This window comes from Vanessa tameamea, chromosome 21, assembly GCF_037043105.1.
Source record: "Vanessa tameamea isolate UH-Manoa-2023 chromosome 21, ilVanTame1 primary haplotype, whole genome shotgun sequence".
In the NCBI taxonomy this organism is placed as follows: domain Eukaryota; kingdom Metazoa; phylum Arthropoda; class Insecta; order Lepidoptera; family Nymphalidae; genus Vanessa; species Vanessa tameamea.
The window spans coordinates 1,741,566-1,800,993 of NC_087329.1; the positions used below are offsets into that span (position 1 = coordinate 1,741,566).

General features: G+C 32.5%; 4 protein-coding genes across 4 annotated transcripts in view; all 4 read right to left on the reverse strand.

Annotated features, from left to right (window-relative positions):
* Positions 1 to 2,694: 2,694 nt before the first annotated feature.
* Positions 2,695 to 3,648, reverse strand: LOC113396888 (aquaporin-like). Its single transcript, XM_026634969.2, has one exon. It carries the CDS (start codon positions 3,528 to 3,530, stop codon positions 2,712 to 2,714), a length of 819 nt encoding a protein of 272 aa, XP_026490754.2. The 5' UTR covers positions 3,531 to 3,648; the 3' UTR covers positions 2,695 to 2,711.
* Positions 3,649 to 12,444: 8,796 nt separating this feature from the next.
* On the reverse strand, positions 12,445 to 22,228 carry LOC113396890 (odorant receptor coreceptor). Its single transcript, XM_026634972.2, has 11 exons — positions 22,114 to 22,228; positions 21,929 to 22,028; positions 21,484 to 21,694; positions 19,121 to 19,257; positions 18,618 to 18,778; positions 18,010 to 18,196; positions 17,574 to 17,790; positions 17,124 to 17,223; positions 16,015 to 16,119; positions 15,561 to 15,716; positions 12,445 to 12,504 (listed from the first exon to the last, which is right to left on the reverse strand). The coding sequence occupies exons 2-11, from the start codon at positions 22,026 to 22,028 to the stop codon at positions 12,454 to 12,456; spliced, it is 1,425 nt and encodes a 474-aa protein (XP_026490757.1). The 5' UTR covers positions 22,114 to 22,228; the 3' UTR covers positions 12,445 to 12,453.
* A 5,191-nt stretch (positions 22,229 to 27,419) lies between these two features.
* Positions 27,420 to 28,592, reverse strand: LOC113396903 (3-oxoacyl-[acyl-carrier-protein] reductase FabG-like). Its single transcript, XM_026634982.2, has one exon. It carries the CDS (start codon positions 28,558 to 28,560, stop codon positions 27,766 to 27,768), a length of 795 nt encoding a protein of 264 aa, XP_026490767.2. The 5' UTR covers positions 28,561 to 28,592; the 3' UTR covers positions 27,420 to 27,765.
* A 27,106-nt stretch (positions 28,593 to 55,698) lies between these two features.
* The window catches only part of LOC113396892 (uncharacterized), a 3,869-nt gene continuing 139 nt past the window's right edge, over positions 55,699 to 59,428 (reverse strand). Inside the window, exons 1-2 of the mRNA XM_064218358.1 lie at positions 59,181 to 59,428; positions 55,699 to 56,193 (exon numbers count right to left, since the gene is read on the reverse strand). The exon at positions 59,181 to 59,428 is cut by the window's right edge and continues 139 nt beyond it. Of these exons, the coding sequence (XP_064074428.1) occupies positions 55,799 to 56,193; positions 59,181 to 59,428 (643 nt within the window). The 3' untranslated portion in view covers positions 55,699 to 55,798. The remainder of the gene's footprint in view (positions 56,194 to 59,180) is intronic.

Here is a 59,428-nt window from a genome sequence, read left to right on the forward strand (position 1 = left end):
CTCGTGCCACTAGTGGAGGCAATAAGGCGTGGTGTTATAATTTTAATAAAGATTCATAAATTCATACTATTTGTAAAAAATACATTAATAAAAAAGGCATATTATTCAATACAAGATTATACAGATGATAAAAAACGTCGAGCGTGGAGGATATGTTATATGCATATATAATTATATTTAACTAAAGTAACTTTGTATTTTAAATGTCGAAAAAGAGTAACTATTGAGTTTCTTGATAGTTCTTCTCGGTAGAATCTACATTCCAAACCGGTGGTAGCTTCACTTAATAAAGTTTGTAAAATGACTCAAATAATTCAAAAGTGCTTGTAAAAGTCTACTTAAATAAAGTATATTTTGATATTGAAAGGTTTTTGCACTACGTGTCCAAAGGCATAATTCGAAATGGTTTTGCAGACAGGACTTGGAACGTGTAAGAGAAATAAAAAATACTCAAGTCGGATTGAGGTTATAATGATTAAGGAACAACTACATATTTTAACACCAATTTTCAGACTCCGCATAATAAATGATTGCATGTCATTCGTTCCTGTATTAAGATTGCGCAAACTATTTTAACTTTGCCTATCAATAAATTTAAATCTTATGTCAAAGATAATATTGATAAATAGGCCTTATTATTCGATAAGACTATAAATATATATGATAAGAAATGAGGAGTTCGAATTTGTTTATTATTTAATAATTAATAGTATTTCATTAATTTAATTTTACGGTATCAGGCCGATGGGCAAGTACCTTATGGTAAGTGGTCATCATTGTATTTATAGGTGAGAAATGAGCTGTTATGTCCCTTGTGCTCGTTACACTGGATCACTCAATCTACGTCGGCGGTAAAATATATGAATAGTTGGTACTTACCCAGACGGGCTTGAACTTAGCCCTACCCCCAAGTGTACTTTTATCAATCGTAGACTACCAAATTCCAAATAATGTAAGAAGTGCTAACAACTCCACAGCGTTAATAAAGTCAGTTGTAAAAGGGGCCAGATCACGGTATAATGGGCGTGGCCTCAGAACAATTCAGCGAAAAAGAAATTCATTCGATTGAGAACAGTCTTCATTACGATTAAGGAAAATTGCTATAAATCCATAACCGTCTAAAACATGAAGGTACCTGGAGCTTTATTTATGTTAGTTACCAGTCCTGACTATGAACGAATGGTTTTTTACTTTCCATTCAATTCAATCTTCAACTCTTACTTTTTCTAGTGATTAAATATATTAATAAAGGCTTATACTCGAAGTTATGAATCAAACATATTATATATAAAGTGACATATTTCGTACAATACGATAGCAAAATTTACTTGAAAACTCACCAAAGGTTTTCGTTTTCAATAATTTTCCGAACAATATATTTTTAAAACATTTTTTTTTGACCAATCACATAATTTCAAAAAACTTAAATGTATCCAATTAAAAACTTATTTCGAAAACAATAGCCCGTTAACATTGTAAAGAAATAGTATGAAATTTTATGCAATATAGTGGCAAATATTAAACAACGATTAAATACGCCTTAAAACGTCTTAAGAGACTAAATACAGGAGTTTTCGATAAGTCATTTTTATTTCGACGGTTTTAAATATACGTTTTTGGTACTGATTTTTAGTAAACGCTAATTACGTTCTCCATCTTTCGTCAGGCTTGGCTATCAGATAATATGACTTTTTAGGAATTTCATCAGCGATAAAAAAAATATTGATAATATTTCAAATTAAACTTTGATAATATCTTGCGTTTGCTGCGTAACATAACCCATGTTTACATTTCAAACACAATTATTGGAGACATTTTGTCGGTTATATTATAAACGTCTAAAACAGTTTTGGATTTGACACCACCCCGGACGAGGGTCTTTACTTTCATGGGTATTCCCCTTTGTAATCATTAGTGTGACCTGTATGAATTTCATATATTTTGTTGTACATACATTGATTCTTTTCGAATCGAAGAATAAATAAAGATAAACAAACCTTATATATACGTGTGCCACGGGATTTTCTAATGGCTCAACTATATTGTGCACTTCTAAGAGTTCTTAACTAATATATAATTGTTTATAATACCACACTATTCGATTTAAATACTTATATCCATTTTAATTTTACATCCAAAGTTCCGATAACATTACTAGGAATATACAATAAGAGCATACTTTCTTAGTTTGGGTCGACTGTATAAAAATAGATCGTAAAAATTGTATTTGAATGACACCAATTGTTTAATTATAGTTGTTCGTAATTAGTATCTACATACGTCTATTAATTAGTTTACAAGCGTTAATTTACATCAGAAGTTAAAATTATTAGATAATTATGTGTAGCTTCTATCACACGTACATACAATACAATACATTATTGATAAAAAGAAAAATATTTACAAATGTGGAAATAATTATTATTATCAATAATTCATATCAATGTAGATTATTTAAGTAGGTAATTAATCAGTAGCGTTTATATCTGTTGCTGTTTATTAGCTCTTGACTTTTTAATTATTAACAAATGTTAAATATATTATTTATAATTATCAAAAAGTTTTCTATTCTTAAATGACAACACGATTTAAAAATAATAATTTAAATAAAATGAAATACTTCTATTAAATAATTTATTGTTAATTAATTATGACTATTTATTAATATAATGACTATATATTATATAAAGACAACGCTATTCGATAGTGGACTAGACTAGTTCATGACAATTTCGACTGCCGGTCCAGGAGAATTCTGGTTCTATAACTCTTTCAGTTCGTAACCAGACGAATTTATAAAATATTACAGCCAATGTTCCTCCAAGAAAAGGTCCTGCCCAGTAGACCCAATGGGAATTCCAAGTGTTCGTCCAAATAGCCGGAGCGAAAGATCGTACTGGATTCATGCTAGCCCCGGTCATAGGACCGCCTGCTATCGACAGAGCTGCAATTGTCAAACCGAACTTAATAGATAGAGATTCACCTTTATCTTTATTGACAGGATCCCACACAGAACAATTAATGAGCACTAATGCCACAGTCAAAAGTATTTCAATGCCCAAAGCTTGATACACTGTATGTTTCACGTGGGGTTGGGTGGTACAAATACCAGATGACATATCTATTGGTGATAATATCATTAAAATACCATACCCCATAACTGCACCAGCGCATTGAGCGACGAAATACGCTATTCCAAGAGCAATTGACATATTACCCCAAATAATAGCAGCTAAGGTCACCGTTGGATTCATGTGAGCTCCAGATATATGTCCAAATGTCTGAATGTTCATAAGAACAATCAAACCGAAGCCGATCGTGCCATAAAGTGGTGGGTTGATTGGTACACCATCGATAGGTATACAGGTCATGCAGCCGAAAAATAGCAGCGAAAAAGTGGACATCAGTTCAGAAAAAATCGCTCTCCAATTTTCCGAGAACCACGAATTACCCTTATTCTTTCGATTTTTCTTGATTTCTTCCACGATTATATTTTCTGTGACGTTTACGAGATGAGAGTCCACGTCCATCTTGGTGAATAGGTTAGTTCTAATTGTTGGTGCAATTCTAAGTGGACATTATATCCACTTTAGTTGTAAATTCTTAGCATTTCAAGTAAACGTGCAAACACAAACTCTCCTCACTCTACTCTAGTATCATAATTTATCATTAATTACAATCAAAACGTTAAGTTATCGTTATCAAAGCGCTTGTAAATCAAACAAATTTGATTAATCGAAATCAAATACTTTATTTATACAATTTTATTAGGTTTAAATCAAATTACACATATATTTTATTTGTTAAAATTACATAAGTTGAAGTTTTTATAACAATTTGCTACAAAATTTGGAGTCACTTCGAGAAAACTCTTATATAAAAATATGACGTTATAATTATGTGATGTACGGCTTTATTTATTTTTTACAAATATATTTTAGACAATTACATTTTTTTTTACTTTAACAGCCTGTAAATTCCCCACTGCTGGGATAAGGCCTCCTCTCCCTTTGAGGAGAAGGTATGGAGCATATTCAACCACGCTGCTCCAATGCGGGTTAGTGGAACACACATGTGGCAGAATTTCGTTGAAATTAGACACATGCAGGTTTCCTCACGATGTTTTCCTTCACCGCCAAGCACGAGATGAATTATAAACACAAATTAAGCACATGAAAATTCAGTGGTGCTTGCCTGGGCTTGAACCCAAAATCATCGATTAAGATGCACGCGATCTAACCACTGGTCTATCTTATTCTCTTTTATTATATTTTAGACAATAGTATTTGATTTTCTTCAATTTGGACTAAGTTTTTGACTCTGGAAATAATGACAATGCTCGACACACTGCAGATAATTATGTCTGCACACTGAAAAAAAAAATACTGATATGCTAACATCAATGTATAATGCTATAATATAATGCTACAATGACCAACGAAATCCAGGACTGAAATACAAACAAACTCCAACTCCGGTGAGGGTTGAGAAAAACAGATGTTTTATTCCCAAAACACTTTAGCGAGGCTTTAAACAACGTTTTGGGAAGTGACTACCACAATGTTATTTCATTACTATCATGAAAGAACCTTCTCTGGGTCTAACATTAGACCCTGATCTCTCCGATCCAAATTATGAACCTGTTGGTCTACCAGGTAAGAAAATGGCCGAATAACAGGGCAAAGATCAACGCCATAACTAAAACGACAGTTCAGTGTGAGTTCCATTAATACTCTATTTTATATTTAGTAAAAACAGCGAAATTTTTATACAAAGACATACAAGACATACAAGTTTTATTGGGCAATAAAAACTCCTTGTGTTGTTTATTGTGCTTACCTAAAATAATAAACTATATTAAAAACTGAATAAAAATATGTAATGTATACCATAAATGTTGTATTAGCTGAGTTTATTTGAAGTATTCTTAGAGCATATGAGATTTCAAAGAATAAGAAGAGTCAGAAGTTCAGTGCAGAAGAAGAATATGTGATGAGTTTACCTATTCGAATGAGCTTGCACAAAGCTCTACCCCCCGCAAGTAAATACCCCACTACTGGGCTAAGACTTCTCCTCTTTTTGAGGAGAATGTTTAGAACGAATTCCACCACACTGCTCCAATGCGAGATTACACATATGCTTCAGATTTTCATTCGACTAATTTATTAATAGAAACTCTCAAGATATATTTACTGGTGACAAGGCCTCGTACAAGTCATACTACTTTGAAAACGGAGCACAGTGATATGCAAACGAGTCTTGTAAAAGCAGTTTTACATTTACTTGTACTAAAATTCAATAAACGTATATTAATTAACAACCGCGTATCAAAATTAAACGATCATTAACCTATCTCTTTGTTACGGGAAATAAATTAATTTCAACGTAGATATGCTCGGTTTAATTTAAACGAAAGACTGGCTCAAGACTCGGCGAATGAGATAAATTGATTGCGTCGAAACGCTATACTGTTGATTTAATTTAAATATTTAAACGCCTATACGTTGTTTAGTTTTTTCATTATGGCAAATTAATTACATTTAAAATTAAATTACATTTATTTTTAATTTTAACGTAATTATCGGTAACGGTGCTGTGAAATCTAATAAAATAATTTTGACAGTTATAGGGACTGTCGATAGAAGGGAAAACAGAACTTTTAGTACCAAAATTTGAAATTTCATAATATTTAAATAAAGAATTCAAATAATAATACACAAGATGTACACAGCACTGGTCTTGCACAATACATCAGATTTATAGCTACAGATATACTGCTATAAAGGATGTCCAAGAAGCACCTAAAGCGCACAACACACGGCCGTTACGCACGCGCCAGTCATGAGCATGTCGGTGAGGCGAATCCATATGATTTACCCCTACCAAAAATGCCCAACGCGGCTAAAGAAATTTTCACTTCAATAAGGTTTTATTTAATCCATCTACTACAACGACAAAATTTTATAATAAATTGTATAATTTATTATATAGACAATATTGTCACCAGCACCAAATGTTTGCTAAAATTCAGCTTAATCTATTCAGTTTGTATTCGACAAAGTGACTTAAATGTTAGTTGGTATAAACTGTTTAAAATTTCACTCAACCCGATAAAAATATACAAATATTGAAATGTTATTATTATTTTTTTGAATCTACATTCCAAACTACTTTTGCTTTGATATGAATTTAATCTTTCAAACATTCATACTTTATACTCTATACAAAGGTACTTATAAGTTTTTTACGCCACCCTTATTTTACGCGGAGGCAATCTTCATAAAATACCGGGTGCCTGGGCGAGAAGCGCGTTATGTGTGATATTTACTCACTAGTATCTCTCCAATGGCCGTCCTTGACACGGATCTGAGGATTATCGTATTTTAAAAGGCATATATGTCGTGTTTAATAGTAAAAAGAACCGTCTCATTTTATTTACATCATCAATTGTGAATGTATTTGTCTCCACAGCTCGACGAAAACAATAGCAGGACACCGTCAATAGTAGGAACACAAGGAAAGCAGATCCGGCCGACCGTTAAAATCTGCCAAATTTATTTTTCATACAGTTATCACTGTGCACTGAATCTAAAGTAAGATAAATTAAATGAACGACGATAAATACAAGAATCTATGACACCAAATAATCACATATTCTTAAATATTTATCAATATTGGAAATATTAATCGACTGAATTTCTAGCAGATAATTTCTAAAAGATATCCTCGAAAGATTAATCTTGCTTTAACGAGACGGGTTCTAATTAGCAGCCATAAATAATGATTACGTTTATATAATACGTAGCTTCGGTGTAAATTAAAATGATCTATCCACACTTTTGAACAATATTGTTTCGCTTCTGTTTATTCTAATATATTATTGTGTCCCAAAACGTTGATCTAGTGGCTATTTATAAAGCCCGTTGTTCTCGGTTCAAGCACCAGGTCGGTCCGATACAAGGTTATGGGTTTTTCTGTCGTAAAATTCTCAGTAACTGCCCGTTATGGAAGTGGGAATTGTGGTACTTCCGAACCTCGAAAAGTACGTAAAGCTGTTGGTTCTACGCCTGAACCCTATTCGATATGTCTTGGGAACCTTCAATAAAAGAGCCTACACATTTTTAAATGATCGTTAAAGCACCTTTAAGCTGTTCAGTACTGCTTATATCTATCGACGGTGGTACTTACGTTCCAGCAGGCTTATAAACTTGTACCACTATACCAAAATCCATAAAACAACGACTTAATATCGCAATAGCTGCCTAATACAGAATTAATTGGCTATAGTAAAATCTGCGAACTGAACAATGTTTTTTGGTTAAGTTCAATCGAGCACGAAGTCGCGAGAACAGTTGGTTAGACAATATATGTTCAAAATAATATAGATATTTTTGAAAAAAAAAAAATAGGAACAATCATTGTATACAACAAGGGTAAAAAGTAAAGTAAGTCGGAAACAGATGGTAGCTGTTTCCGACTCAAAGTCAATACATCCAACGTCCACAGTCATTTTTAACTTGGTCAGGCAGAATATAAATAAATATTGTACTTGTAATTCCAATTGTGGAATTGTACTTTATGAACATAAATGCTGTAATTAAAATGTTTAATAAATTTACTACTGAGTTTTTAAACTTCTCGGTATAAGAATGAGTCTATTTGAATAAAGAATACTTTGGTGATATTTGATTTCGATTTAATACGGGCTACATCGGTTTTAATAAACATTTAGTTAAATAACATTGGATGAAATTGGCACGGATGTTTTATCATCAGGATGGAAAGCTGAATGTGCTGGACTAATTTCTGCCATTATAGACACAGTGACAGTGGCGCATTAGCGATATAAATTATTGGGGCTTATTTTTATTAGCGGTGGTGACCATTTGACCATCCGTCTATGGCATATAAAAACCTTATTTTCTCAGGTATTATATTATTATTATTGTAAACGATAATTAAATTGAACTACTAAGAATTACTAATTTTCTTATTCATATCTTATTAAGCGCAAAGGAATATGTTTCTACGAATTGGGATAGCTGCAAATATATGTTACAATCGCTTAGATTTAGGTAGATTTAAATCTTCGATCTCATCAGTCCATTTCTCTGTTCAGTGAATCGCTAAATTGTGGGTCCCTTACGGATTAATATTTCCCGAAAATCCCTTAAGCCACTATTGATTCAAATACATACGGTCTTATAAACAAAAGTTGTTGCGGATGTTTAGTTAAAGACTGCGGGTAAATTCTACTAACAACTTGACACTTCCCAATGCCATTTAGTCGTTTGTTATTGTATTTTTTTTTTTATGTCATAGGTGGCAAACGAGCAGGTGGCTCACCTGATGGAAAGTGACTACCACCGCCCATGGACATCTGCAACACCGGCGGGCTTGCAGGTGCGTTGCCGGCCTTTCAGGAAAGAGTACGCTCTTTTCTTGAAGGTTCCCAAGTCGTATCGGTTCGGAAAAACCGTCGGCGAAAGCTGGTTCCACAGAGTGGTTGTGCGAGGCAGAAAATGTCTTAAAAATCGCGCTGTTGTGGATTTTCGGACATCTAGGTGGTGCGGGTGATATTTGTAATTTTGACGAGATTTCAAAATATATATAAATATATATATAATCTATATCACAACAACGATATAGATGTAGAATTGGGAACGTATCGCTTTATTTCTTTCTATCATCATTGATTTCGCTTTCAAAAGGGGAAGACAGAATTGTTCAACTAATGTCCCCCTCAGCAAAACATTATAAATCAGTACAGTACTTTTCAGTGTTTTAATTTGATGGAACTCAAACGTAAATGAATTTGTTCAATATAGAAGCGTTGACAATTCCCATAAGGAACGAGAAATTAGGAAGCCATTATGGTTACTTAACATGTAATTAGTTACCACAGTATATATAAAGAAACAGACTATACAATACAATTTTATAGCCTAAAAGGACATCTCAAATGAGATTTTATGTATTTATCAAATAATGCAAACGAAACAACCAGCAAGTATGACATATATATATATATATTTATACCCAATACGGCATATTTATTAATCAGTTAGTAGCAAGCTTACGTGTAAGGAAGGTTCAGGTTCAAGGTTCAGGTCTGGGATGCATCAAGTAACGACGCCATTCTACTATTCCACTTGACAATAATAAAAAATACCAGGCGATTAAATCTACATACAAAACAAATAAAAATCCAATTAATAGCATTATCGTTTTTACGTAGAATTATTATTAAATGAAAACCGCGACGGATTGTTTTCCAACCGACGCCTGTCCGAAGTCTGCTCCAATATTATAGAGAACGCTCACGAAACCGCTTGTAAATTTACTCCTTTGGTTATTTCAATTTAAAAACACAATTACGTTTATATTAATAATATGATACAGTTATTTTTATACGAACGAATTAGTATTATTACTACATATAAAATCGATTTCATATATTATAGCCTCAACAGTTTCGTATTGCACATTAAAAATTACTGGTGTTAAGATGCTAAATAGAAAAAAAAATTAAAAAGCTATTAACTAGGTGGAGACTGTATTTGTTTATTTTCATGCAGATTTTTAGGAGATTTTTTTTTTTTACATTGAATATATAAAGAAACAGACTATCTTTCATGTTTATAGCCTGAAAGAACATCTAAGACGGAATTTTATAAATGTCTATGTCCTCCAGCGGTCGCCATATTTAATTTATTGTAATCATCAGATAGTATATTATTATAAGCACCAAAAAATGGTCAAAACGCTGCCTCGTTTATAAATTTATGATAGACATACCCCTGCTGACGGTGTATAATACACTCCTTCTAGTTTCGTCGTAGTGGGCTAGTAAAAAATACTTTTATATTTGTTTTCTGAGATTATATTCTTGTAATCGACCATAGCGCAGCCCGGTAGCTAGTAAATATATAAAAATAGTCCTGTCATTATTTACATTTCGAGCAAAATGACAGTTACGTTTAAGATTTCCCGCGCACCACGTGTGCGTCGGATCGCTAATTTCCAACATCATCTTTATTCTTTTGTAATAGATTCAGTGATTTATGTGTGTTTGTTTATATGATTTATTAACGAATCGATATTGATGACAATTGTGAATATATGTGTAATTGATTTTGTTTAATTAAAAACTTACCGAATATTTGGATCGTTCATACTTATATAAAATCGTTTAAATATACTGTAGTGTACACAGATCTATAGAAACATATTCATTAGCATTAGATTTATATTTTATATAAATATATATTATCTGTGTATTTACGCATCTGTCATCTCGAGTGACAGACATCGCAAAAGCGCGGGAAAAGAGGATATATAAAAATGGGCGCGCGGTGAAGACGGTTTGTGTGCACAGCGCGCTGATATTTAAATATAATATTTATTTTATTTAATTGGTAGATCGACTTTACATGAGAACATTACATATACGCTCACTTATCTTGAATAATACTGAAATTGCTAATGAAATGTCTATAAATAACGAATAGTTTCGGTAATATGTCAATGTCAACCTGTCTTTGCATAAATGACAACAATGACACGCATTAAATATCGCAATCGATTATGTAAACATTCATTTAATCGTAAAATTATAAACGTATTTCATTTAAAAAGAAAAACGAATATATTTTACCTTGTACATACATAGCAATATCTTTGTTTGTCTATGGATAGATAAATTATTTTGAAATGATATTAAAAAGATGTCGATGACAGGTTCATTTCCAGTGAGACAGCAGTCTGGCTGACATTTGAAAAGACAATCTGTCACCTCGGAAAGTGTAGGATAAACGACTTCCCAGGCACAGCACTTTTTAAATGAGGATATATTTTTATGATGCTATACACAGTTCAATCTATTAACGTATTAATATCTTATAGGGTGACGTTTAAAATGAATTGTTTTGTTTTTTTTATTTCAATCCAAATTTATCTCACGATGACGTAGACATTCTGTTCAAGTTAGAATATATGTTATAATCTATACAGTAATTTGATAACAGATAAAAGTGTAATATTTCAATTTGAAAGAAATGAAAGAAATAGATTCTTTTATGATTTGAAAAACATTTTAAAAGAGAGAGCTCAATCGTATGTGACACTCGAAAACGAGGTCGAAAAACTTAAACGAGGTCACAGCAGTGTCTCAGAAGATGACAGTTCAAGATGCAGTGAAACTATGAAAATACTGGATATTATCCAAAAAGTCTGATTGAAAAGAAATATTATAAATAGTACGATGCTGTTCATATAAATTAAAAATTACTAATGTTAGTTCACTTGTTCCATTGGTTATAACGCGGGCGTCTTAACCGATGGATGCGGTTTCAAACACAGGCAAGCAGCGTTGAATTTCCATGCGCTTAACTTAACTTTTATTTATAACTCATCTCGTGCTCGGCAGTGAAGGAAAACATCCCGAGGAAACAACAATATCTTTCTATTATTTATCATGTATTAAGGCAATACTGTAAATAATTTTTAAGCATTATTATTTTTCAAATAAGATTTAAATTTATATTTTATTAAAGAAAATATTTATATCAAGTCACGGTTTATTGTTTTAAAAATAAGGTTTTATATGAAATAAAACGCATTAATTTTATAGATAACATTTATTATATAATTTAAATACGTTTGAATTAATATATTTACTATGTTAAATATAATAGCTTGCAATTTAAATTGGAACGAGGTTCTTTTACGCGGCATATAGTAAAGTGAACTATCAGAAATCATCACGTTACTTACCTCCAGGCGATATCTCCCTATCTCTCTGTCTCTTTCTAGTGTAGTGTTTTATACAATACTAGTGACCTACCCCGACTTCGCACGGATGCAATGCTGATACTAAATATACTACAGTATGTCTTACAGCATTCACGGTTTTTCAGTCATTAGACAATACAAACCGCTATAATAAGCGACTTTGTTTTATACTATCTAATGATGATTATTATTGAGAATTATATTTTGTCTTTATGTTAATTCACACAAGATTTTTAATAACAATCTTGTCATTGTCTTTTAATTAACCTCAAACGTGGTTAATTTGGAGATTATGGAGAGCCGAGATGACCCGGTGGTTAGAGCGCGTGCATCTTAACCGATGATTTCGGGTTCAAACCCAGGCAGTCACCACTGAATTTTAATGTGCTTAATTTATGTTTATAATTCATCTCGTGCTCGGCGGTGAAGGAAAACATCGTGAGGAAACCTGCATGTGTCTAATTTCAATGAAACTCTGCCACATGTTTATTCCACCAACCCGCATTGGAGCAGCGTGGTGGAATATGTTCCAAACCTTCTCCTCAAAGGGAGGCTGTTAATGTGGTAAATTTATATTTCCGGTTATTTAATAACTAATATACAGCGGAAGTAACTTCGTTCCAACAGGATATCCCAAGACATCTCTCGTGATTTTTATATTTATTTTAGTTGCACTAAAACCATGAAGTATGTCACTACTGCACCTAGTACCTGAAAATGTATGAACAAAATTAAACGTCAATCATATTATACATAGCTAATCTTGTTAAAGACCGACGATTAATATTATGACAGAGTTTTCTTACAACAAAAACACAATTCGAGTAAATTAAGTACTCGTCGAGTTACAGGTTAAAACAAAAAATATAAATTCAAAAATCTTATCCCAATGTAAGTAGCAAAAGCACTAGTGTTATGGAAAATCAGAAGTAACGACGGTACCACAAACACCCAGACCCGAGACAACATAGAAAATGAATGAACTTTTTCTACATCGAACCCGGGACCTCAGAGTAGTGTACCCATGAAAATCGGTGTACACATTACTCGACCACGGAGGTCGTCAATCGTATAAAGCGGTTACCGACGAATGTGGGCTCAAACACAGGTTTTCTTTTGTCTATAATCGTAAGGAAACTTTCATGTGTCTGTTCACAGAGCAGCGGTCGAAAGTCAAAACTTATTTTCGATGAGGTTTAACTAAGTTGGACATTTCCAGTTTTACTTAATTTTTTTTAAGTTCAAAATTATGCTTTATTGAAAAATATATGTCACGACTTAATTTTTTTTTGAAGTGCAATAAATATAGATTTAAATCTATAGTTATTTATATCTTCGTATTCACTGTAACGTGTTTATCTAAAGTAACTCTATCTGTTTATCTGTCTGCCTGCTACGCTTGTACAGCTAAACCATTACACCGAATTTGATGAAGCAAGCCTTAGTCAACTTTTATACATATACCCTACCTGACATAACAAGTGATAGATGCCACGGGGAAAAATATTTTTATTTTTATAACCTATATAATGACCTTTGAACTCATCTCATTTAATCAAAAACCAAGCGCTATAACAGAAATATTTCTATATAAAAACGTCGAACAAAAATAAAAAAAATAAAGAATCCAATTATTTTTGTCGCTTCGATACAATCAATCAAGAGAATTTCGTTTCGAACGAGGCGAAAAACAACGTTCTTATTTCTTAACAGAGTACTTAAAACAATAAATCTTGATGTTTTCCCTAACCACAATATAAAGGGCTGTTCACATCCGAGGGAGCGAAAGAGGGGTAAATATTTAATTTTATTGCCTTGTTTATAAATTTATTTAAGGGCATGGAATTAAGAGATTATATTTTAATCCATAAAAATTATTCATCAATCATAGTTTAGAATCTCGAAGACTCTTGCAGGTTATCTGACGATGTTTAATCATTCCAGTTTATTCGGTGAGAGCTTTGTGCAAGCCTGTCTTGATACCACCCCTCCTTTGTTATTATTAATGTATATTCCCGAATTCCCATTATCATGATCGTATCAAAAACACATCATTAACTATTTAATCGTCGGTTAACACAAAGTTACTTACTAATATTATAAATGCAAAAATGGAAGGATGTTTGTTATTCAACCACAGCAGAACGGTTGAACGAAACTGAATGAAACTTGGCACAAATACACTGACAGGGTACTTTTTATTCCAAAAAAAAGGACCCAATACCGCCCGTTAAACTATAAAATAGAATAATAACATTAGAAAACGCTATTATTTAAATAAAAATAATATACTCGCTTTCTCTCGTTGCCTACGATAGGCTTTATATTCAAAATGAGCGAACTTTGTAAAGTTTGTGGAATCTTGAATTATAGGTTCTTAGCCAAAAAGCTAAATAGCTGTTTATTTTTCATTAATTTATAATTAAATTACTCTGAAACTCTACGGATTTTAATAAAAGAATTAAAATTAAAAGAGTACTTAATTTATCTTAATCTATCTTTATCTAATATAATAAATGCGAAAGTAACTGTGTTACCTGTCTGTCTTCTCGTTTAAACTCTGGATTGATTTAGATGAAATTGGGTGTGAAGTTTGAGTCCTGGGCAAGGACACGGGCTACTTGTTTTAATTAACCCCTCGTGGGGGTAAATGGAAAATGGACAAATGGACTATTTGTGTGCTGTAGGTAAAGTTTTTTAAAAATTTCGCGTGTGTAACACCGTAGGTTCAGGTATTTATATAATAAATTACGATACTTTTTAATTTGAATAAAAAGGAGACTTTAAAATAATTTAAAACGGAATAATCGGTGCGGATACGAAGTGCTTTTATAAATAAATAAAATAAAAACAGACTATTACTCAAGTATTCAAAAAGCAAACAAGCAATCAGTCAAGCCCAATCAACAATCAGAAACGGATCAAGTCAGTCAGTCAGTCGGTCAGTCAAGAAACATCCTCTAGAGCGGCTCTCGTGGAACAACGCATTGTTTAAAAAAGACAAAAAATGTTTTTTTTTTAATTTATCATGTTATCGTCTCCAGATATTGTACGTGCATTTGATGTATTTCATTTTACGTATTAGAATGTGTTTTTATTGCCAGGCTTTTTGTCTGGTAAGAGTACAGGTCGAAAGTCAATGTCAAAAGCATCACTTACTTATCGGTTTTCGAACAATCTTTATTATATTATTTCGTTAAAAAAACACTTAACATTTTTTTTTACTTTTTCCATTATAAACTTATGAACGTTTTTGAAGATCCATTTGTAGAATTTTTCACCTTTTATAATCGGTGAACATTCGTAACTAGCTTAAATTTGAACCTATTATTAATTTAATTTATAAAAAATCTTTATATATTTTTACGAACATACATCACATTACCAAGCATATTATTGAGAAGCGAAAATCAATTGCTTTAAACTTGTTTCTTAAAGAAATTTTGGGGCCCAAGTCATAAACAAAGCGAGACATATCAGTCAAACCCCTAATTTTTCTAAACTCGAATGCAGACTCAGTTCACTGGCTAACCATTAATCTGAGGGCCCCATTGCAGCTTAGAATCTTTAGTGATAGCATAATTTGAAGGAATAAATTACTTTAGAAACGTTAGCATAACACAGACGCCATTAAATAATTTGTTTCAATTAAGATAAGTAAACCATTTGAATATTCATTTGGACAATAAATTAACATGTAATCAAATGGAATCTTAAATTAAATTGAATAAATTATTTCAAATTTTATACGAAGTTCAATTACTTACAGAAGCAAACAGATCCAGAGAAACCGTAAAGAACTTGGCGCCCGAGATGCTCATGGCCTTCTGACACTGTTGGCAGACTATCTGCACGAATGTCTTAGCCTCCTCCGAGCCATCGTACCACTGACACGAGTAAGCTGCTTCCATCACAGATGAACTCTACAGACGTAAGATTCATTAATAAAGTGTGACTACAGTCTTTGATTAATGATAAAACAATTCTTAAAATTTAATATTCATCAATCTTAAATATTACAAGCGGCCGAGTAGAAGTTTTCATCTGTCGATCTTCCCTCCCCCAAAGAATATTTTTAGAGACCTTTTAGGGTGCCTAGCCTATGTTCCAAGTCTTAACCATCATCGGTGAGGCGTTCTCCAAAGCATGGTATTCGGCCAGCAGCCTGGGTTCTAAATGATAAATGTTACGATATTGGTCTTAGTAAATTATAATTGATACCTCTTCAATGAGTCTGTTGCCGAAGATGCAGAAATGAAAGACTTGCCCGAGAGTGTAACTCAAATAACCAACAGTACTGAAGGCATATACATTCAAACCGTCGACCTTGAAAATGGTATAACATTTAATCAAACACAAATATATTAAGATGTAACAAGAGCCGAGATGGCCCAGTGTTTAGAACGCACCACTGAATTTTCATGTGCTTAATTTGTGTTTATAATTCATCTCGTGCTCGACGATGAAGGAAAACATCGTGAGGAAACCTGCATGTGTCTTATTTCAACGAAATTCTGCCACATGTGTATTCCACCAACCCGCATTGGAGCAGCGTGGTCCTCAAAGGGAGGCCTTAGCCCACCAGTGGGAAATTTACAGGCTGTTAATGTAATGTAATGTAAAAATGTAATAAAATAAGAATTCGTTATACATTACGGTATAATTAGTTACATTATGAAGCGGAAAGCAATATAATGAGTCATTATGCAACAAACGAGAGTTTCTAACGTTAGAAGATTAAAAGGCCCTATAGACGTGTTAAATTAAGTCTCATGACAATAGCCTATTAATAATGCCTTCCTCAGAATTAACATCCCATTTGACGCCCCTAACTTTATTAGCCGGGAAGCAAGGCAAGACAAAACATATTTACATATAATAACCTACTTCTGGTGTGTCTGGTTGGATGTCATAAATAGTGATATAACGTATAATAAATATCGTATCTTCATCTTGAACTAGTGGGTCGCACGCGAAACTTCTAGTTTTTTCGACAGATTTTGACAAATTTTGAAATCAATGACAATTTTTTTTTTAATTAATTTCATTGTAAATCGACGACGTCTGTTCGCAATATAACACGATTTACATTTGTTTTTTTTTTTTTTTGATACAGCTATAGCGCCGCTCTCTACGTGGCCAGTAACTTTTTTTTCGCACTCTAAAATTAATTATCTGTATTATCTTAACTATTATATTCTGCACATCTACGGCTGAAGCTCTTCAAAATTAGGCCATAACCGTTTTTTATGGGCATCACTGGAGCAAAAATCGGTTCGCGCTATTAATATATAAGACAATAAAATATATAAAATATTATAACTAATTACCTTAGTAGCTTGATAAGCCAGTAAAGTTAAAGTAATAGTCGATACCAACATATGGAAAAGAAGTGCGGTACCGTACGTGTCTCCAATTGAAGATACTAATCTGAAAGTTAGATAATTTGCTGCAAGTAGGTAGTGATAAAAATAACCGTAAATATATAAACATTACAAATAATTTAATCAGGTATTTACATAAACATGACATGTGTCATCTTAAATTGTAAATACCGTTAGATTATAATCTATCCCGCGAGATTGTGAACTGTCATTTGTAACTGATATAATCTCGGGAGATATGGTACGATATTCGATCAAAGATACAACTTCCTTCAAGATATCTTAAGTAAAATGACGAGAGATATTAAAAAAAATGCAATATTTATGTAACCTATTTAGACATTTTAGGGATTAAAAAATTAGTTATGGAAGTATTTGTACAAAAATTCTACCAACCTTACGATATGTTTGTGTCTTTCGACCCAATATTTAATCGCTGAACGCGCTAACATCTCCTGTTTCTGAGACAAACCGTTTGGATTATTAAGATTCTGCTGTCCAAAAGTCTGAAGCCTTCCTCCAGCGCCGCGTAGCGTCATACCGAAATCTTGTTGGGTCGAGTAAATTCCTCGAATATCCATATCAATAGGGTCTGGGATCTTTTCAGACTTTTCTGGTAAAGCAAAAAAATTATACTTATTATAAAAAGGGGAAAGCTACTAGCATTCTTGCCACCATTCCACGCGCTTATGATTTATATAGTAACTATTTTTAATTTTTATCTGTATATAATTAAGGTCATGACGTTAATAATTCTTATGTCAATATAAATTTACTCTAAATAAACGTATGTAACATTAAACTTATTTTCATTCAACATTAGTATATTTACCTGAAGAAGATACTTTAAAGAGATCAGCTGTATTTGGCCTGTAAGTGTCTAATGAAGCACTAAGTTCCATCAAAGGTTTCATAATAGCTTTGAGGTGTTGCAGTTGTTCACATGCGAAGATCAACCACGAACAGAACATTACATCCATTAGATTTGCAATCGCCATTGAGAAAAGAAGCCAGTAAATCTAAAAATGTATTAACTTTGTAGCTAAAGTTAAACTAATATAATAAATAAAAAATCATCAATGCTGCTAAAGGTTTTGGCTTAAATTTTACAGTCGGCCGCCTGCCTGACACCAACCCTCCTTGGGAATGCTGTCGTGGTGGTTTACCCGCCACCGTGCGGGTAGCCCAAAGTGCAGATGATATGTAAATAATACTAAAGTTTAAGTAAATGGTGATATCATATTTATTTTATCCCAATTTTTTTTTCTTCGGATACCATAAAGTAAACCTTTTCAACATATGGAATATTTTATACGAAGTTCTAATTTTAACAAAAAAAAAAGTATCTATATATTATATTTATTACTACGTACCGCAAACAGTACTGGCAGTTAATTAGGATTTAAATAAAATCAAATTATGAATATATTTTATTCTTACTTGAAAAACAAACGCGACGACATACATGGTACCACTCATTGCGTCAAATGGATACCAAGCCTTTAGAGGTAACCTGGGGACTGGTTCTGTAAGAGTTTCATTTGTCTCTTTGTCCATTAACAAACGAACTGAATCTCCGAAGAACGTTATGGTGACCCAGCCTGAAAAATCGACCTAAATATATTTCATCTAATACATACATACTGAATGATCTAAAACCCACTTATATCTTTATTAAAAGCATAACATTACGAGACGACGTGGACAAGCTACAAAAGGCACTGCCAAACCAAAAGTAAGTTCTGGTTATAATCCTAATAACATTATTATAAGTATCGGATTCAATCGTATAACTTATCGATAAATGCTCGACAGTAACTTACACGTAACAATGACTCATCCTACCGCCGGCACATGAGGAGAACCGCAGTCATCTCGCAACGTGTAGAACATACTTTGATAAATTTAGTTTTCTAAAATCTTAGATATTTAATAATACTCACAAATCACTGAAAATATTGTCATGCCGCAAATAAAGTACAAAAGTCTCCTCATCTTTGTGAGAGCCAGTTGGTGGTATCTAGCATCGGATTCGATGAAAAGCGGATGACTGTTTGATTGATTCCACACCGCCAAGGTTCTGGACGAATTACGTAAAACATATTAAGTCAAATGAGAAACGAAAATCAAGCTAGTTTTTGTTAGATCGTTGATATTATAAGTAGACTTTGAAATTTAATACTACATTAATTTGTATATAGACAGAATTTACTTTAGTTCCTAGTAGTTTAATTCTTTCAAAATTTGGTATAACGTTTGAGAAACTTTATAGTCGCCAAGCTAGCGTAAGCAAGTAGGCGAAACAGCAGCGCATCTGGCTCTGTCTTTACCATGAGTTGAGGACTTTAAATATTAGTTCTATAAAAAAAAACATAGCGATCAAAACGTTCGAAAATCAATAGAAAATGTTTTTTTTTCAATAATTACATTCCCCCTCTTTCCTTTAATGCGAAAAATAACGGTCGAACTAAAAAAAAGCAAGAAACTAAATGTCGATAATCGAATAATTATCAACTTTAATTATTATGAAATGACCAAGTTATTAACGAAAAATTATATTTACTCTCTAAAAACCAAAATGGCGGCTAATGTCGGGGTCGAGGTTGGTCTCCATTTTCAATTTAGACTCCCAGTGACCCCTAAAGACTGATACAATTATTGTCGGGATGGTAATTAATGTAAAGTGGAGGCCTTTTGACGTCTAACCCAATTGGGCTATTATTACAACTTTTCTAACCATCCAAAAGTACATTGGTATGTATGTTGTAGACTGCTAATTCTCTAAACCGTAATTAACGATTTGGTAGAAACTGAATTGTAATTATTAGTTCCATCTTCAGACAGCGTAGACATTTTAATAAAAATCCTATTGAAGTTGTATTTATATTGCATTTGTCATTTTTTTTATTTATAGTAGTCATAACAGCTTCTTTTAAAATTTGAATGAACTTGATGTATAAAGTACTAATATTTACTTAATAATCAAGTATCTTAATTCTTTTAGCGAAGTACAATTTATGTCACCATTATTTGTGTTTAGATTCGAATTTCGAATTCCAAATTTAAATATCATCTTTTAACGTTTATCAAGTTGTGGATATATAACAAAGAGGATTTTAATTAAGCGCATATCAGTATCACAGCCGATACCCGAGTGCTAAGATAAAAGAAAATTAAAAACGTTCCCGAGGAAAATTATTTTCCATTTACAACGCTTTACGTTCGTCGGAAAACGAAAATTGGGTGTAAATGAACTTCTCTGAACTCAGTTACTTAGATGACGTTGAGCATTTCACGAAATTTTAGTATCGTTTCATTTCACAATTAAATTGGAATTGGTTTGTTAAATATGTAGTGTTTTTTTTTTTCAATTTAAAGTCGCTAGACAGGTAAGTGCCTGCTTATTGACAATGGCACTGAAATAAGTATAAAGAATTCCTTACATCGTCAATGCGGCACTAATCTTGGAAAGTAAGATTTTATATACATATAACATAAAAAAAAAAAGTACCTATATAGCAACAATAATTATTGCTATCTGAAGTATGCTTTATGAGTTTTGCCTGCGACTACATCTGACTGTAAGGAAGGAGGGATCGGTCGTTCGTTATAGGCATAAGTAAGTAGCATATGTCCTTCCTTGGGGTTAAATGTTGTTTCATGCCAAATTTGGTTCATTGTTTTGACAATGAAAGAGTAACATACAAAGTTACTTTCACATTTATCATATTAGTATAGATTTTAGAATTTCAAAAAAAAGTTACGTAATTACGTCACGTCCACGTATAAACAGATTTGAAAATACTTACTTTTAATTACAATTCTGTAAAAGTATATACATTGTAAATTATTATCATTTGATAACTTTACAGTCAAATAAAGGTGTCCAATGTTTATATTTGGTATTCAAATAAAAAAGTTTGTAGTGTTAAAAAATTCAAAACCAAAACTAGATTTGTATTTATCGTTATCAATAAATCTTGTTAATTCCATATAATAAACAATATAATCAAATTTACAATTAATCTCCAACATGTACGGACAATAATTTTGATCACTTCACAATGTTACTAAAACTCTAATATAAATATTATGAAATTCGAATCTTATAATGAATTTAGTTAGTCAATTTCAATCTGAACATAGTTAGTAATAATATATTAGCAGTATGCTAAATATTTAATATTAGTTAGTGATAAATGAAATATTCATTCAATTTATTTTCATATCAAAACACACAAAGCTATGCAGCTTATATACTGTCTGTAATCAAAAACGAAAATAAAATGTTTAAATATATAAATACCTATAAAAGTTCTTAGACGTGATGGCAAAGAAAGCTAGCTTGATGATGGAATGGGCGAAGAAGAGAACGGTAATCGTGTTAGCAGTGAGCTCGTTCACTTCATCAGAATACTTAGCCATGTTAACAGCCATGCAGACGTAGTGGACGACGATAAAAATAGCATGGACGCTGGAGTAGATCTTACGAAGAAGACTTGACATGCCAGAGTTATCTGTAAAATCTTAGTATTATAATGATGCAAAGCAAAGCAATAATTCTTTTTATTTAATAAAAAAAATTACGTAACAAATTCAACAACTAACAAACTTGAGATGAAACGGCAAGACACTCGGTAGTTACTTAACAAATAAATAGCTTTAAATGTACACAACTTAAATCAATTTTAATAACTGTACAGGTACCATTTACATTATTCTTAATTTCTCAGTCACAATTTTTTCCTTACCTGAATGATAATTGAACAGAAAGTGTCCAGCCAGCTGCATCAATTTAATATTCGGCATCAAATCGGACACAAGGCCCTGCGTTTTAATTTTTGTCATCATCTACAAATGTATTAACATCCTTAATAATAACTATCATTTCATTTTAATATTTATTATTTGATTTTGTAATTCAGACATTTCTAACCTTGGCAGATGTTATTGCTGCAATATCTAATAAACTATTTTTAATAACACGCCGAGTGCTATTTCTTAAGCAAAATTGGCTTCAGTAAAATTGTGTTTAAATTTATTGTTATATAATATTATTTATTGAAAACGTGTGTTATGATCACCACCGATTGGTGAAGTGATCGATTTATACTGTCGTATAAATTTCAAAGTCATGTGGACCAATGGGAGTTTATGTTTCATGAGAGCTAACATGTGGCTTACCGTGCGACCAGCCAGCTTTAGCTTCTCCTTAAATATGAATGATTCCACGGCCATGTTAGAACACCTGCATTTATTTATAATTAGTATCTCCAATATAAATTCATTACACGATCGATTGTGTTCACAGCGCGGGTCAACGTTAGCTTTTAATGTTTACTTTGTTGTTTGTATTTGGTAATAATGTTATTTTTATTTGTTCTAGTTGGTTACTTTGACTTACAATTTGAAAATCACACAAATTTTCATATACTTCGAACGAATTTACTGGGCACTAGGAAAAACAAACGAATGTTAAGGCGAATATTGTCACAATTCACACTGAATTAATAAGTTGGGCACATCAATGTCCGAAAGCAATTTCCTGAAATGTTTCACTACGACAGATATGGAGAATTGAATCATGTGTCATATCCCTTTGTCTCGTACAAATATAAAGATAATAACCATATTTCATCCTCATATTGTCTCCTTGTCTCTCGGGGTCGATGAAAGGATCCTATTTTATTGTACGTGACAAAGTACTGCGTTAGCTCCAGATATATTCCACTTGAATTGTAACATTTATTACACGAACAAATATTCGCATTAATACATATTGTTATTTTATTTTTTTCATTTTATTTTTCCGACCTTTTGCGAACTTCGTAATAAAATGTGATATTCATACCAGTAGTAAGAGTTTCTGCCACAATGAGTGCTTCGTCGAATGGTATTGACTTTACTGGCTAACACATAAGGCCGCAGATCCTGAGTTACTGAATTCGGGTCGAGCCAATAAAAATCAGAATTTACGAAAAGCCTTTGCCTACGCTTAAATTTTTTTCAGTCGTGTTCGATATATATACTGTACCTTTGTGTATTCTCTCTTGACGCCGTGACCAAAATCAGTCTGGATAACATCATATTATGCATGCTGATTGGTACCGGCACCGCTGACTTTATCATACAAATTTAGCTGATGAAAATTCAGTATTGTCACAAATTTTCACAAGTTAAGAGTCAAGTATTCTAAATACGGGTCCATCTCCAGTCATCATCGTTGAAACTTCCTGCCGTAAATAGTAAGGAAAGATCAATAACTTCATTGCTAGAGAATAAGCTGCTTAAAAGTGAGGCAAACTTCCTAAGTAAAAAGGTAAGGTGTTAAACTTATATTAGTTTAGTAAATTTTAGAACCGTCGACATCGAGTTTGTTAGGAAGTCAATAAAACTTTTTGAAGAGTTCTACATCCAGTACTCGAGTCTGCAAGGAGTTCGAAACTTATAATCCTATTTCTATTTCACAGTAAACTTATTAATATACTAAGTTAAATTTAAATTAAATGCACGAACAACTCGGTGGTTTTCTTACAAACGTTTCCTAGAAATTCAATCAAACAAGCTTTCAACAATACAGGTTATGGTACCTGTTAAATACAATACCTTATTTCAACAATCCTACTTCAATGGATTTTGATGTTGGTCTTAAAATAAGAGCAAAAATTGAGTATAATATAAAACACGCATTTTTAGGCCGTAAAACAATTTTCTGAAAGTAATTATGATGTTAAATTCGATACAACGTTTCTATGCAACAGTTTTCGACAACTAGAGTGAGTTTAAAGATGATTTTAGGAATTAAGAGATCACCTTCTTATATATCTATTTTATATTGAATATCAGATACAAAAACCGCTTTTTTAATGATACAGGCCACCTGATGGTGAGAAATAGTTACCGAAAACCGGAACACAAAAATACACAGTATTGCTGATTGGCGTAGAATATCTGATAAGTGTTTGGTATCTACCAGACGGTCTTGTACAAAGTACTACCTACAAGTGATTATGTTTTTTTATGGCATAGGTTGACCGACGAGCGTATGGGCCACCTGATGTTAAGTGGTCACCACCGCCTATTAGACGATGGCGCTGTAAGAAATATTAACCATTCCTTAGATCTCCAAAGCGCCACCAACCTTGGAAACTAAGATGTTCTGTCCCTTGTTCCTGTAGTTAGACTGGCTCACTCACCCTTCAAACCGGAACACAACAATACTGAGTATTGTTGGTTGGCGGTAAAATATCAATTCTGTGATATACTAAATTAATTAATATGTGCACATAGTAATCGGAATACAAAAATATATGATATTGCTACTTGGTTGTGGAATATATTACATTACATCAACAGCCTGTAAATTTCCCACTGCTGAGCTAAGGCCTCCTCTCCCTTTGAGGAGAAGCTTTGGAGCATATTCCACCACGCTGCTCCAGTGCGGGTTGGAGGAATACATATGGCAGAATTTCATTGAAATTAGACACATGCAGGTTTCGTCACGATGTTTTCCTTCACCGCCGAGCACAAGATGAATTATAAACACAATGTTGAATATATGATGGGTGGAAATGTACTCTTATCGATGACAATATAAAATGGCACCTGGAAAGAATATATATATATTTAAATTACTTATATAATACTCGTGTCACGTACACCCTCGTTTACGCATCTTAGGAATTTAATTCCTGTCTTTTGTAAGAAAACGATGTCTATTCCTCACGCTCGCTTTCCGATTTCATTACGAATTTCTTTTGAAAAATAATTGAAAGAAAAACCTCGTGTACAATAATACCAAAAGGTAGTCATATTTTTATTTGATATTGTTTTAAGATTGGATTAAATTCAAGGAAGGATAAATATAAAATAAATAATATTAATAAAAAAAAAAAACAATCGAAGCACGTGTGAATCTTGGCTGTAGACCATTGAGTTAACTTGGCCGTAACTAATCTCGTGCATCGTGAGGTAGCCTGCATATGTTGAACGAATTCCACCATATTTGTACCTTGTAGGGTACCATTAAGAAAGCAATTAAAATAATATAAGTTATATTGTGTTTTAATACACGTTATACAATTATAATTTAAATAATAACCATCGATTCAACCTGAAAGATACTCTAGGTACTAGAACGAGAGCTGTTACAGGTGAGAACTGTTTTTTACATAGAAGCCAAGAGGTAATCTATATAAAATTCGGCGACGATCCCTGAGGCGATATAAATACTAATAGACAGTTACTATGACGTTATAATTTTAATAAATTTCTTTGTAGCACAGATGATTCTTGCAATTTAATTTATCGTCATTTGTGTAAACTTTTCGTCCAGTTATTAAATTTTCTTCTAAGGCGAGCTATCCTGAGCGACGAATATATGATTATGTGAAAATATTCACGCGGCTCCCGCGGTCGACCATTCAAATTATAGATGTTTTAATCGTACAAAGTTACAACGCTCTTCACCGCTCGCAGTTTCTAAGTTATCCCCTGCATAAAAAGACGACCCTAGTCTATGCAGTCGAAACCACACGATTTTGTCTTGTTAAATAAATACATAACAAATGTAATTTAATATATTTCAAACCCAATAAACGTATGTATATTCTACCGGCCGGTCCATGAGAATGAACACCTGTACTCGTGTAGCTGATAAAATATTTATGTTCGTAACTCTGCCTATTAATTTGTTCAACGTGATAGGTTTGTTAGTACTGTACAAGGAATATTGTTTAATTTAAGCTTATAATGTTCTTACATATTATTTATCAACGAAATATTGATGGAAGTTATGATGTCGGTACAGCAGAACAAGCAGCCGACTACTGACTTACTTTACTTTATACTTTATCGTACACCACAAAGAGAAAGACTAAATACAAAATATGGATATACCATAAATAAAAGTAGCATACGATTTTGGCGACCTTATCGCTATACAGCGATCTCCTATAGGTAACCAACGGTGTATTTAACGGCGTATTTGTCTAAGGGTAGGGTATTTGACTTGAAATAGGTGGTGCTGTAATCACCTATCAATAAAACTAATAAATAAATACTGACCGTGGCTTGTAAGACATTCTATATCTATATAATAGGTATATCACCTCATGGAAAATGGTCTCCACCCCCATTGATATTAGCACTGAAAGAAATATTAACCATTCCTTACATCTACAATCCGAGACCTTTTGCAAGACCGTCTGTCTTTTTTTTTATGGCATTAGTTGGCGGACGAGCATATGGGCCACCTGATGGTAAGTGGTCACCACCGCCCGTAGACAAAGGCGCTGTAAGAAATATTAACCATTCCTTACATCACCTATGCGCCACCAACCTTGGGAACTATGATGTTATGTCCCTTGTGCCTGTGATTACACTGGCTCACTCACCTTTCTAACCGGAACACAACAATACAGAGTACTGTTATTTAAGCACTACAAGAAAGTAAATTATCTGACTTACTTCCCTTATCATTTGTGTCTATTACTTTAATCCAAGATAAATACTCATTGTATTATATATAGTAAATATATATAACGACATGAAATTCAAGCTTATCATGGCAGTAGTCTTAAATGGTGTAAACGGGTTAAACTCTGAAGCGTTCTACTTAAGCGTTGTACTAAAACCTTCGAATCGCGCTGCATCTTCCGGTATAAGTTCTATAAATTATTGTTGAATCATTTTTTCTGTTCTTCAAAAGAAAAGACGTGTCCACGTTTATTATTGATTTTCCATGACGAAATGCTGGTTCGTGCGAAATCAAATTTAAATAAACTTTATTCGAGTAGAATCTTACAAGCACTTGAATTTTAACTTCGTTTATTTCTAAGATAATTTTTATTTTTTCTTTGATTAGGGATCTAAGTCTGATTGGTCAATATGGCTTTTATGTCTCAATGAAATATGTAATAAAAATTTTACTTACTATCAATAATAGTGTTTATTCATGTCCCAGTATTAATATTCTTATAAAATTCTATATTTTAGTAAAATAATTATAATGAACATAATGTATGTTTTACAACTAGACAGTGTACTTAAAGTACTGCAGTGCAAACCTTTAGACCCATTTGTAATCAATATAATTTTATTATACAAACACAATGAAAAAGAATAACATGAAAAGGTATACATACTCATAGAATGTCTTAAATCTTAAAAGTGATCTCTATCGAGACCGCTTCTAGATTTATTAAAATTATTCATCTTTTTCTTATGATATCGGTAGGCGGACGAGCAAATGGGCCACTTGATGGTAAGTGGTCACCACCGCCCATAGACAATGGCGTTGTAAGAAATATTAACCATTCCTTACATCACCAATGCGACACCAACCTTGGAAACTAAGATGTTACGTCCCTTGTGCCTGTAGTTACTCTGGCTCACTCACCCTTCAAACCGGAACACAATAATACTGAATACTGTTGTTTGGCTGTAGAATATCTGATCAGTGGGTGGTACCTACCCAGACGGGCTTGTACAAAGCCCTACCACCAAGTAAATTCATTTGTAATCTTTATAATATATACGATGTTATGTCTGTATTATTTTTGTTTTTACTAAGTTAATCCCTTTCCGATTAATCAAAAGCGGTCCGAATCTTATCAATAACAGTCGTACCACTCAAAGCTAACCCACCATCTATAATAATACTAGTACCGGTAATATTTTTAGCCTGTTCGCTTGCTAAGAAGACAATAGCCTCAGCGATATCTCGTCCATTTATAAGTTTCCCAAGCGGAACCATTCTCGTAGCGTCTTCCCAAGGTTTCTTGTCTTCACATTTATGCATCTTTGGTGTAACGTTGGTCTCCGTGAATCCAGGCTTAACGCAGTTAACTCTGATACCTTTGTTGGCTAATTCTAATGCAGATGTTTTTGTTAAATATTCAATGCCGGCTTTTGCTATGTTGTAGGTGACATGTCCAGAAAATATTGTATCAACAAAAACACTTCCTATGTTAACGATATTTCCTCTAGATCTCATTAAGTGGCGGGCGAATATTGTTGTCATTAAATACACGGAACGTAAATTTAAATTGATGTTCTCATCAAATGCTTTTAGATCTGGTTTCTGAATACAATCGGGTACCATTCCACCGGCGGCGTTAACAACGACATCAACTTTACCAAAATGATTAACTGTTTCTCTTTCAACTCTCTTCGCGCCTTCTTCTTTGGTGACATCAGCTGTTATTAATAAAGGAGTTTTAACATGCGGTTTTACCAGTTCGTCTGATAGTTCTTTAATTTCGGCTGGATTGCTACTAACTAAAATGAGTTGTGCTCCATAACTTGATAAAAGTGTTGCAGTTGCTGCCGCTAATGCAGAATTTGCACCGGTTATAATAACCACTTTATTAGAAAAATCCATGACGACCTTTGTGTATGGTGTAGAAATATTGATTAAAGTCTTAAGTAGCCTATAAGAATCTTATAGATTAATACCAATTTAAAATGTTTTTCTTATCACAAACGTATTCTTTAATAGCTTATTGTTGGACTGGACTATATTAAACACTATGAACATCATAAATTATTATAAAAAAAAAAACATTTTGTATTTTTCATATTTGGGTCTTGTAATATTTTTCAAAAAGGAATCGTTAAACGTAAAACTTTAACGAAATTCGGTTACATGTATATCCAATTATCCACTAGCCCACTCTTGAGCAGCGTGACTGAATAAGCGCCAAACCTTTTGCATTATAAGGGGAAGATTTGACAAGTGCGACATTCATCACAAATTCCACAACCGTCAAACAGCAATACTTGGTATGGTGGTGTTCCGATTTGAAGACACCAGGGATATCAATTTAAAATTTCTATCAGCATCAATTTCTATGAGTGGTAGTGACCACTTGTCACTGGGTGGCCTAGTTCCTCGCCCTACCAATATTCAAAATAAAAATATATTGAATTAGTAATAATCTTGAATTATTTTAAGATGAAATGATAATCGCCTCCGTGCGAAGTCAGGGACGAATAACTACATAAAATGCAAAACAAATTACAAATGTTCCAGAATAAGGCGAAATAGAAAACAATGGATTTTAATCAAGGAAAACTTATTAAGATTTTCACGTTCGTGATTACTTCTCGATATTATTAAATGAGAATGTATGTTTGGCGTAATATTTTCATTGAATTAAGTCGTAAAATTAAATGTGTTGTAATTTACTGTTTTTAGGTATGAAAAATGTTTATTCCAAAAGAATGTTACAAACATTCACTTAAAGGAACTTACCGGTTAGCTTATAAATAATAGTTTAACATATATATTAAGCGTATAAAGAAATCCCAATATACATAGTACAGTTTCATTTATAAGATGGTAGCAACAATAACATATATTTTTAAAGTGGGTAGTTTTATTTTACATTGAAGCACTAGCATAACAAACTAAGTACCAACGTAATGAGAGAAAACGAAAGGATGCGTTTTTATAACGTTTTAATTTTGTATGATTTACACTTTGACTTTGCATTAATGAAATAATGAAGAAACCTATGGAACTTATATAGTATCTGGTAGATTCATCTTTCTTGACAATCAATAATTGTAAAACTTAATTTCTTTTATTTGGCCAGGCCACAGATTATATCGCCAATGTCACGTTATGCTTCCATTCAATTCAATTCAATTCTTAGTTTAATGGCTTTTAGTTGTGCCGACAGGGCATAGATTATTTCGCCAATGTCATGATATGCTTCCATATTGAATATTTAAAGATTTTTGACTTTGACATTAACATGACATTTGCATGTTTCTATTGATGTTGTTCATTGGTAAAAAAACCTTCTCCTCAAAGGGAGAGGAGGCCTTAGCCCAGCAGTGGGAAATTCACAGGCTGTTGATGTGTGTTAACAAAGCTTAGCATTTGTTATGTACACAGACGCATACGCATCCAGACGTATACATCCAAATCATTATATCATCACGATTGTCAATAGTTATTTTTTTAATTGAAAATGTCAAAAAATATCCTCGAAATAAGTAGTTAGTTAAGTAATCTGTTAAAAGGGAAATACTAACTAAATCAAGTTGTGCCCAATCGCCGACCTATTTCCTGTTTTTGCCAACATACTTGTGTTCGTGAATGGCCGATGTTGCCGAAACGAGTCATGAGGACATTTACAAGAGGGTTAGCCGAAACAGCAAAATAATTTCCACTTTTTTTTTATTTGTAAAAATCTTTAGATTTCATTGTTTTAATCAATTTATTTCCCTTATCTGTTTTCGTAATCAGTCAATTTTGCGAGCACTAAATAGCGTGTTTACTTCTAGCAAATGAATTACGACCATCCATTCAATTGAAAGCCTTATTTTTACGATGTTAAGAGTCAAAATCAATTGTTGAAATTATATTTCGTTTAACTTTCATACTAACGTACACAAACGTCTAAAACGCAAACAAACCATTGGAATTTTGTTTGCTCGTCCTCTAAACCAAGTTTATAACTTAACTAGAGAAGCGGACTCCGAGAAGCAGCATCGTTTTTTGTTCGAACAATAATCAAGGAATACTTAATATTGTTGTGTTCCGGTTTGAAGAGGAAGTAAACCATGAGGATCCTATATGTACAAGGAACGTAATAACTCAGTTTCCAAGTTCGATGACGCATTGGTTATGTAAATGATTAGGATTTTATACGTCGCCGATGTGTACTGGAAGTGGTGACTTCCCATCGTGTGGTTCAATCGTCCGTCGGCCTACTGATTCCACAGATACCTTCTTTGTATTAAGTAACGTTAAATATGGAATCCAGTTTGATGTGTCCGACATGCCATACCATTAAACACAATCTAATATTGTATTAAAAGTGTAGGTGCATATCAAAAAACGTTTTAGACAGCAAAGATATGTTTTCTAATCTTGACTTAATTTTTACTAATCATACAAATATTTTGTCGATATACAGGAAACATTCAATCAGTGTAATTGTATTTTATGAACGTAACTATTTTGAAAATGAGTAAGCTTCATTCCGAACCAGTGGCAGCTTTACATATAATAAAATTGGAGTGTCTGTTTGTAATATTAAAATAACCGCTTTTTATAAATGTAAGCATACATAGTACATATACCGAAATAACATTTTTTTTTCAATTTTTGTCTGTCTGTTTCTTCCGGCTAAAATCTGGAACAGCTGGACCGATTCTGATATGACTTACACTGGCAGATAGCTGATATAATAAGGAGTAACTTAAGCAACGACAATAACTTTTCTGTTGAATTCAAACGCGCATATAAAATGACGATTCAGAAATGCCTCGTATGAATAAAATATTTTTTGGTTTCAGGCGAAGTCAAACGAAATTGTGTTCTTACACGCATGTCAGATGTCATGTCAAGCGTGTTCAGCTCGGTAAGGGTGACAGTATAAAATATTTGAAGTAACAAAGCACGTGTTGTGTTATCCATCTCAATTAACATAACATAACATAATCAGCCTGTAAATTTCCCACTGCTGCCGTTGAGGAGAAGGTATGGAGCATATTCCACCACGCTGCTCCAATGCGAGTTGGTGGAATACACATGTGGCAGAATTTCGTTGAAATTAGACACATGCAGATTTCCTCACGATGTTTTCCTTCACCGCCGAGCACGAGATGAATTATAAACAAATTAAGCACATGTAAATTCAGTGTTGCCTGCCTGGGTTTGAACCCGAAATCATCGGTTAAGATGCACGCGTTCTAACCACTGGGCCATATCGGCCATCTCAATTATCATTTCTTTATTCATATTAATTTAAAGTTCTTAATTATTTTGTTGATTTTATATAACATACTGTGTTATGGAAGAGTGGGTTCATCAGACACGAATATGTGTTGCTTACTAGAGAGTTTCAATTGTATATCTGCTGGGTATACTGTGTTAAAGGAGAAACATTTTGGTTTTTTTCTGTAGGTCTGGCAACTAGCATGCAAATTTAAAGTAGATCGGTTTCAACAAACATACAAATAAACTCGCTTTTGCTTCAGATAAGTAAGATATAAATTATCGTCATTTTTTTATATTGCTACTTCTGAACAAAGATCTCCGCTCCTGATCAGGAGTTCCGAAGTTATCGCACAACACTGCAGGTGTTCCAATTCAACTGATTTAATGATAAATTACAATTACTAATTAATATTGTAATATATGTGCCACAGGTAAATTATGGGGGTAGTGTGTAAGGAAGACATGATTGTTAAAAGTATTTGCAGATTTTGTGATTTATCAATTACTCTCTACAAAGCGAGCGAAGAGATAATTATTCTGTTCTATTTTACGCCCAGCGATGCGAGCGATTTTATGTACGATGATCCATATTAATTCCTGTTTACACACATCATTTAATTCTAACCTGCATTCATTTTAATACCCCTGCACGAAATTATTATTTGGAACACACTTTATGAAAGCATCCAATTTTTCGTTCTATCTTCAAAAACGATTTTCATGTTATTTTTTCATTATGAAGTTTTTGAACTTTGTTATTTTTTCGTTAAGAAGTCCTGTTACGAACTTGTCAACTCGGATCTCATTTAATAGCTGAAAGGGATCATAATTTGGTTAATACCAATCCATTTGCGATTTGTTAATCTTGAAAGAATATTTATATATATATATACCTAATATGTTAAGCGTATACGAAATCAAAGAACAGTAATTTTTTTATATGTTGAAGTATTATCGGGTAATCAAATTCGGGTTTCCGGTGCTTCATAAAGCAACGGAACAGAAACACAAGTTTTAGAGGTTTCTAAATTGATGTCGTTAATAAACTTATTTTTTAGCGCTTACACTGCAAACGCTGGTTGAACCCTACGAGTTAGATCAAAATAATGTACTACAGTATTATACCCCTTAAAAAAGTCTACAAAAAAATCCGCAGTGGTATCTCTATCTCTTAAGGATAACCCAGAATAACCATTTTTTATACTTTACTTTTTAAGAGAAATAATGGCTTATTTTCGAAGCGATTATTAGCGCTACAGCATGAATCCTGATCCAATTACGTACATTGTGCATTTAATATAGATCAATATGGCCCTTCACAGCGTGTAATTTAAATGAATATTTTCGAAGATATTATAGTTTTAACATGCAGGGACATAGCGGTTTGCATAGTCTAATGACATAAAACCTATGAACGTTGTAAGACATTCTGAAGTATATTTAGTATCAGTATTGCACCCGTGCGTAGCCGGGGCGGATCGTTAGTTATATATAGTAACGAATATCTGGACAGCGCGATTCAGGAAAGTGACATTTTCAATCAGCGCCATCTATCGTCATCGGGTTCTAACATACGAAATTATACTATTACAAATATAAAATGAAATGATCTTTTTAAAAATATTTTAATGGCGACCAACAGACATTTTTTTATTCTATGACAGGCAATCGCTATATTCGGACAGCTAAGCGGTTAGACAAGTGCCGCCAATCGTCGTCCTTATATATCCGGTCGTAGTGTTGCCATTTGTGACTATAATTTTCTTCTAACAATACAATAATTTGTAATATTAAAGGAATTACAATAATGATTATTATTAATACAAAGAAATATAGCGCAACGATTTGGCCACCAATTAGCTCTACTTCGAGGGCGAAATCTTAATACTGGTATGAATTTAAGTGTACGTCTTATTTAGATGAAGTTATCTAAAAACAAATAGGCTATTATTTTAAAAGGAGTCCGGACGGGCGTTCACGTAATACCGTACAAAACCTTGAGTTTATGTCTGGGTAAGGACGCTTACCTCATCATATATTCATACGAGAAACAGCGGCTCGGAACACCTGGAATATTTTTACGCCTCTTATAAACAACAGAAATATATCGTTTGATAGTACATATTTCGAAATGAATAGAATTTATTTCTCAACGCATGGGGCTTTAGCCGAGCAGGGGAAAATTTACAGCTTTTTATTTTACTCGTACGATATTGGTTATATACTCGTTTGTATGTTTGTGTATGCATATCTATATGTGTGTGTACATCATAAATTATAACAACATACAACCCTCCAACATACAATACCTCTACCTTTGAGAAGAAGGTTTGGAGCATATTCCACTATGCTGCTCCAATGCGGGTTGTAATACACATGTGGCAGAATTTAGTTGAAATTAGGCACATATAGGTTTCATCACGACGTTTTGCTTCACCGCCGAGCACGAGATGAATTATAGACACAAAAAAAGCACATGAAAATTCAGTAGTGCTTGCCTGGGTTTGAACCCGCATTGAAATCATCGGCTCAGATGCACGCGTTCTAACCACTGGGCCGTCTCGTAAATTATACGCAATATTCAAATTTATACAGATTAGAATTAGAGTAGTGTGTAAAATAGAATTAATATGGATCATACAAAAACTGTTAAGTACAGTAGTTAGTTTATTTATATTTGTTTAGTTTTCATCTAGTACTATATATTTAGAAGAAAAGTCTTTACTGTAAGAACAGTTGGAGAGGTGGATTTAGGTCGATTTAAATTTATAAATATTACTAATGATAACGTCTTCATCAGCTTGAGGAAACATTATCAAGATGAGCACGATTATTTTCCCAACGAAATAGACAATGTAAAATTTCGGTTGAACGAACTACCGATTGTTGTTTCATAAGAATATTTACTCTACTATATTACAAGTGCTATCGAAATTCTCTTTATCGTTTAATGTTTTGGCCGAACAGTATAATTATTTCTGTATTTATTTATTTACAATTGATACTTTTGGCTTTTCTATGTTTGTTAAGAGAACTGTCTACTTAAAGCACTTTGACATTAAATACGTTTAACTCGTGTATGTTTGAAGTCAATTTTTTATTTATTATTGAATATAATCTGTGGCCTCTTGGCACAAACAAAGCCAAAACCAAAATAAATTGAATACGGTGTTGAAATGTCAGAAAATGATATAATTTATAACGCGACAAAATGATGTCTTCCTGACCGATTTCGGCTACGGCAGACAATCTCAAGGGCTACCGGCCAACTGCGTAGGACAAATTATGATGAACAAGTGTACGCAAACAGAAGTGCATCCATATAATCTGATGGGATGGAAAATCCGATACGGTCGGAATGAGTTCAGGGGCAGGACCAACGGCTTTACGTGCCTTCCGATGCATGGAAATGTTTACACTACCATCTTCCACTTCGTGTACTATAATAGGACCGTTTTAAATTCTCTCTCGACTGGCTGCTGAGGCTGAAATTACAGACGAGTATCTATCACTTGTCTATTAAACATATTTTTAATCTGTTAACATGAACATTGACAGATAGTCGTAATGGCGGGAAATATTGATTCTTGAATATATTTTTTTTTTGAGCGCCGTATCGAGTAAAACGTTATTTAAAATTCTTATCAAATTATATAAGAAAACCTAAACCCATACATGAAGCAATAACTTTGAACCCCTTTTTTACCAAAAATACGCGGACGGAGGTGTATGAAATTTGGTATTATTAAAGTTTATGTGGAGAAGTTTATCTAAATAATATTTAATATGAAACCTTCATTGTTTTATGGCTATATTTGTGCCAAAAAGGCACAGATTATTTCGTCAATGTCACGTGCGATGGAGAAGAAACGATAGAGTTTGATCGGTACGGTCGAGATTACAGGCTTAATTTAATTTTGAAGGAATAATAGTAGTAGACGTAAACCCATAACCTAAAACAACCCAATAATAATAATTAGATAAAATATAATTGCTATTAAAACACATAAGAACAATCACAAAACTATTTACAGCTCAATCTTATTAATATATAATCGTTCAATATATTTACATAGAAATTTACAAAATGGATTACAAACACTCAACATTAACATTAACAAACATTCAACATTAATAGGACGAGGAACTTTAGGAAGGAGAACGTCGTATACGGGATGGAGGAGTTTGTGACATGAAAACAGTATATGGGATACATGAAACATTCATAGTTTACGTTCATACTGTGAATGACAACACGCGTCATGCGAAAGTACCAGACTGTGGTACTTTCGTCGTTTTCAGGATTTCAGACGAAACTTTTTCAACCTTGGAGAATATTCCAGATATTTTTTGTCCTGGATAGGTAATTATTTATTCAATTGATGAAAATCAATGACAGTTTTTTACATTGTTGATTTTTTATTTTGTGACATGGTGTCATTCGTCTTATATTTTAATAACAATGAGTTTTATTATGGTCGAATATCGACCAATGAGCGACCACAACTTAATATTATATTATGAATATTTTTTGTCAAGATTACATGCCATTTCTGATATATTATATATTCTATGCGTATTCTCATCTTAAGTAAAGGTCTGTAACACGTTTTTTTCAAATCTCAAATTACCTTTCCTCCTATTCCAGATATAAGCAGTACCGTAGCTTTAGTCACGTCTGTCTTTGAAACTTGTGTGTGAACGCGTGCCTCGAATGACAAACTGGACATATAGGGATATTGTGTGGTACAAAAGATACGAGCTTAGACGTTTATTTGAAAATTTTGAGTGTTTTTTATATTCCAATATTAATACCTCGTCTGGCCACAAAACGTTTAAAGGCTTGTAAGAAACCTTCCGCAGTTAAGTCACTTACAACTTCTAAGTGTATGGCTCTAGTGGCCATACAGATAAATAAGGTGATATATCCTTTGTAGGATTTGTGACCTCGACCTTTGGTTGTTCTCAGTTGGATTGGTCCCGTGTAATCAACACCACTGTGTTTAAATGCGCTTGTAGGGGTTGTATTATTAATATTCCAATAATTGTGCTTGATAATATAATATATGTGATGTACGAATTAATGGCAAACGTTAACTTAAGATATTTTAATCTAAGTATCAACTTATTCAATGATACTTAATATTAGTTTTTATATATATATATTTATATATATATTATATATATTATATTAGTTTTTATAAGTTTGGCAAATTGGCAAATGTACCACTACATAGTAAGTGGTCACCGCAGCCCATAGACAATTGCGCTGTAAAAAATATTGCCCGTTCCGTACATCACCAATAAAAAAGTTATATTGTTGCAATGCAATGTAAATATCTATGATGAAATTCCCCTTTTCAATTATTTTTTTAGCTCCGATAGTGCTCGAACTATTTTATCTGTGCATTTGTTTTTTTTTTTCATTAATTAATTAATATTTAATTACTTAACTACAATATGTAAGTATTTATATTAGGTCCTTACATACGAAATTAGCGTTTTGACGTACTCACCATTATGATCTGAAATAAGTTCTTTGGTTAAGAATTCCAAATTTAGCTGGTATATTTGAGTTTTGAAAACAGTAATTCATTTGTTTTTTCCTCATTATTTTTTTCTTTAGCGTCGCTTATTACCGTACAATGGAAAACATGAAATGTCGGTATATTTACGAGTACGAGTTCTACCGTGGCACCAGTGCTGCAGGAACAGCTCGAAGGATTAATGATGTGTACGGCGCTGGTGTCGCAAAAGAAATCACGGTACGTTTTTGTTTTCAAAGTTTTCGTTCTGGAAATTTCGAAAGGACATAATATTTCTACCAAAGAAAAAAATATTTATAATTTTATCTTGCTTTTAACTTGTACCATGCTAAGAGTGATCTGTGCTTAAAGAAAGACACAATGCCACTGACGAGTTTCTACTTCTGAAAGAAATTGAATCAAAGCCGAACAATTTGTCAAACTCGTTGTTCGTGACGTAAAAACTTGTCGGTTCGAATCCGATGTCATACTAGTAACTATGTGGGTTATTGTAACTTAGAAATATATGTTTTTTGTTTATTTACTTTTACTATAAATGTGTATTATATGAAAAAAAAAAATTTTTTTTTCCTGGGTTACATATGCAAATATATATATTGCAAAATTTAAAATCGTTTGACAATAATTACAAGACGCTTAAAATTGTCTTCCTATACTTTTTATATATTCGTAGATGGATCTACTTGATAGAAAGTGGTCACCACCGTCTTTAGACATTGGCGCTGTAAGAAAAATTAACCAATCCGAACCTCGCCAATGCGTCCCTAACCTTGGAAACGAAGGTGATATGTCCCTTACGTCTGTAGTTACACTCACTCACCCTTTAAATCGGAACACGACAATTCTTAGTATTGCTGTTTGGCGATACCTACCCAAAAACGACCTGGTATAAAATATGTATTCTATGTAAGTAAAACTGGCAATCTAGCCGATCTTGATATCCAGTTAAGATATCAAAGAAGAGATATAAGAGAAGAAATGAATTCAAAGTCGAGGTAATAAAAGTTTAAACTATTGTCTAATTGGGCTATAGTCGTCCCCACCCCTAACACAAGCTATTGGAAAAGTAAATAGGAATATTAATAATTCCTTATAATGGCTCACTGCTACAATTATTAAAAAAAAAAAAAAGACAAGGCTGCCGCTTCTTAATATGCATATTAATAAGGTCTTCGTTACGATAGCCCCGATCGAAACCCATCTATATTTTTAGTCGACAACATAATATATCCGCAAAATTCGTATAATCGAGATATTTCGATATTAAATCCATAAAATTCAATGTCATGACAGTTCAACGGGCGGCCATGTTTGACGTTTACGGGTGCGTTCAGAAAGTGTGCTCGAAATAATAATTTCGTGCAGGGTTACCGTGGATCGTGGAAACCACGTTGAATTATAGTTCAACGTTTCGTCGAATGGTATTTGTTTAGTTTTAATTTATTTTAACCGAGCAAAGCCGGATTTTTATCTAGTTTATTAATAATGTAATGCATTGTCGCATAAACATTAATTAATTTTCTAGAAATTGCTTTTAGGATAGAGGTATACACTTGTAACTTCTGTTACCCTGTTAGTAATTCCTTTATCGGACATTGACAACGCTTTTATAACAGGCCAGGCGCGGGTTATCCCATTGGAAAACACTGTTACCTTGATCTTCGCCACATAGTATAAAACAAAGAAGCTTCCCGCTGTATGTCTGCCCCTAAAACTACGCATTGGATTTTTAATATATAGAGTGATTCAAGAGGAATGTTTATATGTATAAAACATGCTTAATATAGTTAGAGAAACTCTGATAGATTTCTAATGTGATGTCGTAAATAGTGCTCTTACATTGCAAACGCTAGCTGAGCCGTACGAGATAGATCAAAACAATGTAATACACAGTACTGTACACCTTAAAAAGGTATGTAGACCTGTCTGACGTCTGAGTCTGACGTAGACTGTAGTTGTTGTGATCCACAATAACCATTAATAATCCTTTACTTCTTACGTGAAATAATGGCTATTTATCAAGCAATTTTAAGCAATACAGCATTAATCCTTATCCAATTAAGTACCTTAAATACATTGTACATTTAGTATACATACATCAATTTGGCCCTTTATAGCATTTAACTTAAATGAATATTTTCGATTATATTACGGATTTAAAATACAGGGACTGGAAGGTTAGTATAGTCTAATGACAAAGCTGTGAACAATGTATATAAAGACATTCTGTATATTTAAAATTGCACCCGTGCGAAGCCGGACCATGTCGCTAGTTTGCTTATTTTAACTGTCCCAACTTTTAACTTAAGGTAAAACGCTCATTTTCATGTTTCTAAATTAAAAATGAGTGACTTCCACATAAACTTTGCTCTCCAATTTTATCTCCTTTGGGGATTAATTTTCGGAAGTGTTTTACCGACCTGATTCCATAAACGCAAGCGATAATACCGATTTTAAACCTAAAATAAAGGCGAACTTCGACTCAAAACTTTTTCACAGTTAATTATTATATAACAAACACATTATAACAAAACTTAGTGGAGTGAGTTTTTTACCCTTTTGGGTGATTAATTTTTAGAAACGCTTTGCAGATCAGAAGCATAATAAAATTGCCATATAAACCTTGTTGATGTTGTTTTGAAAAATCCCCTAGTGAGGAAGTCCTGTGCAATATTTCATACCATCTTCTGAGAAGGTTCATCGTTTGTCAGTCAGTCATTTTAAAATTTTACTATGCAGATCAAAAAAACGTTAAAAATTTTCAATACATCAAATTTACTACAATTATTTAAAACGGAATATTTACCATGTTTTTTATTTCTATTTGGTGGAGCTCGATATTTCGACATTATCTACGAATGTCTTGTTCTTGTGAACAAATACGTTTTAAATACTTGTAGTAATAAAAATAACCATGTTAATTTAAAATCTTACATTAAATTTAGTTAAAAATAAAGTCCGTCAAAAAAGCTTTTGTGTTATAAAAGTAATTATAATATGAACTTGACAACTTAATAGATAAAAGCCTTGGAAAAGAAAGGACCTCCAGACTCCATGCCGCTTCGAATACAAATAAAAAATATTATTGTAAACAGACATCGATAAAAAAAAAATCCGCTGAGTACTTCTCAGGCCTGGGGTCTTTCAACCAATAAGAAATCGTACTGCTATCTTAATCAAAGCTGTTGAATTTGAATACATTACACAACGTCTTATAACTATTGTACTGAAAAATTTACATGAAGATTTTAGCCGAATGTTGAGTGCGTAAATATTTATTTCAATAACCGTAACCGATTCTCTTCTTTATTGTAAAGAGTGTAAATTAAAACTCAATAGTTTGATTAATGTAGCTTTAAATTAAATATATATTCCTCGATTCAATTAGGTTAAATACATAAATTTTAATAATTCTTGTTATTTAATTGATATATAAGTAACGGACGTTATTTCCTTAAGGAAACAAATGAGTTATCAAGACGTTCTTCAAAAGGAAAACTTTTCATAAATAATTACACAGAATTGATAAACTTATAACATTGCCAAAATAAATATAAATGCCGTTTCGAAGCTCATTTATTACATTTTGTTGTATCGCGCACAGCTTAATATCACCTTGTTGAAAACTCCCTAAAAATTCAACACATAAAATTGAGTAGAACTCAAAAATGGATTCCATTTATCAACATGAAATAAATGGAAAAGATAATAACGCAAATACATCAGAAAAAAATGTAAGTCATCCCGTTGATAATACGAGATTCGTCGAAGAAAGCATTGAAGCTCCAAGAAGAGCCCCTGTCTTAAAACAAGCAATAATCAGCGGAGCCTGCGCAGAAGGGAGTACACGTTTAGGACCGATATGTTTACCCAGTGCAAATAATGAATAAACGAATATTTATTATAATTTATCGCAAGCAAAGTTCAATACGGTCTAAAATTCAAAACCAGTGATGTGTTAGTGAATAAAAACAAGTGTAATGTTTTTTTTTTTCAATTTACCAGTGATTGCTTTTGTATTTCACGAGGATTTTATTTCTTATGTCAAAACAACAGGAGTTCCCTGTCCGTCTGCATGTATAAATACAGGATTATTGATAATTCGACGTATTCCCGTTAGGAGGTAATAGGGGTGATTATTTGCAATAATTTTAACCCCCATATGCATAATGCAAAAGTGAACCATTTTTGAGTTATAAAGTTTTTTAGATTTTTTCAAAATAAGTTAAAATTCAACTTCAAAACTATTTAAAAAAAAGTATCAATGAAAATCTATTTTTTTCTTCTGATTTATAAAAACGAATAAACACTGGTTTTTTGTAAATATTAAAACAATAATTATCGGTCCAAGTTTAAAAATGCGAGACGGAAAAAGATATTATTTCAATTTTTTTTCCACAAAAATGCCTTAAAAACAAAAAAAAAAATCGTTATCAAACTTGTCCTGCATTATTGATTATTTTATAAACATAGCCTGTTTATCAGCTCCAAAAATGTATAACAACTAGGAACTTATTTCAAAACAACCGAAATAAAATGACCACAAAGGACGCCGGTGGAAATTCGCATTCGAACATAAACGAATTCGGACTAAAGTTCGCTCTTTAAAAGTCACACAAAATTAATTAAAAACAATACCCACAGTAAATAAAACTAAAATACAAATTTAAAATAAAATTTAGAACCAGAAACAGGTTAATAGCTAAGTTATAAGTAAGACTTTTCGGATTTCAGCCGATAATCACCCCTATCACCTCCTAACGGGAATACATCGAATTACCAATAACCCTGTATATTAGCGTACATATCTCTTGGTTGTTTGCCTTTGAACTATTTTGCGGTATAGCTCCAAGGCCTTTTCAATGTTGTTAGTTTTGAATATTGATTGTATTTGTAACGATTAAGGCAAATTTATAAATACGGTTTCAGTTTGCTAAATATAATTCATTTATTAGATAAAGTAAAGCGAAATTAGCAGAAATTTATTAAGAATTGATAAAAATGTATCAAAATTCAATTTATTTATATTTTATAGATTCCGTTTGATTTATTAATTAATATGAAATAAATATTCTAAAATTACCTCAACCTTTATATTTAAATCCAAAATTTGCGTTAGTTTTATTAAAACCTATCTAGTCTTAAAATTTAAAAGGGAATAATGAACTATTAATTAAAATATTAAAAGAAAAGAACGAAATAACAAAATGTTTATTATGTAATTATGATTACCAGAAATAAAATATTTTATAGAAAATAAACTCTTTAATATATATCAACACTGATGCTAATTTCCAATTGGACAAAAATTTTAATAAGCTCGACGGCATTCGCTGTTGAAAAACAACCTAAAATAAAATGCATTTTTATCAGGTACTTGAAATTGATAATTATAAGATTTAATATATGATTAATTACCATTGTTACATTATTAAAAATATTACAAAAGTAAGCTTATATTATTAAAATATGAGATTACACAGTAAGTATGCTTGTAATAAAATATTATTTATCATTAGCTTAGCTTAACATAGTCTATTTAAATGTTGGTTTTGCACTTTACATAGAGGAAACTTATCATCCTTTATAGGTTACTAACGACCCGCCCCGACTTCGCACGGGTGCAATACTGATACTAAATGTACTACAGAATGTCTTAAAACGTTCACAGGTTTTTTGCAATTAGACAATACAAACCGCTATGTCCCTGAATTTTAAATCTGTAATATCTTTGAAAATATTCATTTAAATTACATGCTGAAAGGGGCCATATTGATCTATATTAAATGCAGTGTATTTAAGGTACTTAATTGGATTCATGCTGTAGTGCTAAAAATCGCTTCGAAAATAAGCCATTATTTCTCTTAAAAAGTAAATGATAATAAATGGTTATTGTGAGTTATTCCTATGAGATAGATATATACCATCGCGGACTTTTTTGAAGACCTTTTTAAGGTGTACAATACTGTACTACATTATTTTGATCTATCTAGTAGGGTTCGAACAGCGTTTGCAATGCAAGCGCAAAAAATGTGTTTATTTACATCAATTCAGAAACCTCTAAAATTATCAAAGTTTCTCCACTACATCGTACATGTATTATACATATAAACCTTCCTCTTGAATCAATCTATCTATTAAAAAAAACCGCATCAAAATCCGTTTTGTAATTTTTAAGATCTATGTATACATAGGGACAGACATCGGTAAGCGACTTTGTTTTATACTATGTAATGATGTATATAAACCGTGTTAAGGATGATCATTCCATCGTGTAATGGAATATTAAAAGTAACATTAATAACATGCAATAGCAGAGTAGTATAAAGAAAAAAACAAACGTAATTTTATAAAAACAAGCGCTTAGGATGCGAGCATACGTGTGTGCGTGTGTGCAGGAATGTGCGTGTTGGCGTTTATGTGTGTAGGAAAAAAAATATTTTAGTTAAACAGACTCCCGCGAAAAAGTTGATCTTTTTTTTCACTTTTGTTCGTAATTTTTAGTTAGTAACAATAAAAATTATATATTTTTGTATTTATATTTTTATTTACAATGAAGATGGACGACGGATTGAACGTATATTATATAAGAATAAAATAGTTTAAAAAACAAAAAACACGCTTTTAGCACGCACTAAAAATTACAAAAGCAAGCCATTTCATTTAATAGTCATATCATGGGGGCCATCTTGGACGATGGCGGACAGGCTATTTGAAATGCCGCCATATTGGATTTAAGTCACGTGAATTTTTTTTTTCGTATTCCTGACAGCAAACCCTTTCATTTGATATCCATATCATGGGAGTGGATTTCAAACAGCCAGTCCATCATCTTGGGGAGGCCGCCATATTAGATTTGTAATGAAGTTTCTTAGCTAGTCATGTATTGTCATCAGAACTCAGAGCGTGTGCAAAATTTCATCCTAATCGAAGACCGGGAAGTGGGTCAAATTATGATTCCAAGATTTTCTTACATACATAGTTACAAGTGAAGCTAATATAAGCGTGTTAAAAAGACAGTATTCTTATAATGCGCATCTAAAATTAATTCTTTGTTAAATTTTAACAATTTAGTAAATTCCAATCAAGAATCCAATTTAATTTTATGCACATCTACGGTTGGAGCTCTTCAAAATGAGACCATAGCCGATTTTTTATGTATACTAATAATATTATACTATACTAATAACATAATACTTAATATTATACTAACAATAATTGTTATGTTCAGATTTTAAGGATGAAGGTGACCACTTACCATCACGCCCATTACCCATACGCGTACGTAAAAAATATTTTGATATTCAGAATTTAAATTTTTGTTTTGTCTAAGATCCAATCAACATAATTATATTTATTTCCTTAAATTCAAATAGAAATGTTTAAAATCGATAAGAACAAAAGAACATCCAATGCATTTTTAATAAAATGTTACTGTAAAAGCCGAATATGTCAGCACCGTGTGGATATTTAAAATATGCATTAATTAAATAACATTTACAAACATGAACTTGACAAAATTAGTCTTATTCTGCTAGTCATAGTAACTAAAATTCAATGAACGAAAGTTCTCCGTCCCACTTCAAACTATAAATAAAATCAATCCAATGTTGTTCGCAGACGTGTGTGTTTTATTGGAGCATTTAAGACAAGCTACTTGTGTGGTTCTTTGAATAATCAGTGAAATTGTTACATTTAGAAGTAAAACTTACTTGAAAATACAATAAATATATAAGACTAAGGAGAGAAGTCGATTACAGAAGCTGAAAAGTAAATAATGGATTTCGTTACTCAAGAAAAAGCTGAGAATGAAAAAAATCATGAAATACAAGCAACGAATCGACCGTCTGATAATAAAGAAACTTGTGAAGAAACTGTCGATGCACCGAAACCAGTAGCAGCAGTTGAAAACTTCATATCATACGGCAGTTGTCCAGAAGGCTATGAAAGACTTGGACCAATGTGTGTACCCATTAATTCTAGAACTAAAAATTGTCAGTAAATTCGAATGTCTCTAAAAATAAACCCCGTAACGTATAGTTTAGACAGAATTTTAGCTTATAATATAGCTAAAATTTAGCTTAAAAAATAGATACATATTTTTGACAGGACAAAATTGTAATGTGTCGATACCATCCAAACCACAATGAAAGTTATATGTCTTACATATGTGAATGCACAAAAACCCATACACACACGCACACACACAGAGAGACTCACGTATACACTACATAAAATACACGAATGAAACATTTATATATTTCAAGATATTGTGGTTATAAAGTTTTATGTACAAAATATGAAAATGTAAAATTCTTCATTGTTGTGAGCTGTTGATTTTGTATGGGCTTTTTAAAGCAACTGCAATATGAAAATAAACCGTGCATCACGGATGATTTCAATGTGATGCCAAAAACACGTAGACTTGAAGTGTATTCATAATACAGTTTCCATTCGTCTAGAGAATTGGTATCTTTGTTCCTTTAAATTGTATTCTAAGCATCAATTTGCATTTAAACCTATTGTATAACATGTTTACAAAATAATAATAAATAAAATATTCATGTGTTTTGTATTTATTTGTAAATTGTAGTGGTTTTAATTTAAATACTTATTTTGCAAGACAATAAAGTTTGCGTGGAGTCTAGATACACTGCAGTGAGTCATGCCGAGTTTCGAGGCGATGAGTGATTATATTTTAATGCTTTCAATCCCGTATGTTATTACATTTAATTTTTTTAAATAATAATTATTAGGTATATAATTGTTTTTGTTTTTGAAAAATGGGCCACCTGATGGTAAGTGGTCACCATAGACGTTGTCACTGTAACAAATAATCACCATTCTATACGTCGCTAAATCACCACCAACCTTGGGAGCTAAGACATTATACCCCTTATGTCAAGCCAAAGTCAAAGTCAAAAATCTTTACACAATCTTTAGAATCTTTAAAAATCTTTAGACAATCGGCTGTAAGAAATATTAACCATTCCTTACATCTCCAATGCGCCATCAACCTTGGGAACTAAGGTGATATGTCCCTTGAGCCTGTAGTTACACTGGCTCACTCACCCTTCAAACCGGAACACAACAATACCGAGTACTGTTGGAATATAATTATGATGAGTGGGCGGTACCTACCCAGACGTGCTTGCCCAAAGCCCTACCACCAAGTGGTGTCTATAGTATAAGCATTCTCAAAAAGATATTTCATTTAGGTAGGTATTGGTATTGGTATTGGTCTTACGATACAGAGAACCTGTCTCAGGAAAAATAATTTTCATCTTCTGTATCAATCCATCGAAATATATAAAATATACTTTATTCGAGTCTTGCAAGTACTATTGAATCAACATGCTACATTAAATTTAAGGCAACCGGTTCGAAATGAACCTGCCGAGAAGAACCGACAAGAAACTCAGTAGTTACTGATTTCCGACGATCAGTCACAAAGACTATAAAATAAAATAGTCATTAAATTATTACTTATCCTGATTGAAAATCAATGAATAACAACACCATCATTTTTTATCTTAAAACACGTTCTTAATCAAGGTTTTATTTACAATTTGTGATTTAAGTTTATTAATTGGCAAGCCAGCCGAAGTTGAAGCTACCGCCCTGTTCAGGGAGATTACTAACTTTGCGATGCTGTAAACCTGGTGTTCTCTTTACTTCTCGTTTTTAAACATCTTTAAACACTGTTTCTATCAAAATAATCAATATTATCAAATTTGAAGATGAAACGCGAATTGTCATTAACAAATGATAATATTTTTCATACCATAGGACAATATAATGAATCACTTTATTCCACAATCCTAGTTGAATTACTTAATATTAAACAATTCTTAAAAGAATATGTTTCATAATAGCATTTCATTTCGATATGACGTAGTAGGTACATGAGATTTAAATTTAGAATACTTTTGAGTCACCAGTTTTTGCAGAAATATTCATAAACTCCGTGGTGTATATAGCGGAACTTTTTTAAATTACGAATATATGTCACAGGTCGAACGATGTGCGTTCTAAATTTCATGTTTAAAATCTGTACGAACTGTTCATGTTGTGATTTTAATTCGTTAAAATTTACGATTGCAAGATGTTTTTTATGGCTTTCAAATGTACCAACTGATTATTTCGCCAAAGTCACGTGCAATATCACTGCTTAGATGGCACTGAGAATGAAACAATAATGCAAAAATTAAAACCCACTGAGTTTCCTGCCGGCCTCGGATCCAGATTGTTTTTCATCTATATCATAAACATACCGAAACGGTGACTACACTTAATTTATCTTGTCTTAATTCCGTTACTTTTTATTAATAAAAACACCCAATCAAAAACAATTATTTAATGTTCTACTTTAAAAATGAGTAACAAATACTTGATTCATATAAAGGAACACAATGACATAACACTGGTTATATATGTTTACTCAGTACCCTTTAATAGTATTTTCTGTTTTCTTTCTATCCTTTTGTTAAATTTTATTTGTCGTGTATTTAATTTCTTGATATTTGAACAAAAACTGCCAATCCAAGTATATCCAGCCGGACACTTCCCGTCTTCTATACCAACTTTACTAACCAAGTTTGGTACGGATGTTTCTTCAGCAACATTCGGCCCAGGTTCATCCTCTCGTAATAGTAAGAATATTTTTCCTATGTTTTCCGATGTTGGATCCTTATTAGCGACGAACTTTAATGTAAGCTCTCCAGCTGATACTGGAAATTCCTCATACTTTATCACTTTGTTTTGTATATTTTCGAATAATTGCAAGAATAGCGCAATATGGATTAAATTTGCTACGAACATGTTGGGATGTTAACTGTTTAGTTACACGGTTAGAACTAATACTTGACTTAAAATCAACAAGTATAAATACTAGTAAATAACGCGCCAAACGAGTCATAGTCTCTCGTCGACATTGTTTTCAATTAATTATTTTAGATTATTTCCTACAAATAACATTTGATTCCGAGTCATACTATGCTATGACTATATTATATAATATTTTATTTGAGTAATTCCTATTTTAAATAAATTTCATATATTTTATGGATAGTAGTAAAAAGTAAAAATGTATGTATAGTCAATATAAATTCACCAGACTTACATATAAATTGAAAATTCGATACGTATTCAAAATACTCTTAAGCCATTATCAAATAGAAAAAAAAATGTAACAGTGACTGTATTAATTACATGGGCAACTTAATAATTGAGTAAGATCAACTGGCAAAGAAATTTGCAATAGTTTTGCTGTAAGTATGACACGGTAAGACATTAATACTGGCATTTATAAAATCATAGATTTCTTGATAAAATGATTTGTGATAGATGTCTTTGGCACCTAAGGCAATAAACCACGAATCAGCAACAGTTTTACCATCATCAATTTGATCAATAGCAACGTTTTTGCTATCCTTTACTTGTTAGTTAACTGAATAAATTGGCCAATTTTACAATAATGTACCAACGAATGTTTATATAATAAACAAATACTTCAGTAAAGCTTTTGACAATGTAAACATAGACATAAGGCTATGGTTAAGTAAGCTCTTACATTTTTCAAATTAGTGTTGTGGTTTGCAAAATGTAGTATATGTTTCAAGCGTATCTATGGGATACATATTTTCGTAGTTACGTTAGTAGTTTATGAATATTGAATTAACCTAACCTAACCTAACAACTATTTAACATCGTCTGGGGTGCCACAAGGGTATTGTCTTGGTCTAATTCGCTAAAATGCTTCAATACACAAGTTTATTTTACTAACATTTATTCAAGAGTTTACAGTTTTTTTTTTAAGAGGGTTTTTAAGAAGGGTCTACAGACAATACAACATACTTTTAATACTTCAATTATTTAGTTGCGTTTTATTTATCTAAATATTTTGTACGCTATAGTTTTATTTAAATGGTATCTATATATTGTATGTTTAGCCTCACTTTTCAATATACATGCAAGCTGAAATCTTAATGACAAACGAACGAACACACGTCTAAATTATACACTTAAGAGCCATTTAACTGTATATTATGCTACAAAATCTTTTTTGGAGATTCTTATACAGATAAAATAAGCTATTAATTATTTTATTTATCAACATAATTATCGTTTATAAAATTCACCATGTGAATATGATGCCAACATGACTGTGCTAATAAATATAGCAATATTTATTGTATAATAATTGCTATTTTATTTTAGCAATTATATTTTAGCAACCGTATACTTAATATTATAATAAAAAACATAACTAACTAGCAGTGGATAGGCCACGGCTGGCTTGGTATTTCTGTCTCGTTCTTGCATGTAGTTGAAGCCATCAGACACGCGTTTGAAGTTTCCTCTTTCATCTATAAAATAAAAACTATATATCAAACGGCACAGACCAAACAGTTCATTACCTTCATCTCCTCTGTTTGTCAATAGTTTTCTTTTCGTTTTTGTTCGGTAGCCATTAACGAGCTTCATTCCATATTTAAATAGCATTAGTTGTTTAAATTTGGAATTGAGTATAAAATATATTCAAAGCCTATAAAATCGTTAATATTTTCATGTTTCAAATAATGATTATATTAAATTTCGAGCAGTAGTTAATTTGAATTTATAGAGACATAATTTAGTGATACAGGAGAGCCACACGCATGGTGGTCACGGCCCTCAGTAATGAGGAAACGACTAGGCAGAAGAATTTAATGATATCAACATAATATTTACTGGCCTTTTCTAGGCTAAAACATTACATTAACAGTAATGGTAATGTCCAAACTTAGTCACGAATTTTAGAGTACGACTTTAAAAATAATTACATTTACAAGTATAACGTAGTTGGCCATTCTCCATAGAACTGCTTAATGACCGCCATGACAAAACCCGTCAGGTTAATTTCAAATACATATTATATACAGGATCGGTAATATCGTTTTCCATCTCGCATTATTTATATTAGAAACGATAATTTTTGTTTTACTATTGACAAATAAACAATGTTTAATCGTTTTTAATAATCAGAAGAAAAAATAGATTTTAATCGATACTTTTTTTAATTAATTTTCGAAGTTGCTATTTTGACTTATTTTGAAAAAAGCTAAAAAACGTGATAACTCAAAAATGGTTCACTTTTGCATAATGCATATGGGGGTTAAATTTATCGTAAATAGTCACCTCTATAACCTCCTAACGGGAATACGTCGTACCAGTAACCCTGAATATATACACAGATAATACGATTTGTTATGTGCTAGCGTTAAGCCAGCCACAGGGTACCACATTTAATAAATAACATTAAGTTAAGTAAGTAAGAGCCTTTGTAAAAGCAAAGTGTAAAATTTTTGCTGTTCCGCTAAAGCCCCTAAGCAAAAAAAGACTTGGAGCTTATTTCAGCGTGCTGATTCAATGTAAGTTACAAAACACACTTGCCATAAAATCTTCACACAAATCAAAATCAAAACATACATTATTCTTAATCTATAATAATATAATCAAAATATAGTTGTATTAAAATTTGATAGTCATTTTACACAATTGTACTAAACGTAAATCTACCAACGGTTCGAAATGTAGATTCTAACAAAAAGAACCGGCAATAGAAATAAATTACGCACATGAAAATTTAGCTCTTGACCGAGTTACATGCAATCACCTGCTTAGATTCGTTTTTTTAAAAACTAAATAATTTGTATAATTATGTCAAGTGCTAGGATATCATTTACTGTTTTGTCGTTAAACATCAAATGTTATCTTAATACACTTTGATACCAATAATCCATTATTATTATTATTATTACATTGAGAGGAAATTATTCGCAAAAACAAGGTAATCAATAACAAATAAACCACTACTAATGATCACCGCTGACAAGGCTTTGAATCTATCCGGTATTCATGGGTGCTAATATATATCCAAAATTGACAAAATTTTATAGTTCTGAAGGAGGCTATAGGGAATCGATGAATTCAGTTGAATCAACTGAATTTCTTGGCCTTACTGTTGATGCCAAGTTGCAATGGATCCCCATATTAACATTTGCGGTCAAAAAAATTTGATTATTTACCGATGTTGATACGGCTCGCTTAGTATATTTCAGTTACTTTTACAGCATAATGTCTTACGGTATTATGCTTTGGAGTAAGGCAATCGTTATCCCTACTATATTTGTGCTGCAGAAAAGGGCTATTCGCGCAATCTATAAACTAGGCACCAAAGAATCATTAAGGTATAAATTTAAAGATATCAAGATATTAACTGTTGCTTCTATATATATTGTGTAATGTTTTGTATGTACGGAAAAATATTAATGATTTTATGGGAAAATGTGATTCTCATAGCATTGGTACAAGGAACGAACACAAACTTGTTACGTCTGTTACTCGACTGCATAGAGTCAGTAACTCTTTTGTGGGGCAATGTATACGCTTCTACAACAGGATCCCAGAAAGCGTTCAAAATGCTTCTGTTGCCAAATTTAAAAAAATTGTTAAGGAACGCTTGTGTGCGAAAGGTAACTATACAATTAGTGAGTTTATGTTTGATGGCACACCTTGGGAATGAAACGATCGCCTCCTGGCTGTTTCTATTTATATTCAATATATGTATTTAATTTGATTGACAAAAAAAAAAACCCGCTGAGTTTCTTTTTCCGGTTGTTCTCGGGTTAGGGTGTTTCCTTTTCCGAATTGATGGTAGTGTTTAATTTGACTGTCAATAAGTAAATTTAATGCTTCTATATTGAATAAAGGAATTTCAGTTTGAGTTTGATAAAGATGCTATCATTTTTGGGCATAGGTGTAAGGAATGGTTTTGACGACATAACATGACTTATTTGCACGTCAGACTAATGGCTTCCAGCTATGGTTTAAAAAAACAATACAAGTTTACAAATATGAATATTATACAAAGTTAAATGCAATAATAAGGAAAATTGAGCAACATATGAAATAAACAACAAACGATCTTTAATCATGTTGTGTAATTATTAAATTAAAAATACACTTTGTTATAAGTTCTTATCTTATTTTCTTTACATTAAAAATAATCTCATTAAAAGGCTTTATCACAAACAATCATGAGAACATTACACTAGGTGTAAAACTTCACTAAGGATACCATCTTGGTAGATCGAGTCTGCTTCGTTGATTTTTTTTAGGTCGTTTTTTCACAATAATTCTGGTTTTTACATTTGTACAAAAAGGTCCCACCCTCGTATAATTCTTCGGACATTTCCCGTCTTCTATACCAACTTTAGTAATTAATTGTGGTATGAATGATGAATTCGCTAATTGTTTGCTAGCAACATCTGGCACAGGATTATCGTCTAGGAAGAAGATTTTTCCTGACTCTTCCGATGAGGGATTCTTATTAGCTCCAACCTTTAGGCTAACATCTCCCGTTGATACTGATTTTTTTTCAAATTTTATCATCTTGGTTTGTATATTTTCGAATAATTGCAAGAATAGCGCAAGGTAAATTAAATTTGCAACGAACATCGTGGAATGTGTTAACTGTTCAGTTACACGGTAAGGACTAAAAATTTCCTTAGATTTATAAGTATAAATATTATTCGTGGTTAACCTTCAACAACCGACGTGACTACGTCTTTAGTTAAGTACCGACTTGGGGGCCTGATAAGCCCTTGCGTTTTAGTGAATTTACAAAGAATTTTAGTTGAATTTTTAAGGGTTCAATTAAGGATTGATGTTATTATGTAATAATAATAGATAGATCATACAAAGATTACATTGATTTGTCAAACAATCAGGCTGCTTTGGACTGTCTATAAATTTTAATTAAAATAACAGACTTTCTTACTCTCCCTGTAAAAAACCATAATCCACAAACAGGAGACAAACAACTTGGCCTTTCATTCTTTCTTTGAATTTTACTTTTAAGTAAAACGCCAAAAAAAGAACATTTTTTATGATACCTCAAAAGAGTTACACTACCGCCGACACGATGCCTGTAAAAAATCACTTGTAAAAAGGTACTATACGTCATGTGAACTTCCTTCCTTTAGCTTCTTTAATCTCAACTGGACCAAATTACTGGGCCTCTCGGACCTCGTCGTCGTCGTTAAGGGTTAAGCTGTACACGTCAAAAACACTCGACTCATCGATCATTGTTTTCAAACGTGCAAACAGCAAATTAATTATTTCACATTATTTATTAGCCCATTAACTATAGTCTGAGTCATGTGTGTTTCTTCAATACCACACATGGTTTCTTAATTTTTCTGTGCAAACACAGTATCCTTTTATAAAATATTATTCAATGAACACTCCCTTACAATAATTGTATAATATGTAAAGCGCTTACTAGTTTAAAAAATGACTGACTACAAACTTTCATCCCTATATAATCGCCTTTGGAAATGGATTGTGAAGCCACGTTCTATGAGAAATAATCTTGGGAAATTTCAACCCATTAGACTGGTTTAAGTTGTGCGTTCTATATCGGTCACGTTGAAATTTTATTCAGTAGATTTGAATTGTCGTAATCGGGGTAAGTAGATTTAAATTAAATAAATTGTATGGGGTCTAAGACAGTCATCTGCTCGTGGTTATCCCTAGTGATGGTGTAGGGTTGCTCTTGTTACTTCTCTCGTTCTATCTACGCACAGCACTTCGTGAAGTGGGAATAGAGGTAGTACCTGAGAGAGGGTTTACTCTACTCCCACAGATGAGACTATCATATTTCTGAAGAAGACAGAAGTCATAAAGATGGGAATCATAGCCGTGAATTTTTTGAAGATTTCTTTAACCTTAATCAATATATATAAAATTCTTCCGTTACTGAGTGATTGAGTGACTGAGTGACTGACAGACAACGCACAGCTTAAACCGCTGGACCTAGAGACTGGACGGACTAGAGAAGGATGGACGGATGGACTAGAGAAATTTGGCACACGTATATCTTGAGTATCCTAGAGGTGCACTAAGAAGGGATTTTTCAAAATTCCCACGGGATAGGGAATAAATGGGATTTATATTTTCGAACCAAAGTAGCTCTATCTCCGTAACTATAATTATTAGGGGTTTCAAATTTTGCATGCAAGTAGGTTATAACAACAACTAAAAACTGTTTTTAGGATATTTCGGAATTCCCAAGGGATAGGGAATAAACGGGAATTGTATTTTTTTCTTGAAAGTCCGTAGTCCTAGAAACTTCAAATTTGGCATGAAGATAGTTATTATAGCACAATAAACCAAAAAAAAACTGAAAATCATGATTTTTTATTTTGATTTGTTTATAAAAATAACCAATAGAAATTGATCCCATACTGCGTACATTTTGCTTAGGAGCAGGGCTCTGCTTACATTGGGTAATTTAAAAACCTTGAAAAAAGGGAAATATTTTCAAGCATCGTTCCCTTTTGGTAGATCTATGAGCTATTTACATACCTATAAATATATATATGGAACCCTCGGTCCACGAGTCCGACTCGCACTTTATTAGACGTTTCTAGATAATCTACCACTAAGGGGGTGAAATAAGGGTTGAAAGTTTTTATGGGCGTCAGTAATTTTTTAAGTTAAAAACATGATAATTTTTGGGATACTGATTAAAAGTGAGTAAATACGTATTTAAGCGTTTTTTGATATTCTCCCTCAGAGGGGGTGAAATAAGGGATGATAGTTTTTCATCATTGTGAGTCCGTCATTTTTTTAAATTAAAAAGATGAAACTTTATTTTTGGGATACCGATTAAAATGAGTTGATACGTATTTAAACGATTCTGGATATTTTACGCCTAAGGAGGGAAATAGGGGTGACATTTCGTATATAGGATAGTCTGGACGCCCGTCATTTTAAAGTTAGAAGCAGGAAACTTTATTTTTGGGCTATTGTTTAAAAATTAGTAGATACGTTTTTAAGCGTTTCGTAATATTTTACGCCTAAAGGGAATTTTTGAAAGTGAAGAGTTGAATTGGTGGCGCAATGGCTATGTAAGGGTATTTCATTCAGTCTATGGACGGTAGTGACCAATTACGATCAGGTAGCCGTCAATATAATAATATAACTTAATGATTAACAAAATATTTAATAAGGTTCTAAATAAAACTTTTTTAATACTTAATATTAATTATTTTAATCCAACTTTCGCCAATGTTACAATTTATACATATTTTTTCTTAAACATAAGTAACGTCACAAAATAATTGTCAATCAACAACAAAATTCATTTCAATATGTACAATATTATACGGAAACACTATAATAAAATAAATAACAATTAGTAATTACTTAGGTACATCACAGCTCCGACGAACAACTTCCTTGTTCCTTCAACTTCCCAAAAGTTTTGTTTTGGATATATTTCTCTCATTTTATGTACAAATCGGTCCACGTCTAACTTTACCTAGAGGACAGTTTCCATTTAAAATGCCGAGCCTGGTACCCAAAACAGGCACAACATCGCTGGCTGGCATCACAAATTTCTCAAGCTTAGGCACTGGTTTATCTTCCGTTTTCTTGTGATCCGTTGAGATTTTAATCATGGCTAAGTCACCATCGCTGTCTTCTTTTACCACTATTTTCATGACGACATCCTTATTTAATCGTATCTCTTGCATTTTTATCACAGCACATTCTATGTTCACAACGAGAACTAGACATAGTACGATGCTCAAGCTGAGTGTCAGTGCAGACATGATTCTTGCTGTGCCGCGACTGGTTTCGTTTACAGCGTTCGAGGCTTTGTGCTCCGTATCAGCGACCGAGTCTATTTATACTTTTAAATGTTTCAATCGACATTCTTAACCAGTTTTCCTATTACGTAAACTTTAATTCCCTGGACGATCGCATGTGACTCACGCGCATAATACGAACGAATAATATAAGAATAATTCAAATTTAATTACAGTAATGTAAATTAGAATTACGAAAAACGTTATGTATAAGAAAAAACTTGCAATCATTATATATATTTAATTACATTTAAAAATGACTGAAATACAACGCCCAGGTTAAATTGCTGGGTTAAGTAGGATGAAATTGTGCACAGGAATACCTTATGAAAGGTAAGGTGTGTAAGGAAATATTTTTCAAGATTCATCTCCTATTATTATTTGGGGATAATAGTTTGTAATTTTTGATGGTTCAATTATGGTAATCGATATTTTGGCTTATGTTTATGAAACAGTAATAAATTTACTACAAGTATTTAAAACGGGATATTTATCATGTTTTTTGTTTTTAGTCGGTGGAGCTCGATATTTCGACATTATCTACGAATGTCTTGTTCACGAGATCCTAGATCTCAGAACATCCCATTTCAAATACTTGTAGTAATAAAAATAAGCGTGTTTATTTAAAATCTTATATAGTAATAAATTTACTAACAAAAAAACGGTGAAAATTAGGTTGAAAGTAAGTATGGAAGTTCATTACTTTTAAAAGTTAGACTTATGGAATTCGGTTTCTTCTGTTTATGAGTGAAAGACAAGTTTTATAGCGTTTTTGACAACTCAACAACTCAAGTGAAAGTGTAAAGGAAGATAAAATTGCGGAGTGAAAACTTGGAAATAAGTTTACCTGTATTTTATAGTTACAATATGGAAATCTGGGTTCCTCAATAATATTTCCGATGGGATATCGTATCGCCCTGTTTTAAAATATTAAATATTTATTTTGTATTTTATCTCAAAATTTGGCTTACAAAAAAGGTTTTATAAAGAGTCAACCGAATGTTATAAACGATGAGTAGACTTCAGTAACTTGGTGGTAGGGCATTGTGCAAGTCCGTCTGGGAAGGTACCACCTACTCATCAGATATTCTACCGCCAAACAGTACTCAGTATTGTTGTGTTCCGGTTTGAAGGGTAAGTGAGCCAGTGTAACTACAGGCACAAGGGACGTAACACCTAAATTGCCAAGTTGGTGGCGCATTGGTGATGTAAGGAATGATTAATATTTCTTACAACGCTATTGTCTATGGGCGATGGTGACCACTAACCATCAGGTGGCCCATTTGCTAAAAAAAGTAATGGTGGCGTGATTTGCTATACGTATTTTTTAGAAAATATACGATTTTTAAGAATTTTTACACATACCCTTTGTGTGTGTATGTGTGTTTTTGATGAATGAATGTACATATCTGCGTAAGTGTGTATTTCCTTACGCTTATTTTAAATACCAATGGTTGACTACGAACTACTTTTATGTGACATTTAATAGCAAAATAAATTTAAATATTATTCAAGTGCTCGTATTGAAGTTATCTGTTTCGTGATTCCAATCTTGCAATTTATTATGCATGTTGGTGGAATACACATGTGGCAGAATTTCGTTGAGATTAGACATATGCAGGATTCCTCACGATGTTTTCCTTCACCGCCGAGCACGAGATGAATTTTAAACACAAATTAATCACATGAAAATTCAGTGGTGCTTACCTGGGTTTGAACCCGAAATCATCGGTTAAGATGTACGCGTTCTGACCACAGGGCTGTCTCGGCTATTTAATTTTTTATACAAAATATTATTTTTGTAATGTCCATTAAAAAGTATGTACCCGCTTCGCACGAGCAGAATTAAGGTCATAGTTTATTTTGGTAGCCAAAAATACAACAGTAAAAAGTCTTCAGGCACGTGTCAATAATAACTGTTCAAATCTCCATCTCAGTCGGAATTCGGAGGAGCGATACATCAACACATAAACGTAACAAAAAACAAACCATGTCATTTCAAAACTTATTAAGGATGTCCGTCGAAAAATTATCTTTAGTAATCGTGGTGGCAATTGGAAGTTTGTACACTCCTGTGCCTCGGATAGCACGTAACCCTGTTGGCGCTGTCCACGAACTCTTTCCGCTCGTGTTAGATCGTTCCCATCAGATAATAAATCCCCAGAGAATAAACTCCAGGTAACTCCAGGTAACTCCAGGTAATATAAGAGTAAACTCCTCGTGAGTGAGGCATATCTAATAATGGCAGGCACTTCCGTAACAGTAAACATGAAACTAACGGCAGAACACGATCGTGAAATGTCAAAAAACTATTGACTACCTTTATATTATATACATCACGTAGATATATATGCGGGAATGGTATTGTACCGCGTTTACAATACTGATCAAGTTTCGCCAACTATAACTCGAAAATTAATACAAAGAATAAGTTGTAAAAGTTCATACTTCTATGAATAATAAATATCACTTTATGTACATTGAATTACGGTTGAATTTCAATCACTGGGCGACGACTAGTAACACTTTAACAATATATTGGTATGTCCTTACAAAATAACGTAGCTGCTTGCAGTCTCCTACTGTTAAGGTAAAGGATTTAAAAAGCTTTCTCTATGCAAGAACTTCTTATGCAAAAACCGATGCAGATTAATAACAAAAATTTAGAACATCTAGAAACTTAATAGATATCTGGGCTTAAACAATCGTTAAATACTGTATAAGGTTCTATAAAGTATTATATACAAGGATAATTTAAAAAAAAAGACTTTTTATATATTTACACATAATATTATATATTTATATTGTTTTTCTTAATTATACGTTTTACTAACAGAATCAACAATAAGGCTTAATTCCAACATCCACAAAAGCAATTTATCACAACATAACAAACAATAAATAACATTTAATTACATTAAAACTACTTAGGTACATCACAGTTTAGACGAAGAAGCTCCTCGTATATGACTCCATCTTCCTCAAGTTATGACTTTCGATGAATTTCTCTTATTTCATGGGTATGTACAAATCGGTCCTCGTCTGACCTTACCGAAAGGACAATTGCCATTAACGATCCCGTGTCTGTCATTCAAAGCAGGAACAAAATCACTTGCCGGCATCAAGGATTTCTCGTGAATCTTAGGCAATAGTTCTTTGTCATTCGCTTTCTTATGATCTGTTGAGATTTTGATCATGGCAACGGAGTCGCCTTGGCTGTCTTCTTTAACCACTATTTTCATGACGACATCCTTATTTAAGGGTATCTCT

What these genes read in the sequence shown, in the direction of transcription:
- LOC113396888 (XM_026634969.2), bottom strand. Translation starts at nt 3,530, where the DNA reads ATGGACGTGGACTCTCATCTCGTAAACGTCACAGAAAATATAATCGTG.
- LOC113396890 (XM_026634972.2), bottom strand. Translation starts at nt 22,028, where the DNA reads ATGATGACAAAAATTAAAACGCAGGGCCTTGTGTCCGATTTGATGCCG. An exon ending in TCTGTTCAATTATCATTCAG is followed by an intron (nt 21,695 to 21,928) that starts GTAAGGAAAAAA and finishes AAGATTTTACAG; the next exon opens with ATAACTCTGGCATGTCAAGT. An exon ending in GCAACAGACTCATTGAAGAG is followed by an intron (nt 15,717 to 16,014) that starts GTATCAATTATA and finishes TTACGTCTGTAG; the next exon opens with AGTTCATCTGTGATGGAAGC.
- LOC113396903 (XM_026634982.2), bottom strand. Translation starts at nt 28,560, where the DNA reads ATGGATTTTTCTAATAAAGTGGTTATTATAACCGGTGCAAATTCTGCA.